Here is a 72,089-nt window from a genome sequence, read left to right as displayed (position 1 = left end):
GTATCTATTATGAAGCCTAGGAACTCTATCCTCCTGGCTGGTATAGTTTCGGATTTCTCTTTGTTCACGAGAAAACCTAGAGACGTCAGTAGGTTCGCAACCCATCTGGTCTGATACTGCAGCGCCTCTTCGCTGCTCGCCATTATTAGGATATCGTCTAGGTATACGATGATCCGAATACCCTTCTCCCTGATTGCTGCTGCTACTGGTCTCATCAGTTTCGTGAATGCCCAGGGAGCGGACGCTAGTCCGAACGGCATCGTGGCAAACTGCCATAACTGCCCGTCCCAGTCGAAAGCTAGAAAGGGTCGGTATTCTCGATCCACTGGGACCGTAAGATAGGCGTCTTTCAGGTCTATTCTTGTGAGCCAGTCGCCCTGTCGGAGCGTGTCTCTGAGTTGGTGAGTCCCTTCCATCTTGAAGTGGTTGTAAACTACCCACTCGTTCAGGCCCTTCAGATTTATTACCGGCCTCGCTTTCTCTTTCCTGTGTACCAGGAACATATTGCTTATAAATTTCGGAGCTACGCACGGTTCGATGGCTCGTTTCTCTGCTAAACTCTGGAGTTCTGTTCGCAGCCGGTCTGCTTCTGCTCGCGCTGCTACTATCGGATTGGGGTTTTTGTACTGGATTGGGATCTGTGTAAATTGAATGTGCAGGCCCTTGACTGACTGAAGCACCCACGCGTCGCAGGAAAGCGCGCGCCAGTTCTCCCAGTACTTCGCTGTCCTCCCCCCTACCGCAGGATAAGCGGATGGTCTCACCTGTGGGAACGTACTGTCCTCTTCCCTGTCCTCTGCCTCGCCTTCCCCTGGGGAAGCGGCCTCTGGGTTGGAAGAAGGTGTCTGGCTTCTTATCTTCCCAGTATTGCGCTCTGTTCGATTGAGGCCTTCTGGCTGTCTGATAGCGACCGGTCGCTCGGCCTCTGTAGCGGCCGGTCCCTCCAAAAACCCTTCCGGGGAAGATCTTCCTAATGGAGGCTTGCGCTTTCTCTAATGAGGTGTAGGTTCCTACGAATCTCCCCATCTCTTTTCCGAAAGTCTCGCCGAACAGAAGTCCCTGCGCGGCCTCTCCTGCCTCGTAGGAGGAGAGATCTCCTAATTTTTGGTCTATCTTCAATAGAAGTCCCCTTCTGCGCTCCGAGGAAATGGCGCAGTTCGCGTTGCCTAACAGGCAAACGGCTCTTTGGGCCCAGTTCGCTAGCACCTCCGGGTCGATCTCCTCTCCTGTATCTTTCGCTCGCTCTGCCAGGTCCATGATCTTGGCCCGAGGGCCTGCCAGATCCAGGACCTTCTCCTGGCAACTCCTCCAGGAGCGATCGATCCCCTTCCTAGGGTCTCTGTTCGATTTCGCTACGAACGCTAGCATCTTTGGATCTAACTCCGGCGCTTCTGCTACCTTCCCTGGGAGTTCTGGTCTGGGGCATTCTGCCTTCATTCTTTGCCTCACTTCCTTATCTAAGGCCTTGCGCAGTCTCTGCGTCATGTATCGTGCCACCCTCGGAGACGGCACCCATTCTGACGATCTCGGGTTTCTAATCTCCTCGGGCTGGAACATATCTGAGGTTTCCTCCTCTAAATGATTCAGCTTTCTCAGTCTCTTTTTCGGAGGCGTTAAGCTCCCTTCGTCTCCGTGTTTATCTTCGTCCTCCTGCGAGGACGTCGGAGATTCTATGGGCTCCTCCTCTTGAGGGAACTCCTCTCCTGTATCTCCCATATTATCGTCCCCTGGGTAGGGGGTCATGAGGCTCGGCACCTCCGACTTGGCCATAAATGCTTCTCTGAGCCTATTGAAAGCGTCGGATGCCTCCGGGGCCTTAGGATTCGCCCCTTCCAATTGGCCCGGGGGGTCAGAAGAGTTCGCGCTCTTCCGGGCCTTCGTACACCCCTGTGGGCTCTCCGGCATGGCCCTGGTGGACGTGCTTGTCGACGGTATGGTGCTTATGTCCTTCTGGCTTAGGAATGTCTCAATTGTTAGCAGGCGGTCCTGCAGGGGTTTGACTCCTATAGCCACTGCCTCGATGAGTGAATTACCTAGCACGTCCTTGAAGCTCTGAGCCAGATCTTCCGATTGCGTGGCTTCCTGCTCCTCTTCACTCCACTCAAACTCGGCCATGATACGTGCTGGTAGGTGCCTGATAATACCTGCTCGGTGTAAGGGCACGTCCACTTCTCACTCTTTTTCCTGAGGCTGCACCTGGCTGCGAAGCAGCTCTTTCAACTTTCAGCGGAAGCACTGAGTCTACAATTCGCTCTCGAGGCGTTCTCTGGTAACAGTATTGATATCACTCTGCGTGCCGATTTCTTCGGCTAAGCTCCGCCCCCGCGGGTGGGGGATGGGGAGGAGGGTTAACTTTCTCGCTCTTCACGAGGGTGGGGGACCCGCGTCCTCGCTGTCGGCGCGAGTGCGAGCCCCGGCCTCGCTGACCCCTGGAGTGCTGATAGTGCAGCACGGGGTCTAAAACAAACTAAAGTAACGGATTTTCGAATCCTGGCTACGCTGCGCGATCCCTACGCGCTGCTCTGGTGATTGGTCATGAGAAACGCAATCTATTATCACTATAATCGGTAACCCCACACAAAAAACTGGCGGAAAAGCGCAGCTAAGTGAAAAGGGTACTTATCTCTTGGAGAGCAGGAAAAGAAGAGGAGGTTTACAGGAAGAGGAAGGACTAGGTCACGTGACCAGGACACGGGGTTCAGGGCCTAGGATGATGGGAAATGGAGTTTTGAAATGAAGTTTTGAAAAAAAAAAAAAAAAAAAAAAAAAATGTGTTTTGAGCCATCAGAAAGATGGACTTTTTGTTTGATTTTGTTGAAACTGCTGGAGAGCAAATAAATAAGAAGATGAAGCATAATGCTCGCCTCCGTCTTGCCATAGAATCAAGCGCTATCCAGACAAATTCCAGACAAATACTTCTTTGGAGGCTCACAGGCCACAACCATGGGGAAGGGTAACAGTTACATCCAAAAAGAAATGCATTACATAATGATAAGCATAATACAAAGCCGGTCACAATACACTTATAAACTGGCAGGAAGTGTGCACAAATGCACGAGCTGTATCTTCCAATCACAATGAGGTAATGTAGCAATGAGGCAATGAAGCACCTCTTGCTGAAGGACAAGTCCTGAATCATAAAAGGCTGCATATTAGATGCAGGTTCTATATCAGCTGTTAACAAATATGTGTGGTCCGGAGAGTAGGAACAACTTTCCTCAGGTTGCATCGTGAGCGGGATCGACGTTAAAGCAGTAAATACTGCACAAAGTCAGGACCGTAGCAACTGCTGGAGCTTCCATTTAAGTCAGGACTACTCAGGAGCAGAGAACAGTAGAAACGGGAGTTAGCCTCACACTCACCTCACGCAAACCAGCACTAACCGGCTTAGTCGCGCCTGGAGCCAAAATAAAAAGTGCGACGGACTACAAAAGATATGGGAGTTGTAGTTCAATAAAGAGCGTGCAGCGTGAGACAAGAGCAGCGCTGTTTTGATTCGCTCTATGCAGACAGATACAGAACAATGCAGTAATGAAGGCTACACAGGGGCTAAGGCAAGTATTTAAAATATAACTAAAAGAAAATTAAACTTTTACATCAAATGACAAGTACAATGTTATAAAAGTAGCACATTTAACAAGGACTAAAATAGTGTGCATGCTAGCGGCGCAAGATGAAAAGGTATAGCATCAAGCAGATCAAGGCGAACAGTGTTTAAATACCTGGTTTAGCATGGGTGTCATCAAATACACATATAGCTTTTTGAACTGAGTGTCTTTACAAAAATACTGTGTACGCCATATGATATAATGAGCCATATGCATCACTGCAAGCTGTGCGTAATGATCGCTTCCCGCTGGTGAATGTAACTTAATGACTTTTAAATATTGACTTTATATTGACCGTATAATATGCAAAGCACCATGGGGAAATCATTTAATGAATGTCTTTTCGTTGAAATCAATCGAAGTATGTACTTACAAAATTACATGTTAGGGGATCCATATAAATCACGTTGCTTCGAAAGCAGAATGCACATGCGAACCGCCATTTAATGAAGGTGTTAGAAGAATAGCCATCTCTGCAGGCACAGGAAAGCAGGCCGGGCAACAAGGCTTCGCCATCAGAAAGCTGCAGGCCGCATAAAGCACTGCAGAGATGGGGGTTCAGAGGAATGTGCAGCACTGGATTGGATGATATGTGGATGCGGAAGTGAGAGGTGATACAAGTGACAAAATGAAGAAGAGATGTGCAAGTGGAAGGCGCACACAGTTGATAAAATGTTTCTTGTGAAAGGTCATGAGAACCATGTTGTACATTATGTATTGCCCCTGTGACTGTTCCGTTTACTCTCCTCCATGACCTGTTCAGAATGTCCCTCAAACTCACCACATGGTAAGAAGGTCACTGCTTCCTGTCAAATCTGATTTCTTATCTATTGTACGTTCTTTTGTGATCAAAAGAGCATTGTGCCTCTTGTACATAAATACATTAATAAATACATTAAATACATAAATAAATAAATTCTCCTTGTTCGTTAGTGCAATAGGTCAATGAAAATATACTAACTTTGTACCTGTTGGAAACCAAAAATCGCAGTGTGGATGTATTTTCTTCGACCTTGGGACTATTGATACTTTAGAAGTACCATGGTGCAGGTTCCAGTGTGTAAGTTTATAGGTGAAAGCTACCCATATGAATGCAATGCAAGATGAAGAAAACGATGTTCTTGCCCCTATGTACAGTGATAGGTCCTCTGGGTCGGCCATTTCTGAATGACTGCTTTGTTAAATGTGCGGATCTAAAGTTGCTGCAGTGCAACATGAGTAGATCATGGCATCGCACTACGAACGCACCAGACTGTGTATGTTATTTGTAATGGAATCTGTGATGTCATGTGAGTAAGTATGAGCAGTGCATAGTGGGAACACAAGCTACATTTGCATAGTTTACCATACATGCCACATTTCTATGGTTTTTAGATGTTTAGCTGCAACCATAATGTCTCCTTTAACCAAGTGTTTTCACAGAATTCCACACGTTTTCACCAGAGCAACCTTATAAAATTGGTTCACTATTCCAACACTTTTGTGGGATGCCTTTGCATGACCCTGTTTTCTGCTCGCATAAGATCCTCCCACTTTATTTTACAGGAAGGTTTGCTTGTCGTCACACCATCCAATTGCACGGGTGACACGCCAGTGACATCCATTAAAAGGAACGGATAGGATATCATTTAACAAAACATTTCTGTAGTAAAGTGACTTCCTTCCACCTAATCATACACCATAACACACTTGCATCTATCTTTATACATATGTGTGTGTGTGTCTTAGTGTGCACGTGTACAGCCACAAGCGCACACACACACAACACACACACACATGCATGCACTCATTTCTTTGTTTTCTTGGTTTGAATGGATAATCGTTTTGGTGGACCAGAAAACAAGAATGGAATGAATGGTACATTTAATACATTAGTAAAGATACATGCATTTGATATATGGCAGTTCTTTTCTATCATTCGCAGTGTAACAAAGGCTCTGGGTTCATTGGCGTAACAGGGGGCCCCGCAATATATATATTGTTTTACATTTTCTTTTTGAAGATATATATATTTTTTTACATTTTCTTTTTGAATTCACTCTGCATTTCTATAGAAATGATTTCTGTAACAGAAATAATTTCTTTATGAAGTCAGAGTGAGTACAAAAAGTCCAGTATCTACCCCCACCCCATGACAAGAAGACCGTAGGCTGGAGTCCTCCATGTCATGGGGTGGGGGAAGCCCTATGACTTCAAAAATAAATAGTTTATTTTTGAAGCCACTCTGCCTTCATAAAGAAATTATTTCTGTTATGGTTCAGTCCTTAACGAAAATATTTTCTTTATGAAGTAAGAGTGACTTCAAAAAGAAACAATGGGCCTCATTACGAGCATGGCGGTAGCCGTGCCTGTATGGCAGGCATGGCTAACGCCATGCTCACTACCGGCACCACCTCCCGTGATTGGGCAATAACCGTCCCATTACAAGATGAATGGGCCGGTAATTGCCCATTCGCGGGTGGCGGTATTGTCGAGCTCCAGATCCCCATTCTGCCCAATAGGGCAGAATGGGGGTGGGGAGCATGGTTTCGCCGACACCATTGATAACGGTGCCCAAGTTATGCTCGCGGGTGTCGCACAGGCGAGCTGTCAGGAACCCGCGAGCAGAACTCGTAATGCGCCGGGACGGTATGAACGGTGCCAGTGACTTACCGGCACCGTTCATATCGTCACCGCCAGGGTCCTAATGAGGCCCAATGTATTTTTGAAGTATTATGGCTCCCCTCAACCAATGACGTGTGCGTGTGTCAGTGTATGGTGAAAGGATGCACACTGAAATGTATGGGTGGCTGCCTGGGTGTGCCTGTATGGTGAAAATGTCCACACTTAAGTGTATAGGTGACTGTCTGTGTGAGGGTATGGTGAAAGGGTGCACACAAATGTATGGGTGGCTGGGTGTGCGTGTACGGTGAAAGGATGCACACTTAAATGTGTGGGTGGCTGCCTGGGTGTGCCTGTATGGTGAAAATGTCCACATTTAAATGTATAGGTGACAGCCTGTGTGAGTGTATGGTGAAAGGGTGCACACAAATGTATGGGTGGCTGGGTGTGCATGTACGGTGAAAGGATGCACACTTAAATGTGTGAGTGGCTGCCTGGGTGTGCCTGTATGGTGAAAGGGTGCACACTTAAATGTGTGGGTAGGTGCCTGGGTGTGTGTGCCTGTGTGTTGAAAGGTTACACACTTAAATGTACGGGTGGCTGCCTGGGTGTGCCTGTATGGTGAAAGGGTGCGCACTTAAATATATGGATGGCTGGGTGTGCGTGTGTGTATATATGGTTAATGGTGTGTGTGCTTGTGTTCAGGGGCGCAACAAAACCTACATTTCAGGGGGGCTAACTTTTCAAATGTTTGGAGAGGTGCTAACTTCACGTGTGGTGGGGAGGAGCAAACTTATTTGTGTGGCGGCATCTAACTTCTTTACGCATTTTAAGGAGACTATTCTAGTGCAGCTTCAATGTTACAAGCAGTTAACTCTCTCATATAGGTCTGAAAGCACACACTTATGGGCTGCTGTGAGAATGACTGGTCTCCTGTTTCCGCTCTACCCTTCCAATCACTCATCTGGCATGCAAGTACTAAACCCACATCACAATTTCAATTGCTTAAAAAATAAGGCATTTGGATGCAGGTTTTAACAGTGAAATGATGTATATTAGTAATTGCTGGGCTGGGCCCTTGTTAATGGCAAAACCCAGGTGCTGTTTATCTTCTGTGTCCTTTTCTGTCCAGCAACTGCTCTGAAGGTCAGCCAGGTCAAGTCAACATAGCCCACAATTTCAGTGGGGGCGGCCCGGGGGGAGTGCTGAAGCCCAGTCAGCTCAATGGAGTTCCACCACTACTTGTGTTTAATGCCTTGATTAATTATTGTTAATCTTCTTTACACCCAGCCCTATTCGTCCTCATCCCAGTACTTGTGTTTGTGGCAGTACTTGTGTATGAGGCACTATGCCTCATAGATAAGTACTGGGATAAGGTAGAGGTACATGAAGGTAATGCCTGAGTTAGCTACCTGTAATCTTCATTACTCCTAGTCCCACTCTTCCTCTAGTACTTAACAGTGAGGCAAGGAGCCTCATAAGTAAGCACTGGGACAAGGAAGAGGGACGTGGAGGTAATTCTGGGCCAATGAGCTGATTTTGGAGGTTGGGGTATGGGATGGCAGGAAGAAGAGATGTGTGGGGGGTGTAGGGTTGTGCAATAAATCATAATGGTCGTCCATGTCCATGCTAAGCAGGCATGATATGTGGTATTAGTGGCTAGAGAGGCATTTTGGTGCAGCCAGTCTAGTCATTCCTCAGTTTGGTATGACTTTTTTTAACTGGGCATTTCTGATAAAGCAGTCCTGCTAAGTGTAATTACCTGGCTAGACTGGCATTTGGGTTCTGCCAGTCTAGCCGTTTCTTACTGTGGCACTGTATATTGTTCTGGGCATCTGTGATAAAATGATATGTTATGATGTGATAAGTCATATACAACACACCTGTACACAAGTGTTTTCAGTCACGACAAGACAAGAGAAGGAAAACTGAGGGAGGACAAGACAAATGATCTTACTAAGCCTTGTGTCATTCAGATCGAGAACGAGAAGTGCAAGGGGAAAGAGAAGGGGGAAGTGCAAGGGAGAGGGGAGGGGAAAACAGGGCAGCAATGCACTGAGTAAGTGCCGCCAGGGCAGCACGGCTCTGGGTAGTGCAAGGAGAACAAGGGACTGTAGGGTTACAGTTACAGCTCCCAACTGCGTGGTAGTCCTGGAGGCAGTGCAAGGGTGACTGATCAAGAAAGAGCCTGGACTCAGTGAGACAGAGGGTAGCCAAGCAACCAGTTGCTACAGCGGACAGGTAGGACAGCAGGGGAGGGAAAGAGAGAAAGCAGAGAAGAGGAATGTTTTGAGCTGCTTCCGGAACTTCAGGTGGTCCGGCTCAAGTTTGGTTCAGGTGGTCCGGCTCAAGTTTGGAAGAGTCAGGGAGGCCATTTCAGAGGGAGGCACCTGCAGGGGAGAAGGATCTACCCCCCACCCCCACTCCCTGCCTGGAGAAGTATCTAACCCTTAGGGCTCGAGAAGGAAGGTATTTTGGAAGATAGCATTGGATGTAGTGCAGATACCAGCCCCAGAAAGCCTTGTGGACAATGAAAAGGGTCTTGAACTTGATCCTTGCAGCCACCGAGAGCTAGTGGAGAAATTTCATGGCTGGAGAGATACAGTCCCTGGGCTTGAGGCCAAGGATAAGTCTCGCAGTCCTGTTCTGGATTAGTTGCAGAGGGTGCAGAGTAGAGGAAGGCAGATTGAGAAAGTGGCTGTTGCAGTAGTCCAGCCTAGAGAGAACCAGAGCTCTGGAGATAGTGAGCTTCTGGGGGAAAGTGAGAAATGGAAGAGTCCCTTTGAGGAGGTGCAGCTGGTAGTGGGATTTCTTGGCGATGTCCGAGATGTGAGGAGAGAAAGAGAGAGTGGAGTTGAAGATGACACCAGGAATGAGCGAGAGAGGAGAGTAGTCTGAGGGGAGCCTGAAGGAAAGCGGAGTGTCATCCGCACAACACTGTAAGTTAGAGGAGAAGGTACAGATCAGGTGGGTCAAAGGAGCCAAGTAGAGGTTGAAAAACCAGGCTGAGAGGATAGAGCCCTGGAGAACGCCACATGTAGAGAGAGGTGGCGGAGTGAATGGGACAAAGTTGCACCTGGGAGGGGCGGTCCAAGAGGAAGGAGGTCAGCCACTCCAGGGCCTGATCCATGATGCCCAGGTTCTCACAAAGTCAATTGATCAGGATGGCATGGTTGACCATGTCGAAAGCAGAGGAAAGTTCCAGGAGGATGAGGACAGAAGGAATGCTGGAATCAAGGTTAGAGATCAGATCTTCACAGGTGTTCAGGAGAGCAGTTTCCGTGCCTTTGGCAGCTCTTAAGCCAGACTGATGGTCATGGAGACAACCAATAGATTCAGTTTGGAGTGTAAGCTGGCAGTTGGCCAGCTTTTCCAAGAATTTGGGAGAGGGGAAGTTCCAGTGCCAAAAGAATGATTACAGAAATCGGACAAGGCTGGATCGTGTCAATGTGGTCCTTGGTGGTTCGGGAGGAGCAGGCGAGCACCTGTTTCGACGACACTTCCATGGATGGGACTTGTCTAGAAACCTTATCAGGTGTTAGAGAGAAAGAAGAGAAAGGAGGAGGAGTGGGAGAGATGGCCAAAGGGGGCTGAGAGAGGAAGAGGGAGAGGAAAAGGAGATATTGGACAGGATGTCCTGAGCTTTAGCGGAGAAGCGAGTGGCCAAAGCCGTACAGAGGGCCTGTTGAGGGAACAGGAGAAGTAGAAACCGCAACAGGATTGGCCAGTTCTTTGCAGATTTTAAAGAGTTTGCTGTGTTGTTAGAGGCCATAGAGACGCAGGCTTGAATGTGTGCTGTGTTCTTGATGAGTCTTATTGCTTCGACTGGCATTTTTGTGCAACCAGTCTAGGTATGTCTAAATGTTACTGTAATGTTATTATGTGTCTACACTGGTCTACATTGTGCAGCCAGTAGGACATGTTTTTATTGTGGCAGGGCATTTTTAATAGCAAAGCATTAAGGTTCATGTGCACTGTTAGTGACTTGCATGTTTTGGATTGCTGTTACCCTACACAACAATAGCAAACACTGTGGCTTTTTAGTCAATTTTTCTCAGAAAGTGTGCTGTATATTGCATTAAAACACATATTTATATCTTTCTCCTAGTGCAGTGTGTGGCATACACCTTCAGCACCACGTTTGTGCGTATTGCGCAAGCGTGGTAATCTAGGGCGGCCCAGAGTGTGGCGCGACTCGTGATTTGTTGCTGAGTTGGGGGGGCCCCCTCAGCATGGCTTGCAGGGGGCCCCCAGAGTTTGTGTCACGCCACTGTCTGGGTTCCCTGGTATGAAGCAAAGCATGTGGGTTTACACTCAGCAGTTATTCAGGTGAGAGTGCACGTGCTACAACAGTGACCTCGGGCGTCAGTAACAGCAAACAAAGGGGTGTTCCTGTTGGATTTAATTTACATAAGTAGTTAAATCACATTGAATTGATCTTTGCTAGTAGAGGTGTCCAACCTAGTGGCACCGAAACAACAGTGAAAGTTGTGATTAAGATTTAATCCAAACATCTATTAAACATATCCATAATCCTATTTCATTATGAGAGAACACATGTAAATCAAGCGTCAACAATAAAAGCAAGAAGTACAGATCCAATGTGAATAATGTATTCCCAAAAAGAAAACATAAAAGCACAGTTAGAAACACAGTAACACAAAAAAACAATACGAAATCTGAACATAGTAACACACAGAGAATGAATGTAATGTAGAGTCATAATTAAATGTGCAGGTTTTTGAGACAGTTTACAAAACATTAATGTAAATTAGAGTCCTAAGCAAATGTTCACATTGTTTAGGTAGTTTTGAAAAAACACAAAATTGATGTTTTGATTCCGAGAAGAAGCATGGTCTTGGTTTGAGCTTAAACAATCATCCACTTGATAAATTATTCAGTTTCCTTGGTCTGAGATTAAACAGTCCTCAACTTGATCTTGGTCTATGTGAGCTTGCCAGATAGCTCAATACGTTTCAGTGTTTCGGAACAGCTGAACGCCTTTATCAAGACAAATATGTGAGCGCATTCATCGCTTTCATTATGCTATAAAAAAAATCTGCTCTAAGCCCTCAGGATAACAATGGTATATTATGCTGTGTGGAAAAAATACATGGAATAGATAGTTAGTATATTGCATTTCATAGGGATAGTATGTGAACACTCATATATGTAGACTAAAACATGCTTAATACCTGATATTATCTTAAGCTGCATAACTTGTCAAATGAAGTGAAGAACAACGTTTGTGGTGAACAATACTCTGAAGGTAAGAGCTCCCTGGTATTGGTAATAAGCAGACATTTATCTCAATAGAGAGGTGGTGGGAATATCAATAGTGTCTCCCTCTATTTTATAGATTTTAAGTTCCCATCTGTAATGAATATAGAAGATGCTGAATTGTCCTGCAGAGTTATTCTGTGTAGTAATTCCAAAGGACATAGGGTTCTAATTGTTGGTACAAGTACAGACAGTTTTCTTAAGAAAAGTATACACATACCCCAAGGAGTAATATTTGTAGCTGTAGCCATGTTCTTTTCAACTCAAAGAGTGTGCTGGTTGGATTGCCAACATGAATCTGGCAACAATTCAGATTATGTAGTATTATTGTATGACGGGAGAACCACTATACATAAAACAGTAATTTAAATGTAGTTGGACACTCGCCCATGCTTAAAAAAGACAAACAAGACACCAAAGAATCATGTGTCATTACAAATAAACTGATGTAATCACGTGAATACCAGAGGCGAGTGACATCAGATGTGTTAATGTCATCACAAATATGGTTCGCCAAGCGTTCACTACAGAGGAACACCCATGTTAGGTACGCTGTTTATATTATGTGTGTTTTAATCACCATCCGCATAGCGGCTGTGAATTATGTCAGATGTGTTCATTTACACCAAAATATGCCACTCAAAATGAATATGCAGTACACACAAGAAGGGCTGAAACATATGTCGACCTGTTAGGAAACCGAAAATGTTGTTTTTTCCTGTTCTCTGTTACATAACCTGTTGTGTGATCCAAAAAAGCAAAACGAAGTTACCCCATTAGAGATGTGCAATGGTTGTATGAAAGTGGTACATGTTGAATATTTGACTCAATTATGAGATGTTTTTTATATTGTTTTTAAAAAAAAGGGAAAATAAAGAGAATTGTTTTGAAATAAAATAAATTTTGTTATAAAACGGGGAGAGAAGAGGCAAAGGGTGGTTAATCTACCAATTTAGGTAGTAGTTTTTGTTTCACTTACCAGTTGTTTCCAGAGGGACCTCTAGAGAGGGGTAGTCGATCTGTCTGTAATGTTTTTCACTGTATGTTTCTCCCCATAGCACAGTTTTGACCCCCCGTGAACAAAAAATTAGGGGAGTACCCAATTGTTTATTGCTGTTCATCACTTAAACATGGTTTACCCCGTCCTCACCACATGTTTTTGACGCCATCCTTCACCAAGGCTACTCCATCCTACATGCTGACTGGCCAAGAAGGGCAGTAAGGGGGGTGAAAATCATTCACAGGAGCAATTGGCCAGGCTCCAGCATCCCCTCTCCCAGAACAAGCTCATTTGAATCACTGACTTGCCGGTTCCCTCTATCGCACAAGGAATCCATCACCTTCCTCCTTATCAACAGACCACCTCACAGGAGTGACCTGTCTTTCTCAGTGATTTTAATGTCCCATAGTCACAGGCTGACAACCACACTGTAAGCATGCTTTTCGCACTGTCTGCTTCAATGGACCTTAAGCAAGTTGTGCTCCCCCACACACAACAAAGCCAACACCATAGACTTAGGGCCTCATTATGACCCTGGCGGTCCCGTAATGAAGGGTGCTGGTACGGGACCGGCACCCTTCATTACGGGAGCGATGATTACGAGATTCCCTTTGCGGGACTCGGAACAGACTTCTGGTAAAACGTCCTTTCCGGGTCCCACGAGGGGATGAGGGAGGTAATAACGGGCCATTTATAATGTGCCCATTATTACCTCCCTCCCCATTCCCATTGAGCCCTATGGGGGCTCAAATGGGAATGCGGAATGGTTCCTTCAAGGAGGAATTACCGGGTCCTCCAATGTTGGAATGACCCGGTTATTCCTCGTTGAAGGAACCCGGTAATGGAGCCCGGTTTGGAGGCAGCCATGGTGCTAACAGCACCATGGCTGCCCCCAAACTCGTAATGAGGCCCTTAGTCTTTACATCATCCCCCTGCATCACATGTGCAAACCCTATCCCACTTGATTGGTCTGACCATGCTGCCATCCCATTATCAGTCACCAACACGGCTACAGCTCACAATGGTCAAGCTAAACACCCCCTCACTCAACGCTGCTCATTCAAAACCTTTCTGGCCAATGAGCTAAAAGCAAACTTTTCAGACTTCCCCAACAGAGTGAATGCCTCTGGCCTCCAGGAATTATTCAGCAACTCTGCTATGAAACTGATGTACACTCATGCCTCCCTAAAATCCATGGTACACCCTGGAGCTCGTCCCCAACAAATGCACAATCAGAGCCCTGCAGAAATGGTGGCACAATAACCGTAACTCGGGAGACCTCACAAACCTCAAACCTCTGTGCACAAACTGTAGGATTCTAATTACGTAGGCCAAAGCTGCCTACTACTCCACCAACATTGTGGCAGCCTCTAACAGGTGCAATGCCCTCCTTGAAGTAGTAAAGCATTTTACCAAACCATCACCTGACGCCGAGGTACCAGCAACTCAGGAAAAATGAGACAGATTCAACACATTTTATATTGAAATAAATAGACAAAATCTGAGAGACCATTGATTCAACCTCTCACAGCATTAGCATCCCCTGCACCATGGCATGCACACTGCACCTCTGGACCAAATTATCTCCTCTCTTTCCCCCGGATCTCCTAAAAATGATGGCCTCCCTCAAACCTACTTCTTACTCTGATGATATAATTCTGGCCTCCATCAAATAATTGAGGGTCCCGGTTCTCAATGCGCTCATCAGCATCATCAATGCCTCCCTTGCAGAAGGATCATTCCCGGACACCCTCTGATGGGTCTCATTCAACCACTTTTGAAAAAACCAACCCTAGATCCAGATGACCTGGCCAACTATAGGCACATTACGAACTTCCAAAATCTTGTAAAAGTTGTTGCTACACAACTACTCACCAAAATTGTACAACTCCACCTCCTGAATGACTATCACTCAGGGTTCTGCCTAAAGTGTACCATCGAGACAGGTGGTGGATGATGCTCTCCAAATAATGGATACAGATGATTGATGCCTCCTCATCTTCCTTGACATCTCGGCTGCATTCAACATTGTCGACCATCGCATCCTTCTCGTCCTCTTTGCTGAAAGGATGGGATTCATTGGCACTTTCCTGAATTAGTTTACCTCCTCCCTCTCAGGATGACACCAGGCTGTTCAGAGGAACATGTTGCATTCTAACCGACTCCAGGTCTCATACAGAGTACCCCAAGGATCCACCGTCCCACCAATCCTTTTTAACCTTTACATGGAGCCACTGGGCACTCTCCTCAAAGATCCCAATATAGCCATCCACCAATATGTAAACGATAGTCAGGTGTTCATGGGAGTAAATAGCATTCAGGACATCATTTGTCTTCACGATTACTTAGCCATCATCTAGCCCTTGATGTCAGCTGCCTACCTCAAACTAAACCCATCCAAGGCAGAATTCATCCTCATCTATCAGCCCGCTTAAAAATACTTGTCCAACAATGGCTCAATGATATGCGCCTAGAAGGATTTGATCCACAACTCTCAGACAAAATCATTAGGCTTCACCATTGACAGCTATCTATTTTTCCAGAAACACATAGTCAAGAAAGCCCAAATTGCCTGGCTCCGAATCTCTACTCTTTGAAAAATCAAACCTTCATCCCGCCACAGGACTCCCAGACCATAGTGCAGGCCCTTGTGGTCTTGAAAATCGATGGGCAAAATGCTCTCCTGACAGGGATCGCAGCTGCTCACTTGGCACCCCTAAAAGCAGCCCACAACACTACAGGACGTCTTATTACAGGAGCACAGAAATTTAACCACATTATCCCCATCCTATGTGAACTACATTGGCTTCATCTCCAAGCCAGGATACAGTTGAATACTGTATCATCAACAAAGCAGTCAGAAGCAGCACACAAGTTTACCTGGTGGCTAATTTCCACATATCTGGTGGCACACTCTCCTCATGCAGCAAATCGAACAACCGGCTTGAATCTCAACTCGTCCGCAAAGAGAGGACCCACAAACATTCCTTCTCTTTTTATGCAGCTACCCTCTGGAACTCGATCCCAGTGTCATCTCAGAATGCCCCCACACCTAACCAAGGACTAATTCCAAAGGATGCACATACCAACACACAGACCTCAAAGCACTGCACTACTGTTAAAAGATGCCAGCAGAAATGCCGGCTACCCACACTCTGTACAGCACTCCCCAACTCTCAAGCTAGGTCCATGCTTTAAAAATCATAAAAAATAAAATGACCACCAGTAGTAATTCCACTGATTTTAACTATTTGTCAGCTTTAAGGTGAAGGATTTAGCTCCAGCATGATGCTGGAGGTAAATACTCACATCATGGCCAAACTGGGGATTTGAAGGAGTGGTAAAAGTGGTGGTAAATTCAATTACCACTGCTTTTTTGCCACTCCTTCAAACTCTGAATGAGACCCATAGTATTATACTAGATACATTTAAATCTTTCATGTATGACTCAGTATGTATTTACCTGTTCACAAACGTGTATGATTCATGTGGAAGGATATAGCACAATTAACAGAGCCACACTTATTAGAACTCATTATTTAGCATACTTGAAGATGAAATCACCCTGGTATGTGTATGGGAGCGAGGGGCCCCCAGCCCCCCTCGCGCTGTACACTCTTCAGTACGAGACTTGGACCACGTGCCTCCGGTAGTGGGGTTGCCCCTTGCCCTTATGTAAAGTTAACCACGGTTGACCGCTACATAGATGGGACTACTGAGCAGGACACAGGGCATGCATCTTTTGTGCCTCCTTGCGACTCCATCTGGGGTAAACAGGCATCAGTGCGATAGTACAGCAAGGCTCAGCTCCCCCTTCCACCGCAGCAGCCAAGGACAGAGACACACACACAAGGCGCGCAGGCAGCTGGCTGGCCCCCACCCTTGCACTCTCCCTGCGAAGTAAAGCTCTGCGCTCCCATTCTCACGCTGAAGCTGGAGAAAGTTGCAACAACCAATATGATACAGTTTTCTTCCTCTGAGATCACTGCTAGCATGAGAACCAGCATGTGAACCAGGATGAGCTAAGCACTTTTTGTTCGCTCATCCCCATAAACGTGCAAGCCACCCATCCCCATTTAGAGTAATTTATTGCCATCCTGACCCTGCGCTCCCTGTAAGGTATTTCTTTGAAGTGCCAGACCCTCGCCTGTGCTGCGAAACCCACCCAACACACCCACTACTAACCTTAAGTACTTTGCCACAATATATGTTTTTACTTATACTAATAGGTCTAAAGCTTAGGAGATATGTGAAACCCAGCTTGACTCTTTTTACATGCACAGTAAAGGTCAAGGCCTCCAATTAAAGCCACAAATGACCCAATTGTACTGACAATAAATACTATGTGTGATTTGTGTAGAAATATGAAAAGTAGCATAAAATGTTTAGATAATTTGTTATTTAGTGTTTTTCTAATGTAACATATTAGCTTAGGTAGCGACCACAGTGACCGGACCCTGACCTGCGTGGAGTACAAGATATCTGACGTTCATCATCCCATCAGCCACTCAGCCAAACAAAGGAAGAGATGCCACCCACACCTACAGCACCACACCGCCTGGCCAATCGGGTCCATTTAGTATTTTTTGTTAGAGTTACTTTAATTGATATATATATGAGGGATGATGTAAATGTTGTAGGAGGGTTTTTTGGGTTATTTCCTAGCTGGAGAAATAAAACATCCTTTGAACTCTTGCAGCCGTGTCTCAGTGCCTTCTTCCCCGAAAGGGGTTGTGTTGGTTATTTTACGTAGTAAGCCGTAGTAAGCCGGGGAAAGGCACCTACATTTTTGGTGACCCCGTGACATGATTTAGAGAGGTGCCTCGAGGCCTGCACCGCCCGGCAGCGAGATCCAGGACGCCCCCAGCAAGACCATTGCCTCCGCGATTGACCAGACTGTGCACATCAAGAAGAAAGGGTCAAGGGTTCCCGATTGACGAATACCCAATCAAAAAGGCTGCTCGGCAAGGCAGGCCACGGCTTGGTTGGGGGACGGACCTGAGCGAGGTCTGGCCGTGAGCGGCGACCCTCGGAGTCCCTGACTGAACACGTGGAGTCCCGGTTGCAAAGACCCCAAAGGAAGGTAAGGGGAAATACAGGAAAAAGGGAATTAGCAAACAAAGGGAAGGTAGTTACGAATAGGGTCTGTGTGAGTGACGGTGAGGCTTTTCTGATCTATCCTTTATATGGCCATTAGGTGTTGTAAGAAGTGAGAAGAAGAGAAGTGGTATCCTAGCCCGTACGGGGTAAAAGGCGGCGCCGCGTAGCATTTGTCCCGACCAAGTGCAGTATAGAGATAAAGAGAAAATAGTAGGGGTCTCGTAAATTGAGTAGACTCGGAGTAGTTTTAGAATATTCTTTTTCCGTGAAGGTAAGAAATCTTGAGAGATAATAAAAGTGAAAGAGGTGGGGAGTGAATGCGAAATAGTAGGTAGAATATGGAAAAAGAAAAACCAGGGACAGTAACGGGAATAGGGAAAGAACAAACGCGCGCAGGCAGTGCATGTGTATGTTGCATGATTATATGTTTGTCGGTCTGCTTTGTGTATATGTCCTGTTGAACACGCTAAAGTATTTCAGTACAAGTAACTTGTTGATTAATAAATAATAGCAAATAAATAAATTGTGAGAGGTGACCAGGTAGCACCTCTCAGAAAGAACAGCTAATGTGATCTACCATAATTGCAAGCATTGATAAAAAAAAATAAAAAAACGTATTTTCACATATTGTAACTGACATACCAAGTGAGAGGTGGGAAGAGACTCAAGGGTACCAGAACACACAAGAAAGGAAAAGAAGCATTGCCATGGGGGGAGTAACACCACTAGCACATATTTGCCAGCACCTTCCGCTATATAGCGACAGGATACAGAAGTATCACGATCAGTGGATCACTGAGATAAAAGGAGATGGGGTTATACCAATTTGGCCAGAAGGAGGGTCATTCGACAAAAGAGTGTTGGACCTAGTATCAACACATTTGCTAGCACGATACAAAGGGAAACAATTACAGAACCGGAGAGAAGTGCTAGATTTATGGCGAATGTTCGAGGAAGTAACCCCCATGGCAGAGGTAGGTACAAGCCGAATGATAGAAAAGCAGAAAAAACCTGAAGAAGTAAGCGGGACACTAAAAGGGGATTGCTCAACAACTACAACTTAGAACTAAGTACCAAAAATCTATCCCTTAATGACCAGGCCAGCAGTAGGGTTTAGTGAGCCCATGTATATACCACCCACCCCCACTGCTCCGTGCGGGGCAACAGCCCATGAACCCCCACCATATGACAAAGGAGTGCGCCTCCTGTAAACCTGGCACATTTAGCAGGCGATTTAAATCGCCAGCTAGCACACGCACAAATGGAAATAACACGGTTAAGAGCTCTATGCGACAAGGGGCAAATGCTGCCAGGGGGAGGGGAGGTACCCCCGCTGTCACTGGCAGATCTCACACCTCCGATAGGGGCAGCAAGCAATACAACCCCAGCAGTCTCAGTATCAGGACAATCTATAGCATCACAAGGGACGTCATCACAGCAAAGACAAGAACAAGAGTGGCAGTCAGTACAGTTTCTGTTTCAATTGAATAACAAGCCAGTGAGAATTATACGCCCAGATACACCAGAGAGTCAACAAAGTGGAGATCAGGGTGAAAGACAAGGAAGTGAACCCAAGGAAAACTGGGAGGATAATAACGAGCCAGAGTCAGAAATAGAAGTATGGGATGATTTAGATGAATACGAAGAGGCAGATGCCGCAGAGGGTTCCCCACTGCCAAACTGCCATTACCCAGACACACTATCACCACCATTATGGCAGGGTAGATTAAGGCAACGAACAGGGAGGACAGGGAACATACTGGTAAGTAAAACGAAAAAAGGGAGAACGAGCAAAACAGGAAAGAAACAGACGAATGCCACTGATACATAAAGGAGCAGGTAGGCCAAACTATATCCCGTGGGCCCAAATGGACAAAAACAACCTGTTAAAACTCCTCCCCCCGCTGACGGGAGGAGCAGGTAAGTGGATACATGTATTTGAGAACAACACGGCATGCGTGCCGTTAGCTATAGGTGATGTGAAAAGCTTATTAGTATCAGCAATCGGGGACCAAGCAGTCACAATCTGGGAAAGGGCAGGGTTCCCGGGAGTAACAATGAGGTGTGATCGCCATGATGGATCACCATTCAACAATGTTCAAGCACAAGTGTGGGATGCATTGCGGCGTGCATTTCCAGACGTTCCAGATTTACATGCAGTGATGCAGCGCACGATGGAGGAAAGCGAGGATCCTGCGCAATTCATTTTGCGAGTGCAAGACTTATGGAGAAGTGAAACTGGTATGGCATGGAATCAATCAACAGCCTTATTTTATTTTATCATTAAAAAGGGGTTGCCGAAAGAGGTGCAGAAGGCCTTGGACAAAATAGCTGGGATCGAAGCCAAAGGGTGGCCTGAAATTCAGAGCATAATTGTACACCATTGGAGGAGGATCAAAGAGAAGGAAAAGGAGGTCACACAAAAGAGGCTGGCCGACGAAGCAAAACTAGTGCAGACAAAATTAGTTAAGGTCGCCACCATTACTGCCAGTGTAACCGCAGACAGAGAAAATGAAGGGGAGGGAAGCGCGGGAGGAAGGCCCGTTGGGATAGCAGCGCAGTGGGTTGGAGAGGACCAACGACAGTGGAACGGAGAGGAACAGCCATGCCAAGGATCACAGTGGCAGAACAGGCCGGCCCAAGGAAGAGGTGGGTACTGTGGGCAGAGGGGAGGATACGGAGGAATGGGAAACAGAGGGTATGGTGGGCAAGGACCAAGAGGAGGACAACAGGGGTCATGCTGGAATTGTGGAAGGTGGGGACATTATTCACGAGATTGTAGAATGCAACCATCAGGGTATTTTCAGGGGCAGCAGCAGCCCATGAACAATGAACAGGGGTGGGGCTGCCCACAGCCAGGTAGCCCTTGTGTGGAGCTCCAATGGGGAGGGGGGACAACAAGATCAGTACTGCTATGACCCCCAAATGCAACAAAGACAGCCAGCCCCACAACAGCAGCAACAGCATCAGCCACAACATCAAAACGCACTACAGCCCATGGCGAGACAAAACCCAGCAGGGAACATAAACAATAACCCTTTTGCAGCGGCTGCAAACGGTGCCCTCACACCATTCCGTGGCGTAACGGTCGTAGGTGACAATGTTTTTTCAGTGCCAGGTCATCAAAGATACCAAGACTAGGACAGCCCACAGGGAGTACTTGCGTGTCCAGTCCTATCCACCACACAAAGTGCAAATGAGGAACCACTAGTGGCGGCAGAGATAGGAAACAAGCAGTTTATCTTTATGGTAGACTCTGGAGCAGAAAAATCATGTCTCACAGAAGGGAGGTTTCAGCTCTCGGGAAGAAGTTTGGAAACACAGGGGTTCTCTGGGGCTATTTTAAAAGTTCCTTACACAAAAGATCTTGATGTAACAGTAGGGGGAAAAACAGTGCGCGCACCCTTATTGTATTACGAAGAGGCGCCAATCAATTTGATGGGACGAGACTTGCTCAGTAAGTTAAACATGACCATAGCTTTAACTGAAAGAGGGATAGTGTGCTCGACGTCAGGGGTATGTCCAGTACGAGCACTCCTGATAATAAGCACGATTACAAAGGAAGTTGCAGTAAGAGGGATCCCCATTGACATGGACATGTTCGTCTATGGAATACAGGTATTAGCCCAAGTAGTGCCTGAAATAACACAAAAAGAGTGGAGAATACCATCAGACTTCATATTCCGCCCAATCACACCAACAGATGTAGTGCCAGGCACAATTATATCTATAGACATTGAGGCAGTTCAAGTTTCCAACAGACACATTGGGGGTCATTACGACCCAGGCGCTAATTGCGCCAACTTTACCACCATGGTGTAAACTAGGTTTACACCATGGTGGATGGCGGATTTACCGCCCCATTCCAAGGTGAGTGGGGCGGTAAATCCCCATTTCCCATTTTCCCTTCCCCATTCCCATTTTGCTAAAAGCAGCCGTTAAAATCAGAATAGGCGTTAAGGGTTAACGACGGCGTTAACCCTTAACGCCTGGGTCGTAATGAGGCCCATTGTGGTCATAGGCCTGGACGCGCAGGGACGCGAGTGGAGAAGTGTACTATGCATAGAGCCGAACATAATGCTAAAAGATATAACTGATGAAGAATTGTTTACCGATTACGAGGGGGATGGAGAAATAATAATGGAAATAAGCATACCATGTGACATTATGATCCAATACAGAGACATACATAACCCACTCATGGCTAACATAAAGGCCCCACTGACAATATTTGAGAAGACATGGCCAGGGTAGCACCTGAAATTTGGACTACAGGGCCACATGATGTGGGATTGTTGTATGAGGTGACTCCCATAAAGATAAAACTGAAACCAGGTGCCCTCCCACCCAGAGTGAAACAATACCCAATATCCAAAGAAGCAGAGGAAGGTATTAGAGAAACAGTGAATGCACTCCTAAACCAAGGTATCTTAGTGCCATCAACTTCCCCACGCAATACAGCGATTTTTCCAATTAAAAAAGCGAAAGGAGGGGCGTGGAGAATGGTCCAGGATCTCCGCCCACTCAATGACGTCATCCAAAAAGAGTTCCCATTAGTGCCTAACCCAGCATCAATATTGAGCAGTATACCAAAAGAGGCAACTTGCTTCACTGTCATTGATTTGAAAAATGCTTTTTTCTCTGTGCCACTCGCACCAGAGTCGCAGTACCTTACAGCCTTTACATTAGGAAACAACAGATATGAACACCGCAGACTCCCACAGGGGTATTGCGAGAGCCCAAGCATTTTTAACAGAGTACTACGAGAAGACATCGGCAACATAGATGTAGGGAGCACCATTATACAGTACGTAGACGATTTACTCGTCTGCAGCAAAACAGAAGAAGAGTGTAGAGAAGACTCGATAACACTGCTTAACGTATTGGCTGCCAAGGGATACAAGGTGGACAAAGGAAAGTTACAATACTGTCTTGCAGACGTATATCTCGGCCAGCAAATATCTAAAGATGTAAAAAGAATACTACCAGACAGAGCAGCTGCCATTCGACACATTATCATACCAAAAACAGTGAAGGACATGCAGAAATTTCTTGGCATATGTAACTATTGCCGAGCATGGATCCTCGACTATGCAGCATACACACGGCCAATGCTACAAGCACTGAAGGAAGCACAGAAGAACATGGCCCCAATAAAATGGACACATGAGACAATTGCCCAATTCTCCCGATTAAAAGACCTTATTGCAGACGCCCCAGTCCTTGCAAATCCAGATTATGAAAGGGAATTTTTCCTGTTTTCACACAGCAATGGAACATTGATGACAGCAGTATTGACACAAAAGACATTGCTAGGCCACAAACCATTAGCGTACTAAAGTGGAATATTAGGCCCAGTAATGCAGGGACATTTCGCTTGCGAACAGGCCCTCGCTGCAGCGGCCTTTGCCATTGAGAAAAGTGCCATGATCGTAATGGGATGTTCAGTGACGCTATATGCGGAACACTCATTATTTGCTATCCTGGAAAGATCAAAATCTACTCTCACAACACAGAGAGCATCTGCTTATGAAATAATAATATCCAGTCCAAATGTACACATGGTCAGATGCAAGACAGTGAACCCAGCCACATTCATTACAGAGCCATGCACAACTGAAGATTTACAGGAACACGATTGTAGCACGTATGAGGGAGAGGGCGATGACATTCCCAAAGCAAGAGAAAATGCCCTTACACAAGGAGAAATCGATTTCATAGACAGGTCAGCATCCATAAACTCAGAGACAGGAAAGAAACATGTGGGGATGGCAGTAGTGCACATCGAAGAAGACACATACGAAGTGATTGTTCAAAAGCGCCTCCCCTCACACTACTCTGCACAAGCAGCCAAACTAACTGCACTAATCAGTGCGTTACACACAGCCAAAGATTGTGCAGTAACAATATATTCAGACTCAGCTTATGCCACCACCACCGTTCACTCAGGGCTATCACGTTGGCGAAGGAGAGGGTTCAGAAGAGCAGACGGGTCCCCCGTACAACATGCCACGTTGCTAAATGAACTAATAGAAGCTTTAGCAGAGCCATCGGTAGTGGCAGTGGTTAAATGCCAAGCCCATACCAATAAAACAGACGCTGTCTCATTGGGGAACGCGGCAGCCGACACAGCAGCGAAGGAGGCCTTGTACTTCAATAAGACACCAACATCAGAGTATGTTGTAAAAACAGCCACAGCAGAACAACCAGCAGAAGCATATATTAACACGCCCATAGCACAATTGATAGAACTCCAGAGAAGGGCCCCACCGGAAGAGCAGGAGTTGTGGGGCAAACAAGGGTGTAAACAATCAGCCACAGATCTCATTTGGAGACAGGAAATGACAGGCAAGGTAGTGATGCCTGTAGAATTATTAGAAGTAGCATTCCAACAACTGCACTTCCCAGCTCACGTTGCAAAACAACACAATGCCTCAGACATTCAGGAGGATTGGTTTGTTCCCAATCTGCGCGAATACTTGTCTAAATTTGTGATTGAATGTACTACATGCCAAACTTACAATTCAGGAATGACATTACGAACTCTGCGTGGCACTTTGCCACGCCCTACAGGTCCATTCAGAGAACTACATATCTACTACGCCGATATGGGAGAAAGATGTAATGGAGCGAGATACTTGATTGTGGTGGTATGCCCTTTTTCATGGTGGGTGGAAGCGGGCACCTGTCCTCATCCTGATGCAAAATGTGCTGCCAAGTTCCTTGTGCGAGAAGTATTCTCGCGGTGGGGAATCTGTGACGTGATCCGTTCAGACAACGGCACGCATTTTGTGAATGATCTTTTCAAAGAAGTAACCTCCCTTCTGGGGGTGAAACATAAATTATGTTCGATTTATCATCCACTGGCCAATAGAGTTGTGGAGAGGATCAACGGGCTGCTCAAAAGCAATTTATCGAAATTATGCAGCACTTTGAAAAAAAATAGGATATATTGACTGCCCCTAGCACTGTTCCAACTCAGAAATCAGCCATGCAAGGATCACCAATTGAGCCCCCACGAAATTGTGACGGGGAGAAGAATGCACACGCCGCTCTCTCCTGTTAGGAGGGCATCTGATGCACACAGGGCTGCCACAGTGCTGAGGGAAGAGTTTAAGGAAAACCTAGCACAGCTAGCGCACACAGTACGCAGCATAGCAAAACAAATTGCTCTGCCATTTACTGAAGATGTAGCAACAGACACCTCCATGCCAGCAGCAGATAGCCCGGAGGGGCCATTAATGCCAGGGGAACACATCTATGTAGAAGCTTTGTAAGAAGGTGGAATTAACCTAGATTTCATGGTCCATACACAGTGGTGTACAGCACACCAACTGCAGTTAAAGTGAAGGGACTGAAATACTGGGTGCACCTCTCGGACGTGAGAAGGGCACGCGGTATTGCACTCCCCCAAAATGAAACAGACTGTGTGGATGGCATTACTAACACAGTCTGACATGATGAAAAACTGCAACTAAGACAGGAAAAGTATAGTAAAAAAGCAAAATGATTTTTGCATATTCTCTCTCTTTCTCTTTTTTTTCTCTCTTACTCTCATATGAATTGTGTTATTTTTCCTATTTTTCCTCATTGTTTTTATGATGAATGGAAAGAAATTGTTAAATGCCTAACTAAGCAAAAGATGAAAAAGAATGAACAATTGCAAATATGTTTCTTTTCATGATGACTTAACGAATTTGTCTTGCCCACGTAGGTTCAACATGAGCCAATGCGATGAAACGGCTGAGCAGGCAGAAATGTTAGATAGAAATAGGGATGCCACTAGGGCCATTAGATTGAGCAATGTGGAATGCGTTATAAAATATGCTGCCATACTATTTGCAATAATGATGTTTTATTTTATTTGGTATAACGTCATTTTATTTGTGGCAAATGAAATTAACAAAGGGGGGAGCAGGGCTAACATGATAAAATCAGGGTCTAAACTAATATGGACTGGAGTAACAACCATTTTGAAGGACACTTATAACGTTGAATCGAATAGTATAAATACAACGACACCCTATGAACGATTGCATGTAAACAAAACTGCTATCCCATTGTTGAGTAATACTATGGCCAAGGAAATAGAGCCTGGATGGGATGTAAATGACGATTACTATTGGATGACTAACTCCAGGAATACAAGCATGCACACACACACGGCACCAGAAACCACTACTGAATACACACATGTCACCATGAATAACATTGATGATGCATGGTCCAGAATATTCCCGCTGCAATATCAACGAGTTGGTACCCAATTAAAAAACAAAAGAAGGAGGAGAAAAAGGGGGGCGGGAAAAAAAACAGATATGATATTTATCACAACCTGGGGTTAGATGAAATAGAGGACCCCCGACACCCTGACCAATCAAATAAATGGTATTCAGACATGAGCACCGCAGCAAAGCAAGCAAGTAATGAAAGTTGCTACGTGTGCTCACTTATTCCTCATGCAACTGGAACCCCAAAAATGTTAATTCCACAGAAAGTACCCTTGTCTGAGGCCCAATGTTTGATTCATCTGATGCTGTGTAGATTAAAAAAGACATTTCAGGCACACACAGTCACCATGAAAAAATTGGAAAACGAACAAACATGCACCAGCAGACGACAAGGAGTAATCTGCCTCCAAGAGCCATTTTTCATCATAAAAGGGACAAGGTATGCAGACAAAAAGTGGCATGATGAAACAATTGAATGCAAAGATGAGGGGCTTTGAGGGCTGCCAGACGAAACATACGAGTGGGCAAAAGAAACGTGCATCCCCATTGGTCACATCATATCACCAAGAAGACATGGGTTACACCACTGGAGAGACCCATAAAGATTCAAAAGGAAATACTGCACGAACTTTGCTTCCATGGAGAAGGGAAGGTGAATATGGGAAACGCACAGCAGTGCAATAAGACTTTAATAATACCAGATATGAAAAAAGGCACTGCCGCATTAATGGACATATACTGGATCTGTGGCAAACGAGCTTACCTGCATCTCCCAGCATCCTGGAGGGGCACCTGTGCCCTAGCCACACTTCACTCAGCACTAATGGTGATACCAGAGAGCCACGTTCAGTTTACAGCAAGGCCTTCGGCTGACAGTTCGACAGCAGGCCAATCGGCTGACATATCAGCAGCAGGGCAATCGGCTGAACCATCGACAGCGCCCGAAGAGACAATCACGGAGCGCCCAGCATACGAACTATTGTCAGAAGAAACATTGAGAACCAAGTTGTCATGCAGCAAAAGATCCAATTATATGTCGTCCAAATCGTCAGAACTCCTTACTGAAATCCCGCAGCAGTACAAGCTTTTCTCATCTGCAGGAACATTTTTTGCATCATTTCTAGCACCAGGCGTTCAAGCCAGCACAAACGCGAAATGGCTGCAGATGACACGCTGGGAGCTCATCCAGCTGGCTAACGACACTGAAGAAGGATTCAACATCATAAAAATAGAGCTCCGTGCACTGCGCCTGATGACCATGCAAAACAGATATGTCTTAGATCTTATCACGGCGATGGACGGTGGTGTTTGCAAAAAAATTGGGGGGCGCGCTGCACGTTCGTACCAACTTCAGATGCTGATAACGGGACACTGTCACACGTGATAACAACAGTGCATAATTTAGGAGAAAGAATGAGAACGGAAGGTGGAGCAGACAACAGCACGTGGTTCGACAATCTGTTCAGCTGGATACCATCATGGGTGAACATAGCAGCGAAGATACTCATTCCCATGATTGTCTTTCTTCTCCTAATATTCTGTGTGTGCCAACTGGGACTAAGATGCTGTGAAAATAATATGCCTAATTCAGTGATGATGATGGTAACAGTGGGCCGACAGACAACGGTGGCTACTCTGATAGAGGCCCAAGTACAAACTGGAGAATACACCACACCGCAGTATAGAATGACTGCCATCTATAGGCAGTATGGGGACGTGGTTGATAATCTACATCACACTACCATTAAAGAACCAAAGGACTTGCTGTGGTATAACGAGGTTTGGATAGATTTTGATGGGGATGGTGGGATATACTTAATGGTCACCCCAGAAGAATACGCAAGAAGGGGTAACAGCTTGAGAAGTGTGTGCAAAGCATGGATGCCAATAAAGGGGACTCCTGCTTGAGATGAGGCTGTGGCTAAAGCTGAGCGCTACCGAAGGGAGAACGGAAAGAACGAGATAAGTAGTTTGTTACTATAGATGTAACAAAAGGGGGGAATGTATGGGAGCAAGGGGCCCCCAGGCCACCTTGCGCTGTACACTCCACAGTACGAGACTTGGACCACGTGCCTCCGGTAGTGGGGTTGCCCCTTGCCCATATGTAAAGTTAACCACGGTTGACCGCTACATAGATGGGACTACTGAGCAGGACATGGGGCATCCATCTTTTGTGCCCCCTTTCGACTCCATCTTGGGTAAACAGGCCTCACTGCGATAGTACAGCAAGGCTCAGCTCCCCCTTCCACCGCAGCAGCCAAGGACAGAGACACACACACAAGGCGCGCAGACAGCTGGCTGGCCCCCACCCTTGCACTCTCCCTGCGAAGGAAAGCTCCGCGATCCCATTCTCACGCTGAAGCTGGAGAAAGTTTCAACAACCAATATGATACAGTTTTCTTCCTCTGAGATCACTGCTAGCATGAGATCCAGCATGTGAACCAGGATGAGCTAAGCACTTTTTGTTCGCTCGTCCCCATAAACGTGCAAGCCACCCACCCCCATTTAGAGTAATTTATTGCCATCCTGACCCTGCGCTCCCTGTAAGGTATTTCTTTCAAGTGCCAGACCCTCGCCTGCACTGCGAAACCCACCCAACACACCCACTACTAACCTTAAGTACTTTGCCACAATGTATGTTTTTACTTATACTAATAGGTCTAAAGCTTAGGAGATATGTGAAACACAGCTTGACTCTTTTTACATGCACAATAAAGGTCAAGCCCTCCAATTAAAGCCACAAATGACCCAATTGTACTGTCAATAAATACTATGTGTGATTTGTGTAGAAATATGAAAAGTAGCATAAAATGTTTAGATAATTTGTCATTTAGTGTTTTTCGAATGCTACATATTAGCTTAGGTAGTGACCACAGTGACCGGACCCTGACCTGCGTGGAGCACAAGATATCTGACGTCCATCATCCCATCAGCCACTCAGCCAACCAGAAGGAAGAGATGCCACCCACTCCTACAGCACCACACCGCCTGGCCAATCGGGTCAATTTAGTATTTTTTGTTAGAGTTACTTTAATTGATATATATATGAGTGATGATGTATAATGTTGTAGGAGGGTTTTTCGGGTTATTTCCTAGCTGGAGAAATAAACCATCCTTTGAACTCTTGCAGCCGGGTCTCAGTGCCTTCTTCCCCGAAAGGGGTTGTGTTGATTATTATATTTTCTCTTACACGTAGTAAGCCGGGGAAAGGCACCTACATATGCCATTCCCTCAGGCAAATCTGTTAGGATGGAATGCTGCATGTTTTACACTACTAATTTTGAGTGACTTTGGCTGATCATATTTGTGTGCTGATTAGTACATCTGATGTTATTCACGGACGCCATGTGGGTGGTGACTTCAAACAACATCCCTAACATGGCCGTTCCCTTGTAATGACCATATTGACCATATTTGAATTTAAAGTAACACATCTGACATTAATCACAGCTGTTACATGCGTGATTACGTTATTGCACCTAGTATAATCAATGTACCGAACATGGTAGTTTCTTTGTAATGGCCGTGTGTTTCTTTGGCATCTTGTTCGGTTCCATTAAGCATATTTGAGTGTCCAAGTACATTTAAATAATGCGTGTGTGTACAGCAGATCCTCCTCCATTCATTAATACTACACAATCTGAACATTTTTCTAATTAATATTCACAATCGAGGCACAATCCTTGAATTGAATTGAATAGAACATTACTGCAAACTTTACTCCTTGAGGTATGTGTATAGTCTTCTTAAAAATGTTCTGTACTTATACCAGTAGTTAGAACCCTCTGTACTTTGGACTTACCACACAGAATAACTCAACAGGATAATTCACTATCTGTTATATTCATTAGACATGGGAATTTTAAATCTATACAATAGAGGAAGATACTATGGATATACCCATCTTATCTCCACCTCAATGCAGTTCTGCTTATTACCAAAACCAGGGATGCACTTACCTTTCAAGTATTGCCTGGTGCAAGCTTTGTTCTTCACTTCATTTGACATGTTATGCTGCTTAATATAATATCAGCAGAGCATCACACATATGCTTAAGGCACTGTAGGCATATTTATGCAAAAAGAGCAAAAGTGGGGGTTTCATTGAGTACTATGTAAATGCAGCTATTTCAAAGTAGGTGTGAGGCACAGCGTTCAGCAATAAGTCAATAATTGTTGGAAAAGCATATAAACAAACCAGCAAAATGGGTTTATTTTTAGGAGCATTTAGTACAGTGTGCTGTCATTTTAAAATGAAGAAAATGTGCATATTTTAAAATGTTGATGTTTTCATCTGTGTGGGACTGCATTAAAAAAAATATTATTAACTAATCCTATACTTATTGTCTTACTAAAATATTAACTGCCCTCTAACATTGTAATTCAGTTTGTGAGCACAGTGAGATTCATTAAATTTTTTCATGAAGAGCAGAAATACGTGCGTCAGGAACGTAAATGGAAACATTCGCCTGAAGCTTTCAGCGTTCTGGAGCAGCGAGAGTTTTTTTACAAAACATTTTTGCATGATGATTGGTAGAAATGGAGAGGTGGTACAGCTGATATCATGGGAGGATGACTTGCAGTTGATAGAGAGGGAGAGTTTTTTTATTGGGCAGAATGAGGGGAAGAGTTCAGAGCTGCCTGGGATTTTAATGCAAACAGTGACTTCCAGGGATGGGAGATCCATGGCTGCAGTCTTGAAGAAAAGAGAGGGGGAGAGCTGTCTGGCTTTGAAGCATTTCAAGGCAGTGCAAGGCTGTGTTCCCGGAAGTTGCGCGAGGGAGGTTCGCATAGATAAAGCTCCGGTGGCAAGTGCTTCAGAATTCACACATTTTGGTGAGTCAGGTCAAAGATGAGAATGTATGAGATGCATTACACTTATTGTAAGACAGTGTAGTGAGATAACTTTAAAAAGGAAAATATCATGTTTCTCTAAGCATGTTTGCACTGGCTAAGATAATGATGCAAAATGAGTTCGTTTTGTGATGTGTTTTATTTTGATATTTTTTTGATGCATTTATTTCAAAAAGAATTGAATACAATTTTTTTTTATTTCTTCCATGTTGCCATCTCTTCACTGTGTTTATTTTCTAGAAGTTGAGGTTATGCTCACTGTTGGTAAGCTGGATTGTGTATATAACAAATATATTATAAAAAAAGAAAAGCTGGTGCAACTTTATTGGTTTTATTTTATGTCTCCCATGTTTACTGTATTAGGGGAAAAAGTAAATGGGTGATTCTAGTGTTATACCAATGTGGTAAATAATTTAACTACCTCATTTACCACAATGGACAGGTTTAGGACAAGAGTAAATATATAGAAATAAGCAAGACAGAACGTTGTGTATGTGGGAATGCGCTTTTTTCTGCATTCTGTGAGAAAAGCGGTGTATCAGAGCACATAGGTTGTTGAATGTACATAAGTCAGTGACACGGGATATACAATAAGTGGCATTCTGAATAAACTCACTGTGTTCCCTGAAAGTGTGATAGGTCTAGGGAGTTTTCTACAGGTGACCAAGAGGTATCCCAATAGAGAGGAAAGGTTTGTTTTATCATGGGGCGGTAGTATAAAAAAAGATCAAGCATCACTGTGCCATAAAAATAAGGGAATTCTTAAAAAATACCACAAAAATAAGATACCACTAAAAGTTACCGCCAATAAAAGTTAACACCATATTATCACCAAAATAATATAATACTGAACTACTCCTAACAGTAAGGCCAGTTTACCAGCAGATTACTGAAAAATTACCACTGTAAGAAAATACCACCACACCCAAATTTACCCAAAAGACAAAAAAAACTACATAAATGGTGCGTTGGCCCTGTGGGAACAGACTGTAGAGCAACTATTGGGCATGGCAAGTGTGGTCCACACCACCATATGTGCATTAAAGGGAACTTGTTTTGTGAGAGCAGTGTGACACTGAAAGTGAATCTCAGAATGTCTCAAATTGATGCCACATACCCAGAATTGGTGAAATATTTAGAGACAAAATTATATGCACATGGAACATGGTCAAATGATGCCACAGAATGGCATGACCGTATCTATGGGGAAGTTCAGAAAGAACCATTGGTCAGCATCTTTGAAGAGGGTAGAATAATTCAGGTATGTCTTCTGAGATTATTTAATGCTGCTGACAAACATTCAGAGAAAGACTGTTTGATACAGCTCTGTGCCAAAACGTGGTTCATTTTAAATAGGTCTCTGCAAATGCAAGAAAATGATGCTAAGCTAATTAGCAGACTAAAAGTCGAATTAGATGGAGCTAGTGAACAGGAGAAAAAGTTAAGAGCAGAGCTGGAGGTATGTCAAAAAGACAAGCACTCAAAGTGTAATGAATTCGACACTCAATTGTCTCAAAGGAGAAACAGTTTGAGGACAGTGAACAAGAATTAAAACATCTCAAAGGGATGGTAAGTCACATTAGACAAGATAAAGAGGAGGCTATTTTAGAGATGCAAGTTTTACAAAGAGCGAATCTAGAGAAAGAAGGTGAGCTCCAGACTGTTGAACAAGAGATAGCTAAAATGTTTCAAGAAAGGGACAAGCAGGACAAAGAGTTTAATGAATGTCAAATACAGATGAGCGATATGCAAAATGTGATTGATAAAATGGGTGATGAAAACACTTACCTGCATAAGGAGGCAGACTGACTCCTTAAAAAGTGCAAAGATTTGGAACAGCAGATGTGCGATTTCAGGTCTCAGGACAAGCGACCAAACTCCACATTCAATGGGATTGAGGTGAACTCCATTTCTACCCGGGGAAATAGCATCCCGGTGGCTGTGCCAGTGTCTGGACTTGGTTGCAGCGCCTTTGGGGGGTTTGACTCACCCATTGGGGGTTACCACCAATCCCATACACCTGAGACAAGGGTTGAACCACCAAGTAATGCAATTCCAAATATAGCGCCAAATAGCCCTATCAAAATAATGAAGTCAATCAAGGCCCTGATCAAACCGTTCAAAAAAGGAGGGTAGTGCTGTATAGAGGACCACTTTGAAGCGGTGCACAATATATTTAAAACCCTAAACATACCCAAGGAACCATACAGACAGTACTTTCACTTAACTCTGGATGCTCCCACAGCGAGCATCATCAGAACAGGAGCAGGAGAACATGTCATTTGCAGAATTTGAAAATGAGGTTAGGCATCATTTTTATCCATTTTAGTCATTACAGGAGGTGAAGAAAGCTGCATATACGATAACAGCTGGGCCAAATACATCACCTCGCCAATTTCTTCAAGACTTAAAAAGAGCCTTTTCTCGTTTTGATGTATCTTTTAATCCCAATTCCAATGAGTTTAAAACTGCCTATTTTTATGGTTTGCAGAAAGACATTATATCGCAATTAGTCCGCGAGTTTGATCATGAGAAGTCCCTTGAATGGATTGTGCACCAAAGTACCAAACTGTATGAGGTGCTCTACTGTCAGGGTAGAGATTGTGTGATAAAATGAAAGAAACAAGATCAAAATCTAAAGAATCCTCGGCAACAGTAAATGAGATCAGGTCAGCTAAAATGTCACTTGAATCCGCTCAAAGTTCAGGCAAAAATAATATGACACCCGAACAGAGGGGTACTCCACAGAGGTTGCCGCCCTCGGTACCAATGTTTCAGTCACATGATCCGAGTAATAGAGAGAGTTACATTAGTCCTAGGTACCTATGAGACAGACCCCGGGTAGGATAACGGCTCGATATGTCAGGCATGTACAACAATCAGAGACAAAATCAAGATCAAAGAAGTAATAGTCCCTGCCAGACATTGGGGACATAGAGCAGATTTGACCCCAACACCATGATATATGGTAACCAAGACAGACCACGGTATGTGTATCGATTTATTGAAAATGGTTATCAGCATAGGAACAGTACTCACAAAATGAGAGACAGAACATGAGGCAGAATATGAAATATGCTCCACGTCAATACAGTCAATCACCGCCACCCGGGGATCACAACCAAAGAATTGGTACACCCCGCACTCCGCCTCACATGAATCAAGAGTTTAGAAACAATTCAAATAGGAACCAATCCCCTGAGAGATATCAGAACAGATTTAACCAGGGGGAGAACAACCAATACCGGTCTAGGCCGCAAAGAGAAGATTCTAGAGAAATGGACAGGTTTCAATGTCTTGAAGCCCAGGTAAAAATGTTAGCTGACCAAATAGGAAAACTCAGAACAGTTCAAATACAGTCATCAAATGAGGGGGAAGAAGGTCATAGAAGTGACCTGGTGGCTTCTGATAATAAGTGACTAAATATTAATGACAACTGCAAAGATAAAAAGACAGATTAACACAAGCCGGTTTTGCATAATGACCCTGAGCTGCTTGATGATTTAAACATGAACATGCCTGTAAATGAACATGAGGAGGGAATTGCAACTACATCTAAAAAAAGAGGTTTGGTTTAACCTAGCGTTGAATCAAACGCTGGAAGTCTGTACAAATGAAAAAGGAAAAGGAGAAAAACATAAAGTTCCAAAGGAACAAAGAGACAGATTTAAGAAAGACAATTTATGCATTGATAAAATAACTGATGAGGGAGTAGATGTGAATGTGTGTACAGATCAGTCACCTGCAGAGTTTTCTGAGCCCCACATTTTTGAGGAAATCAAAAAAGGCTGATATCATGCCAAATACCAATACATGTCCAGAATTAGAAGATGACAACTTATCATGTGATGTTTATAAGCACATTCAGTTGGATAATTGCAGTGTGAACTCTGATGATCCCCAGACAGATGGGCAAACAGTGGCCACACTCCAAATGGTCTCTGAACATGGAGAGATGGGCAAGGTTTATCAAAAGGAAATGGGAAAAAAGGAGGGGAAAATGTCCTTTCATTTACTGATGTGCTTAGCCAAGAGTGAGAAGGATCTGAGAAAAGTGAGTCCTGAAATCAGTAAAAATCCACACTTTTTGTGTGCATTGGAGGAAGTCCAGGACAGGTATTATGCTCCCATTACTGTGGAAGAGAAGTGCAACACATTTGCAATGATTGACACAGGTGCACAGGGCACAATTATGTCCAAAGAATGTGTAAAAAGTATCAATGAAGGGAGATCCCCACAGAATCAGATCAAAGTGAGGAGAATGAAAGCCCAGTACATAACCTTAACAGTGAGGAGGTGCCTATTGAAGGTGTCACTGAAGGTGACATAAAGATAGGAAAACACAGAATGAAATAGGAAGTATTGATCACATATATTTGTGAAATTACATTCTTGATGGAAACAGACTGCCTGAAAAGATTGTCTCCTCTCATTGATGGGGTAGATGGGGTTCTGTGGTCTTTAACAAATAAACCATTAAGGCCTAAGAAAATAAAGTCACAAAACAGCAGTGTAGATGAATGCCATACTGTTGCCAAATCAAATGATGCAGTGGAAGTGTATCTCCAGAATAGCTGTGTGCCTAGTGTCACTGTTATTTGTGTGTGTCAGGACAAAATGCAAAGTGAAAAAGAAAAACAATCCATGCAGATTTATTTGGATCCTATGAAGAAATGGCAAACTGAAATAGATGAATATACATATTTAAAAGAAGAGAAGTGCAAACCGAACACCATCCCTAAAGCAGACACAGAAAAACACATCACCACTCTTGCTGAAATACATATGGAAGTTGAGCAGCCATGGATTCATGTTGGTATAAATGGCCATTCTGAAGTGATAAAAGCCACTTTGGCACTTGAATAGGAAAGGAGTTTTATTAATGAGAAATTACTTCAGAGAGTAATGGAAAGGGAGGAGATCCCAAAGTTTAGAATTAAAAACCAATACATCTCTGGATTGGACAATCCAGATTTCGAAAATTGAATTGCAGGAAGGTGCATGCTAAAACATTATTTTTACCTGGGCAATGATATAATGCACAGGATGTGTATGGTGTTAGATTTCCTTAACCAAAAAGTATGGTCCCGGCTAGGCGGGCCTGCACCCACATTTGAAGACAAAAGAAAGGCTTATCATTGTGCACAATTGGTGCCATATGCAATTGAACTACAGGTGAAGAAGGATATTACTATTGCTGCATTTACCAGGCAGATTGCTATAACACTAAAACGCAAAAATGGACAGCAAATGAAGGATTCTGATGCATTTGTGTGCTTGAATGAGTCCATGAAACAGCAAGGACTGGACTATGAATATACCTCATTGGTAGATATTGGGGAGGGGTCCATCAAAATCATGGTGGAAAATAAAGGGTGTCAAGACATTTATTTAGAAGAGAATTCCATCCTAGGAATGGCAATACAAAAATCACATTATACTGCAGATTTGTAGATGCACAGGTTGTGTTGCCAGAGTACTTGGATTCCCAACCCAAAGGGATGTTCAAAGTTCACTCTGTGTACCCTTTTGATTCCAATAAGACAGTGTGCTGTCACCAAGAGAATGTATATTATTTGATTTAAATGAAAATGAAACAGGAAATCAGCACATTGAAATGGGGTCTGATATGCCAAAATATTTAAAAGTAGCAACTCTGCAGAGATACAGCCACACAGTTGGAAGAAAGCACAGAGGTTCCTCCATTGGAGAACTTCCCGGAATTTTCAAAAATGGTAGAGGAGCAGATTCTGTTAGCAGATGCCTGTGATAGCGAAGAGGATAAGAATTAATTGAGAAAAATATTTATGGAATTTAAGGAAGTTTTTTTCCAAAGACGCATATGATTGCGGCCTAATTGATTTACATGTTGGCACATTATCAGAGGGATGTGGTAGAAATCCAGTATTTGTGCGCCAATATCGATTGCCACCGGCATGCTTGGAGTCATTGGCAGAGATAATTAAAACTTGGAGTTTAGGGGAATTGTCAGACCCATTCATAGTACCTCCAACACTCCCATTTTGGGTGTAATAAAGCCAAATGGTCAATGCGTCTGTGTGCAGACCTGAGGGAATTAAATAAAAGAGTGCCAGTGTCTAGATGGCTGCTGCCATTATTTGATCAATGTCTTGCTCAGGTGCATGGGTCAAAGGTATTTACCACATTAGATCTCACATCTGGGTACTGGTGTGTGCCATTGGCAGAAGACATTCAGAATTTATTTGCATTTTCATTTGATAAAACGCAATACGCTTGGTCCAGAACACCATTTGGGTATGTCAATAGTGGGAGCGAATTTGGCATATTTTTGAGAAAAGCTATGCCAGATGCAGCAGAAAGAGGGACCATAGTTTATGTAGATGATGTACTGATAAAAATGAAAGTCTAAAAAGTAATTTTGATGAAATTAGACAAGTACTTGACCAATTGCAGAAGGCGGGTGCCAAAGTATCTTTACAGAAAGCCCGATATTGCAAGAAAAAGGTGACTTTCTTAGGCCATGAAGTAACTGAACACGGGTTAAATCGACAAAAGAAAAAGGTGAAGGCCATACAGAAATTGAAAGATCCGAAAAACATGAAAGGTTTAAAAAGTCTATAGGAATGACAGGATATAACAGAACATTTATTGAAAATTATGCTAAAATCACTCAACATTGGCTAAATTATTGAAGCTGAATACACCCTGGAAATGAGAAAAGGAGCAGTCTGAGGCAGTTGCTATATTGAAGGAATGCCTCATAAAGGCACCATGCCTGGCCTATTCCATAAAGAATAAAGATATTTTTGTAGAAATAGGATTCACTGAGCAGTGTATGTCAGCAGTGTTATCTCAAAAACATGATTTGAACCAAATAATAGTGATGGGTGGATGGCTGATTGCGTTGTCCATAAAGGTGAGGGTGTTGATTATGCTACTGGCAACAATGAAAAAAGAGAGATGTTTCGGGACCCATACATTTTGAAGTAATGCAGGTTTCCCTTGCACCTACTTTGAAATGGCTGCATTTACATACTACCCAATGAAACCCCCACTTTTGCTCTTTTTGCATGAATATCCCTACAGCACCACATAGAAGAAATGTTTTTGTTAACATATATTAGTGTTCACATCCTCTCCCTATAAAACCCATTATACTAATTATCCATTCCAATAATTATTTTCCAGACAGCATAATGTACTGTTGGTATGTGGAGGGCGTGTAACTGCTTTTTACGCCATCATGTAGGCAATTAATGAGCTCACGTATTTCTCCTGATGAAGGCATTAAGCTGTTCCTACATGCCAAAAGGTACTGAGATATGTGACAGGCTCACAAAATCATGTTGAAGACTGTTTAACCTCAGACCAAGAAATGAAATTATTGATCAAGTTAAGGATGGTTTAACCTAAAACCAAGACTATGATTCAAAACATCCATTTTGTGTTTTTCAAAACTACCTCAAAAACACATATATTTAATTTTGACCCTATGTTACATGAACTATTTGTTTGTAAACTACCTCAAAAAAGGTGCACATTAGGACTCTTGGTTATATGAATTCCTTGTTTTTAATTTATTTATATTATTTTGTTTCTAACTGTGCTTTATGTAATGAAATGTTTTCTCTTTGGGATAAATTATTCATTCGGCGCGCACCCGAGCAAGTACCTATAAGTACCACTTTGCCGCAAGACTCTCCGCTTGCCCTCCTGCTGGAATCAAGTTTTTCAAGCTTCCTCAATTACGCTTGGTTGTGGAACTGCATCTCCCGCAAGGCTTTGTACCTGCTTTGGAGGCAGTCTTATAAAACTTGCTGTGCGCGCACAACGCGCGCGCGCCCCCGAGCAAGTACCGATAAGTACCGCTTTGCCGCAAGACTCTCCGCTTGCCCTCCTGCTGGAATCAAGTTTTTCAAGCTTCCTCGATTATGCTTGGTTGTGGAACTGCATCTCCCTCAAGGTGAACATTGTAATAATCATATTGACTCACTTATTAGCACCTCCCGTGCTAAACAAACTGCCTAAACTTGCTATTTTTTTACTCTGTAGGCTTTGTACCTGCTTTGGAGGCGGTCTTATAAAACTTGCTGTGCGCGCACACCGCACGCGCGCCCCCGAGCAAGTACCGATAAGTACCGCTTTGCCGCAAGACTCTCTGCTTGCCCTCCTGCCGGAATCAAGTTTTTCAAGCTTCCTCGATTACACTTGGTTGTGGAACTGCATCTCCCACAAGGTGAACATTGTAATAACCATATTGACTCACTTATTAGCACCTCTCGTGCTAAACAAACTGCCTAAACTTGCTATTTGTTTACTCTGTAGGCTTTGTACCTGCTTTGGAGGAGGTCCTATAAAACTTGCTGTGCGCGCGCACCGCACGCGCGCACCCGAGCAAGTACTGATAAGTACCGCTTTGTCGCTTCGCTGCTGCATCGTGGAGCAGTGGGCCTGTGTCTTAGCCCCTGTTATTCTAATCCTTGGCTCAAGTAAAATTCTGATATTTTGCCTGCTTTCCAGATTTAATGATGCATACTTTAAAAACTGGTATGCCAAAGACTTTTCAAATCGGTTCTGAGGCTTTGACCCCAAAGATCACGAAAGTGAAACCCACCATTTCTGCCTCCACTCCGAAATCTCTCCGCTTCAAAAGAGGGGTGAATTTAATGCTTGGGAAGGCGAGTTCTCCGGACATTCGCAAATTTTGCAGGGAGATCACTGATCATCACCCTAAATCCCCCAAAGATAACAATCATCTGGATGTTCATCGTTCTATCTCCCCTAATATGCTGCTACAAGAAATGGGAATACAACCTCGACAAACTCTTTCAAATCCAAAGAATGATTCAATGATAACTGTTGACCACCATCGTGGTTTGAGTTCTAAACTTGCGCCAGATTTGCCCTATGGTTCAATGAACACATGCCTTGGTGGGTTAAATGCAATTACTGACAACAGTATTCTTGCAAACGTACCCCCCACTGCAGAACTTGAGTGTAAACTTGCTTCAATGGCTGCGCATATGTCAGATGTTGCATAATTGATCTTAACATGTCTAATTCTTCTTTTTCTCCACAGTGGAAGTCAGATAATGTATCAACATCGCAGATTATGTTCTCAAGTTGTTGTTCCTCCATTTCTAACATTTCTTTTTGTGCCCCCATACCTCGTAGACCAGTTCCCCCAAGCGAGAGTGCAAATCCAATCTTGATCACATCAACGGTCACTACCCAAGAACCAGGACCTTCCCAGGAATGTATGTGTAAAAATCAACAATTTGTCTCAGCTGGAAATCAGGCGTGGTCTGCTCAAAATAATCAAGCAATTACTCAATTTGTTTTTAATGCTCTTCACGTGTCTCTAACTGCTATAACTAAGTTGTACGACTCCCTAGATGCAAAGCTGCAACTTCAAATGGCGTTATTGGAAAAAATATCAGCCAACCAACTTAATGTCGCTGTTAAGTCTTCAGCAACTGTTCATAACTTCAGTTCTGCACAAATGGCGTGTTGTCCAGTTTCCAATTTTTAGAGCTCTGCTGCTACCTCCCCAGTAGTGCCAATCTCTACTACGGTTGCCACGCAGACGTCATACCTTACTACACAGTGTCTCCCCCAATTTGATCAAACCATTCGCCCAGTTGGGGACAATGTGGAACTTGTATGTCCTGAAACGGGCTTGAACAGTGGTCAAAATGAAGTTCTTATTCTACAGGAAGTTGACCCAACGCATCTCCCTGTAGATGAGCGTCCTGCTAAACGAAAAAAGGCAAAAAAGATTGCCCAAATATCATCTGTTGCTCCTTCCACAGTTGTTACTTTTCCAAAGGGGCCTGTGAATCCCACTCCCTTGCCCCCTCCTCCAATTCTCCAGGGCTCCTCTAGCATCTTCTCGAAAAATCAGAAGAAAGCAGAACTCTTTTCTTTACCTAAATTTTCCAAAAAACATGCCACGAAATAACAAGAGCACTGCTGCTAAAACGAAACTGTTCATTAAGAACTTAAATTTAACAAAAAAGAACTCGTTTGCAGCAAAAAAAATACCTCCAACAGAAACAAATTAAAACTCAAAATAATAAGCTTGCTGTGACCTGCCTCCCTGTCGTGCAGGAGTATGCCCCTTTGAATCAGCTAGTGGAAACCTTAACCTCAACTGGTTTAAAGGCTTCCACTGTGAAGGGTCCGACTGTGACAGCTTCCTCATCTTCTGAAACCATGACTGATGTATTCCATCGGCTGGAGATCAGGAAGGCTGTTGATGCCTATATGTCCACACTGCCTCGTGATCTTCCAACAACTGCAACATCAATTACTTCCTCAAATTGTGATTTGCCTTATTTAAGTCCTCCTACTAGGCAACCACCTTCCTTGGTGGTTATCCCTTTTACCAACTTTTCACACCCTAAAGGGGTCCCCCCGAATGATCCTCATGCAATTCTTGCCCAAATCACCCCCGAAATGGTGGAAATGTTGCAGACTGTTACAAACTCCAGGACACTATCACCAAATGCTGTTTCAAACTTGCCTGATGCTCCTTGCACCAAATTAAATAATCGGTTGTCTAAAATGGTGGGCAAACCGCCAGCAAATTTTTTGCTTCTATTAGCATGCAAACCGACCCCATATGTGCAATATAATCTGAACAGAAGCTCCCTTTTAACCATTTTCTCAGATATTCGCTTTTTAGAAGATGTCAGCTCTGCAGACATAACATTGATTGAATTTTAAATTCCGTGCCAAGCAACTTCTATTAGAATTTGGCTTCAATCAAGAGTTATCCAGAATCTTATTTGGCAGGCCAGAACTGAGCTTCATTCACTTGGGTTTATACTTTCAATTGATTCACTAAATTCTCTTTAGAATTTTATCAATAAACAACAGTGGCACCGTTCATAAAAATCAGTGTAATTCACAAACCACTCTCTCAGTTGGCTCTTACTCACAACCAACTTTACAGTCAAATTAACTAGTCGCTGCAACCCTGACCCAACCCATCTCCCTTCTTAGCTGGAACACCAGAGGGTTTTCCCATTTGATCAACAATGAAAATACCTCTCTTGCATGTTATAACATTCTTTTGTTTCAGGAAACCTGGATGATGACCACCCCATTATGGGACAATTATGAGCTATTTCTCAACCCGGTTCAGCGTGGCACCTTGGGTCGTCCTACCTCTGGTCTCTTAATAGCTATCAAGATGGGGAGGGGTATTTCTGCACAAAATTGGCATTCTCCAAATCAGTTCCTTCAAATGATCAGATTATCCATTCACAACATAAACTATGCAATAATCAATGTGTATTGGAACGCGGTTGGCATTTCTGATGATTCTTTCCTAAAGGCCCTTACCAATTTGTTGAACATGGTTGCACTTGATTCCTCAGTTACAAATGTTATAATTGCAGGTGATTTAAATTTAAATTGCTTTCACCCGCAAATTGCTAACCGACACAGAATTACTAAATGGTTAGCTATAACTACAAATTGCAATTTCATAATGCTGAATGGAGCGTTTCCGTCAGACTCGCCACCAAATTCCACTTGGGCCAGAGGTTCCAGTTCACCCGTAATTGATTACATTTTTGTAAATGCGGAATTCTTTGATTGTATTGACAATTTCAAGATAATCACAAATGTCAACAGTGACCATAACCAACTCATTGCTGATTGGATAAATCCTGCTCCGTGTACTCGAATTGCCCTATCTCGTCACCATGGCAATCTAATTTTGAATAATGGCGGTAATCGACTATGATGGTCTGCACAGTCTTTATTTGAGCTGAATGAAGCCTTGGACAATTTTTCCACCAATCAAATCACCCAATACTCCACCTTGATGCAACACTTCCAACCTCTTAAAGCGTCAAACAAAAACATGGTCTCTGGTCCTAAACTTCATGTCTTTAACCCAAAAGTCCATCAGCTCAAAGCTCATACTCGGGCTTTGAAACGACAGGTCATGTGTGCCCCGATGGTTATCAGAGCCTCACTGTTGAAAACCATCAAAACCAGACATAAGAATGCACTTAAATCCCTTAAAGCCCAAATGTTTCAATTAGATGGGGAACTCTTGTTACAGTCTGTCCGTACCAAAAACGCAGCTGGTCTGTGGTCTCTCATGAATAAAACCTCTAATAGTCTTCAACTCATATCACAAGCTAACTGCGTGTCTGAGCAGAAGTGGACTGACCATATTTCGTCCCTTTATGCAAACCCTTCCCCTCATCACTCTAAAATAGACCATGACATCTATAAACCCTTTCATCTATCCTTTGATATGGATGATATTAAATTTTACATCAACAAGGTCAGTAATTCTGGTGCTTGTGGTCAAGATGGACTGTCCAATCGAATGCTCAAAGAACATCCCATTCTTTGGACAGACATTCTAAATAAGATCTTTACCACCATCAATGAGACTCAGTGTTAGTCGGCCAGCTGGACCCATTCGATAATAGTCCCGATTTATAAAAAGGGTGATCGCTCCTTACCGACCAGTTATAGGCCCATAGCACTATTAGACGCTCCTGCTAAAATTTTCGCGAGGATCACCCTAAAGAACTTTAATCTCTGGACTAAACTGAACAATTTGAGGGATCCCTTTCAGACAGGTTTTGTTGCCGGCCTGGGTACATCCCTAAATCTCATTATATTAAATATGTTGAAGTCTAAGTATGCAGACAAAAATAAACTTTTGTACTTGGCTTATATTGATTTTAAAGCTGCATTCGACTCTATTGACCGGTCCATCCTCTTACATAAATTAATGCTCCATAAATGTCCCACCTCTCTTTTGTCTTTAATCATGCTTCTTCATACTCACACAGCAATCCAAGTTTGTATCTCCATGGCCGAAGCACTATCGTCTTTCATCAAAACGGCTCAAGGCCTCAAGCAAGGTTGTATTCTAGCCTCCTCTATATTTAATTTCTTCATATTTGATCTTGGTATCTGCCTACGAGCCACCATGAGTGATTCTCCGAAACTTGGCACTCATGTTATAAGCTATCTTGCACATGCGGATGACTTAATTCTTAGTTTAGTTTAGTTTTGTTTAGTTTATTATTTGATAATGCGCTCCAAACCCAGGGGTAGCCGGGCGCAGCAGTTGCAAGAATACTTAGGCTTAGGTTACAGTCATAGGATACATACAAAGGATATGATATATACATCACATGTGATATTAAGGGATTAGCAGTACAGGTATGCAAACTATACTAACTATGAATACAGGATAGAATATACAGGTCCCTAAATGAAATGGTCTGACGTCCAGTTTCAGAGGTATCAGGTCAATAGATGAGATAATAGATCCAAGCCTATCACGACGGCACAGATTGTGGGTCATCATTCGTCCAGAGCCAGCTTTTCACGATACATCTAAATCTCGTGTAAGGTAAGTTGGCTTTCAGTGTGATGGGGAGTGCATTCCAGGCACGGGCAGCTCTGACAGGGAAACTTGCTCCACCCACTTTAGTTAGTCTAAATCTGGGTATTTCAAGTAGGATGTGGTTAGAAGCTCTGGTGTGGTGAGTAGAGGATTTTCATGTCAGTCTGGCCGAGATATAAGGGGGTGCAGTGTTGTTCAGACCTTTGTGGGTGAGGGATAACGTCTTGAGGAGAATTCTATCACTGATTTTTAACCAGTGCTGGTCTTTCCTGATGTTGGAGATGTGAGCTCTTCGGGGTATGTCCAGGGCTGCTCTAAGAGCATTGTTCTGCAATATTTGCAATTTATTTATGACAGTTTTGCTGGCGCCTGCATAAAGGGCGTTACAATAGTCCAGTTTGGACATTACTAAGGCATTGGCTAGAGTAATACAATTAGTTTTGGAGAGGTAAGGTCTGCAGGCCCTGATTAGTTTGCAGGTGTAAGCTGTGGAGGAGGCTAGGGAATTAACTTGTTTTTGGAGGGATAATGTAGAGTCGAGGTAGAAGCCTAATGTTTTTACCTCGGTTGCCACTTTGATTATATTGCCATCAATGTTGAAGGCAAGATAATTAGGGCTACGTTTTTTAAGGTTAGCGTCGGAACCCAGGATCAGTATCTCTGTTTTGTCATCATTCAGGCAGAGGCCATGGGTTGCCATCCATGCCTGAATGAGGAGGTAAATCTTGTTTACTAGAGCTGTGTTTTCGACAAAGTTGCCAGATAGTGGTATGAGGATCTGCGTATCATCCGCATAATTGGTGTAAGTTACCCCCAGTCTGTCAAGCTTGTCGAAGAGTGGCTTAGTGAAGATATTGTACATTGTAGGGGAGACACATGAGCCTTGTGGGACGCCACAAGTGATTTGTATTGGTTCCGCTAAAGTTAGAGGGGAGAACACTTTGATCGTACGGTTGGCTAGGAAGGATTGTGCCCAGGCTATAGCTTCACTTGAGAAATTGGCGGCAGACGCTAGATGGTTGCATAACACTGCATGATCCACAAGGTCAAAGGTAGCCGATAAGTCAAGGGCGAGGAGCATAGCTGTTTTACCTTTATCCTTCTTTCAACTCGTCGATTTGTGTCTTAAGGTCAATAAGGGCCGTTTCAGTACCATGAAGTGGTCTGAAACCGGATTGTTGTGATCCTAGTAGTTGGTTCGTCTCCAGATAGTTTTGGATCTGGAGGTAGGCTACTCTGTCAATGATTTTGAGGAGAAAGGGGACCGTGGTGATGGGCCTGTAATTTGTAGGGATAACTGGGTCAAGGGTCTGTTTTTTAAGGAGAGGCAGTACCCATGCTTCTTTAAGGTTTGTGGATACAGTACTGGATCTAAACGAGGCATTAATTAGTTTTGAGATGAACGGTGCTAAATCCCTTGCTGCTTCCTTAATGACTTGTGCAGGGATATTGTTGACTTGGCAATTAGAGGGTTTCAATGATAGGATGATAGGATCACCTTTTCCGTTTCCAAAATGGATATGTTAGTGAAACTGAAACGTATACCATTACTTTGGGTGACTGTACTGGGTGAATCAGTCATGAGGGTGGTATGGGTTCTTGTGGGGCTCAAGGATGCTTTCTTCTTTGCAATTTTAGTTTGTAAGGTTGTAATTTTATTAGCTAAGGCATTTTGGATACTAGTACACCAATGTTTGTCCTTGGGGACGTTGTCTGTAGGAGTAATAGGTTTTTCCATTTCCCGGAGGATGGAGAAGAGTTCTTTAGAATTAGAGTTGGCTTTGCTAATTCTCTCATTGAATGTGTCTTTTTTGGTTTGGATTATTTCCTTCTTGTATTTTTTGGCAAGGTTGTCAAGTAGGGTTTTGTTCTCCACAGAAGGTGTATGCCTCCAGATGGCTTGGAGTTTACATTTTTGGATTTGTAAATTCTTTAAGGTGCGGGGTGAACCATGAGTTGAGGTGAGATTCTCGTTTACTTTTATGTGTTTTAATAGGGGCAATTCTGTCCAAGGCTTTGGTCATGGCGTTGTCGACTAGCGTATTGGGGTCAAGGTTAATATCGCTAGCAGTGAGAGCTGGTAGGAGAAGTGGGAGAAGTTTTTCAGGCGTGATTTCTTTTTTACTTCTAGTTGTCATGGGAGGTACAATTTACGGATTATAGGTTTAGGGGGCTCTATTGTGGCAAAGAAGCAGATGAGGTGGTGGTCAGTCCAAGTTTGTGATCAGATATTAGAAATGGTAATAGCACAGTTTCGGTTGCCTATCCAATCTAATGTCCATCCTTTTATGTGTGTCGGGGCCAGAACTTTCTGAGGAAGGCCATGATTGACTAAGATGGATTGAATGGAGTAGGCTTGTTTGTCCTCAGGGTCATTAAATCCCATGTTAAAGTCACCTAAAAGAAGGAGCTGAGTGGAGTCTTTAATGTTATTGGTAAGGAGGCTGGATAGGTCGTCCTCGAAGTTACCTAACAGGCCTGGTGGTCTATACACTAGTAAAACATCTAGTGTACTATTATTGGAAATAGGTATTTTGCCGGAGAGCAGTTCACAGGATGTTATTTCAGTGTGAGGGGTAAGTCTTACAGCTAGATTAGTTTTGGCGATGATAGCCAGACCGCCTCCCCTAGAGTTCGGCCGATCGGCTCTTAGTAAGTTATAATTGTCTGGTATGGCAATCATGAGTGCGGGACCTGCGGCATCATGGAGCCAGGTCTCAGTGATAGCATGGAGATCTAAGTTATCCATAGCTAGTATGTCAGCAATTTCTGTATTGTGTGCTATGAGGGACCTTGCATTTATGAGGGCTCCTTTTAAGGTCGGAGTTGTAGTTTTTTCTTGAGTAAGTCTGGTTTTAGGAGTGTTGGATCTCTTCTGGCTATAGTGGAAGTCTGTTTGTGTTTTAGGGTGCCTTTCTGCCACTGCGGCAGGAGGGATAGGATTGGGAACAATAAGGGTTAGCATGGAACCTAAAGGTCTAGTTCTTTTGTTTTTAGGGTCATAAAGGCGTGGTAGTCTCGCTCTAAGTCGGGTGTTTCTCTCTTGCAGATTGCAAGGTGTGGAGTTGGTGTGGGCCATTGTTATGGTAATGGTTAGGAAAGTCCATAGTAAGGTACAGAGTATGTATATGTGGCAGGTTTTAGTAGTGTCCATGTTGGGGGACAGGTAGCAAGGGGGCATCTATATTTGACAATCCCAACAATGGCTGAGATGCATGCAGCATAGAGTACCTAGATTTGTCTAAACCAGTGAAGGAGAGATGCATACCTCAATGGGTATCTAGATTTGACAATTCCCATCAGCGACTAAAATACATACATCAACGGGCACCTAGATTTGACAATTCCATCAGCGACTAAAATGCATACATCAACGGGCACCTAGATCTGACAATTCCATCAGCGACTAAAATGCACACATCAACGGGCACCTAGATTTGACCATTCCCATCAGTGACTAAAATGCAGACACCCTCGGGACTCCAAAAACTCTTGAATACCTTGAGTACATATGTAAATGCCAACAATCTCACCATCAATACTCAAAAGACTCAAATTATGATTTACAAACCACGCTGCAAAATAAAAGTAAAATACTGTGTTTGGCATCTGCATAATGACTTACTAATTCAAGTGGATCTGTACAAATATCTGGGCGTACATATACAGGCCTCTTCTACCTCACACGATCAGGAAACAGAGATACTATCTAAACTCTGCATGGTCATTTCACAGGCCAAGACTTTGAAACAGAAATTTGGGAAATTCACGTTGAAACATGTCCTACTTTTCTACCAACAGAAGGTAATTCCCTCCATAACCTATGGCCTTGATACGATGCTTCCAAAAAAATCCCAATGGTGGCAAACCATAGAAGCAAGTTTTTGGAGACAATTATTACAATTGCCCAAGAGCACACCGCTCCAGTTGATTCGACACGAGCTAGGAATTACATCGCTAGAGTCCGAGATTATATGGAGGATGTGTGCCTTGTTCAGGAAATCAATACTTGGTCAAACTTCTGGTGATTTGTTGACCATATTAGCGCAACATCTGTTAGCACAGGATCATGTATTCACTAAATTCTGGTGCAACATGGTTTTAAATTCTCTAGAGGACGCAAGCATCACACTTGAACTATTATTGACAAACCCAGTTCGGGCAAAACAAAAGTTGTTCGATCATGAATGGATCCAAAATCGCAATTTTATTTCAAAAGTATATGGATTTTGATGCTCACGTCTTTGGTATAAAGGCCTTGAATGTAACAGAATCTTACCTGATAAGATGTCCGAGTCCGTACATACGCCATCAATTTCTAAGGTTTCGCCTAAATCTCTGGCTCACAACACAAGTTTTGGCCAGACGAAAGCTTATTTCAAAACATTTAAACTTTTGTCGTTTTTGCTTAATTGAATCTCAAAGGGAAACTTTAGAACATTGCATCCTATATTGCCCAATGATAGCTCACCAAAGATCAAATCATTTCCAAAATTGTGACTTGACCAAATATATCTTCATGTCTATGAATGATATTTGGTCAAGCATAAATAACTTCCTGAACTTGACTATGCATGTGGCAATTATTTGTTTTCTTGACACCATCTTTCCGAAATCTCATGATCCTGATTTTGGGTAATGCGATGCTTAATCAAATGTTCGACCGTGTACAAATGTTTTTAAAGAAGATTCTCCTTTTCTCTTTGTTAAATTTAGTATTGAAAAATTGCTAAATGTTTAATTGTGAATTGTATTTGATTACATTATATTGTTTTATATTTGAAAGGATGATTTCATTATCCATACCAAATTAAAAAAAAAAAAATTATTCATTTTGGATCTGTATTTCTTTCTATCATCCACACATGATCTGCACTTGTTCCCTCTTAATGAAATATGATTGTCATTAGGATGTGTTTCCTAGATTTTTGCATTAAATCATAATCACAAATGTCACTGTTGTTTAGCTGCCACTATTGAGCAGACTTCTACCAGCAAAGATGAATTCATCATGATTTAGCTATGTATGTAAATTAACCCCTTAAGTGTCAGGCTATTATGTAAGTCTATGCAAAAAGGACGAGCATACTCGTTCTTGGCACGTACCCAACAGGAACACCACTCTGTTTGTTGCTTACACTTACCTGTAACACAGTTGGGAAGTACTCCTTTGTAACTATTTCATGGCCATCCATGTACAAAACTTCCATCAAGCTGCAATGGGAACTGCATATTCCATTGGGAAGATCTTGAGCCACGCCCTTCCCCATCATCACCCCTGACCAGACAAATGTCATACCAGTTGGACACTGGGTTACTGCATCCACTATTGCCTTAATATTGCCTTAATTCAGGAGGCATCAGATCAACTCCTAGCATGGACCAGCATCCTGTGCCTCTACTGAGCCCTCCTCTGCAGATGGGAACAGTTAGGAGCGCAGTGGAGGCGGCCATAAAGGCTCACAAAAGAACTCTCCCATCCTTTAATTTATTTTGTTTACACTCATTATTCTCCCAGATTGTATATGTCCTCCCATGATTCCTCCTTCTGAAAGACAAATATCAATGTTTCAATACTACTTTGCAGACATTTCAGACAAAATGTGTGTCTGCTGTCATCGAACATTCTACAAACAAAGAGGCCGATTCATGGAATTAATGTGGGCTGAAAATTCTCGCGCAAGCGTGCGAAAGTGTGCGAATTGCAGCGCAAGTGCGAAAATCGCAGCGAAACCTACGCACAGCAATTCATGGAAGTCTGTGCGTATGTAAATCCATGGATGTGCGCTAAAATCCTGCATGGCGCACGCTGGCGCACAAGTCGTCAAACAGCGTGCACTACACGCACAGCGAAATCGCACATAGCGAAGTGCACACAACAAAAGTAGGCGTAACACGCGGAATGGGGCACAACGCGTGAAAATGTGGGCATCACGGGGGAAGTACAGGAGGCAAATGCGCGGAACGCCCACACGCGCGCCTACAACACGTATTCATGGAATCGAACGGGGCTAACGTGTGTGCCAAAAAAGACACGCTAATCCGGAAACACGTGCGCCAGCAGGAAGCAGGCGTATGTGGACCCGTGCAGCATAAAAGTGCACGCAAACAACAAAAAAGCTCAGACGCCAAGATGAATATACCATTCCTTGCAGCAGTGGCCGTGGGATACCGCAGGAGGAGGAGGGTAGTCAGGACCAGAATTTTTACACCCACAACCAGCCTTTTTGGGATGCCCGATGACCAGGTGTATGGGAGGTACAGGTTGCCACCTCACATAATACTCGACCTGGTGAGTGAGTGGGAGGAGGACCTCACATCACCCACCCTGTGCTCCCAAGCACTGAGCCCCTTGGAAAAGGTGCTCAATGTACTGCACTTCTTGGCCACTGGTTCATTTTAGCGGACAACTGCCATAGTGGGGAGGGGTCTCACAGGCCACGCAGTCATGCTGCCTGCACCAGGTGTTGGCCATCATGACTGCACGCCCATCAGTCCGCAGGCACATATACCTGCCCAGAACACCTGCAGAAAGGCAGGCTGTTGTCCAGGATTTTTACGGGATGGCACACTTCCCCAAAGTGCTAGGTGCCATTAACAGCACCCATGTGGCTCTACGTCCTCCCAGGGCAACTGAGCACATCTACAGAAACCGCAAGCACTGGCATTCCATCAACGTGCAGGTAGTATGTGATGCCAAGGGAATCATCACCTCAGTATATGCCAACTATCCAGGGTCCACCCATGACAGTTTCATTTACAGAATGTCAACCCTAGACCGGGACCTAGAAGCTGGGCGACATGGTGATACATGGCTGCTTGGTGAGTATAAATGCCCCTGCACATGCATGCATGTCAGATACTGAGTAATGTCACAACCCCACTAATGATACCCATCATCACCTCCCCACTGGACAGTGCCTACCCACTGAGCACCCACATGATGACGCCAATTCGGAACTCAACCACACCACCCGAGGTAAGATACAACACAGCCCATATTGCAACCCGGGGCATAGTGGAGCGCACATTTGGAGTGCTCAAGTCACGCTTACGCTCCCTTGACCGCTCTGGTTGGCAGCTGCTATACGCACCCCCAGTAGTGTGCAGGATCATAGTGGCAGCATGTGTCCTACACAATGTTGCAACACGCCGGGGCCTGCCGGTGGACATGGTGGTGCCCCCACATCCACAAGCACGGCCGCTGCGCATGGGAGGGGAAAGGGCACGTGGTGAGGCAGCCCATGTGCAGCTGGTGGCTAATTACTTCACCTAAAATCACACCCCTGTGGAGTGCACACAGCCCTGGCACATACCAGCTGAGAAAATCAATGATGATGACATAAGGGACAGTCAACTGTCACAACCATACCACTCTGAGATTGGTCACCTGGAATTGTTACATTGTGTGCATCCCTACCTGCCGAAAGACAACCAATGCTGTGTCACCAAAAAAACACACATTTATGCTGCATGAATGACTACCCCCTTGCAAAATACAACATGAAAATAGCGCCATGTCACCCAACCCCTCCCCAGCTCCTCCATCCAACACACCATGGCATGTCATGCAATGTGAAAGCAAACAAAGCAATGCACAAGACCTGACACAAGTGTCACAAAGTGCACTGTCCTAAATGGAAACTGCCCACAGACAATATGCTCCCAGTAATCAATAACAAACAGCACACATGAACAAATACCACCAACACAATACAGCAACACTCCATGAAACATTGCAAAAACATGACAGTACTAAGTAAAAGTAGTGGTAGTCTTACAACCTGAATAAGCCAGCACATTGACCCCTTCCAACTGTAGAGTGTTGCTGCCACGCAAATGTGTCAGTGTACTGCATACAACATGAACTCCATCTGCAAAGGAGACGGCCTTGTGAAGACATGAGGAAGGAACCTGCAAATTAGGAGGAAGACATGGATGCACAAGCACATATCAATACACCATGCAGTGTACAATACAACAACAATACCCACTAGGGATGTACACACAGTATTGACTACAGACTGCCCACACAGCTCATGGGAGCCCAATGTCACTGTGTAAGTCACTGTCACTTGGTCACACCCTTTACAAGCCCATGGAAATGGGAAGCAGGAGGGGGTGTGTGTGTCACAAACCCAAGCATCTAACCCAAACTCAGGACAAGCCAGCATGTGCCCAGCCGGAATACAGTGTATGCCCACGGGAGCCACACAAGGGAACACACTGTAAAAAAAGAAAACAAAAATGGCCATGTGGAGGCCAGGGGGGAGGCCACCCAGGAGGTTCGAGGACAGGGTACACACCAACACCCACCTGCATTGTGGGAGAACTGCTGGTGCTCTCTTCACCCTCTGCTGCTGCATCAGGAGGTGGTAGCACTATGGGAGGCAGCCCACGCAAAGCCCTGGTATGGTCCTCCATGGCAGCAAGCATGCGGGTCTGGAAAGTCTGATTCTGGAGGATTAAAGTGCAGAGATCCCCATGCAGCACGTCACGAGTTGCTTGCACTTCTGCACGCATGGCCTCGCGGGATGCCCAGATTTCCTCACGTGTTGCCTGCAGCTCAGCTGAGAGCGAACGTGTGAGCTGCTCCAGCTGCTGTCCTGCCCTAACATTTCGGGAAGCCTCAAGTTCAAGCAGACTCTGCCTGAGGGTATGGAGTTCCACCCTCAGAGCTTCCCTGTGTCCCTGTGACTCTATTGATATGGATTCGCGCAGAGTCTCCAGTGCCGCCCGTCGGTCCCTGTTGGACGCCAACATGTCTTCCCTGTGTGATTGGCAAATGGAGTCTGTTACCTGCTGTAGTTGCTCCATCTGCCTTTCAGGGGGGATAATGGAAGTGGCCACCCTCTCCATTGCCTGAGCCATCATTTCTACTGATGCTGCCTGTTGGGTTGCCATACCGTACATGGAGTTTTCCCATACAGTATTGCCTGGTGGCGCACGGCCACCGCGTCGGCGGGCAACACACCTGTTTGGGGCCAGGCAACCTGCACCTTGCTGTGCTGGCACTGCCTGAGGCTGCAGGAATGCATTGCCCCTCTGATCTGCTGGCCCAGGAACAGGATCAGATGCTGTGGAGTGTGACCCTGCATCCATAACCGCCAAAGGCAAACCTACCAACACTGACATCCCCATAGAGGGTTCTACCCCTGGTGCAGGTGGGTTGGACAGAACAGAATCCCTGCCAGAAGCACTGACCTGCGACAGCACATAAGTCTCATCATCTGACTCAGCACCTGAATAGAGGTCTGGGGAGCTGCACCCAGAGGCACCCCTTGACAGTATGGTCTGCAGTACCAAAGTGTTTTCACCCACCACCACACCACGTCCCCCACTGGTGTCTGGTTGTGGCTGAGAATACTCCTGGGTCTGCACCATCTCCTGAACCTCACTAGCATCAAGTGCGTCGTCACCTGCAAAAACATGAAATACAAGAAATGGAAACAGGCATGAGCACCATAGCACACACATAGGCCTGACAAGACAGAGATCCTGTACATGGTTTACACATATCCCACATGACTATAACCCTGGCATGCATGCACTGTCAATGATTTTGAAGGGGAGTCAAAAAAGGCAGACAATGAGGACACCAATATGGAAAAGCAACACATTCGCAGCATGTCGTGTAGCACTGGCATCACCTGTGAGTGACATGTCCAATACACATACATGACACATGCCAGCACACAGATGTCATGTAGCATAGCCATGGTAAATTAGACAACTACAGCGATATGTCAGTGAATGAGTACTGTCACACATCCATGTCACATGGACATGATGAGAAGATTAATGCAGAATAGTGTTGCAAAATATGCATGTGCCGCACACTGCATCATATCCAGTGTACAATTAGACAGTGATCGTAGGCAGATGTACACATCAATGGTTGGTTACTTCAACATGACAGGAAACAATTATCATGTTCCACATGCAAACAGGCCCTTAAAATAAATTTCAGCAGGCCAATACTCCCTCGCCCTGAATGGTTTAATCATTCACATAACCAGGTAACTAAAGTGGCACAATGTGGGGTGTAAACAATGACAGAAGCATGTCACATATGTGGCATTAGGGATGAAAAAAGCATATGAAAAATGGGATAATCTAAACAATCAGCCTGAATGAACACAGAAATAATAAGAACAATGTTGTTGCAAGATGATAGTTCAAGTGCAACAACAGTAATGTGGGGCTAATTGGCTACTGTGGGCAGAAGGGATACTGTTATACCCAAATCAAAGGCATGTGAATGTATTGGAGGAAGCACATGGGTGACTCATAACACTCAGGAGTGCAGACCCTCACCTGGCACTCAATCAGAACCCGTCACCCAAACAACATACACATGGATTACACATACATGCATGGGCACTCACCGGACAATGCGTCGTAATCAGGTAGCTCTCCCACACCTTGGATCTGTTCCTCTATGATGACGGTCCCAGCAACAGACTCATGTTCAGTGAGTTCGTTGTCCTCTGGTGGAGACCCACCGCCAGTCACCAGAGTAGCGGCATGATTTGAGGCCAGCTTGTTCTTTGCTCTGCGTTTCAGGTCATTCCACCACTTGTAGCAATCATCAGCTGTGCGCCTCACAAATCCAAGGGCACTTATGCGGTCCACAATGGTCTGCCAGTGTGCCCTACGTTGACCAGGTGTGGTCTTGCACCTTGCAGTCATCACCATTTTGCGGCTACGTGCTGACACATATGTCACAAGTGCATCAAGTTCGGGGTCATTAAAGCTAGGCTTCCTTGACGTGCTGGACTGTGTAGCCGTGTCTGGGGTCTCAGCCTGTAGTGCCAGAGCACCCTTCTTCCTCTTTTTCAAAGGTGGAGCAGAGCCAGAGTGGCTTGCACCACTCTGGTCAGTAGGGGCAGAAGCGCAGGTGGACTTGGTACTGGGAGTGTGCGAAGGCACAATGACCATTGGTCTTGGTGCAGGCATTGGCTGAAGTGTGATGTTGGCAGGGGCAACGTCAGTTTGATGGACCAGGACTGACACTGTCCCAGCTGGGAGACTCAGAGCTGGGGTGGATAGAGCTGCAGCTGCCCCTGCAGCCTCCCCACCCTGCCTACTTGGGGCAGCAGATGACATTGCTGCCCCAGATCCACGTGGCCTGGTGACACCAACTTGCACCGGCACATGTGGCTTAGACTTGCTGACCTGGAAGTCATCCTGTGCCGGGTCAGGTGCCACAATGGGCTGGTCCAACAAGGGCTGAGCTGGGATGGTGTCAGCCACGTTTTCCTCAACCATGGGGGGGGAGCATGGGTATCCCTGATTGGTCCTCCACACATGGGGGTCTAGGGGCACCCTGCAAATCCTGGCCACGTCCCCTACCGCGCCGACCACGCCCACCTTTTGTTGGAGGTCAGCCACCTTTGCCTCCCTTACCGCTTGGTCGCCTCCCAAACATGGCACTGATGTTGTTGTGCGTATGGGAGTTGCAGTGAACAATTGTCCTGGGCAATTGGGGGAGGAGACAGGACAAAAGAAGAAGTGAACGCTGTTTGAGGAAACAGCCCAAAAATAAAATGAACGCTGTTAGAGGTAACAGGGAGTACGAACTTGAAACGCTGTGAAGTAATCGCGTGTGAACTGACAAGAAGTACAGAATTCACCCACTCGCTCTCCACGAAAAGCACGTACAAGGAAATGGGGTCCTACACATACCTTTTAAAGCGGCCCACACATACAGCATCACTTATGCGTGTACGCGCCTAGCCCCTCTCCTCCAATTACACGAGCTGACACTCAGACGTGCAGTTTTTGGACGTGTACGATGAACATGCACCCGTGTTGATGGAAACGCGCACGCGCATCACGTCACTTACGCGCGTAGGCCCTTTCCTCGGATTACACGCATTCACACGCGGACGTGCAGTTTTTTCACGCGTGCTGAACAACTATGCCCACGTCACGAGGGAAATGCTAGCGCGCGTAACCTCACAAAAGCGTTTACGCGCTAAGGGCCTTTCCTCCAATTACATGCTGATGTGCAATTTTTTCACGTGCCAAATCACTCCGTATCAAGCTGGCCCCGCAACAACACACTGAAGACCACGCTCCTGCCCAGAAGGCCAAATTACTGCCCCCCAGAGCCCTGAGCACGCTCCCACCTGCCATCTGCTACTGCCTGATTGCCTGCTGCCCACGTGCCCTGCACGTCAGCCAGGGGTGCAGTTATTGTGACCACCCCTGCTGGAACCGAAGACTCCCGACTGGGATACCATCATTCCACAGCCCAGCCCCAGGACCCAGTTGCCCACCCACTCCTGCCTCTGGGGTTGCTATGTCGGGCACAGCACCATCTGGCACCACTGGCAACCCCCAGCCAGAGAGGCAGAGGGCCACCAGCTTCACTGCCAGGGAAGTTGGTGTCCTGGTGGAGCAAGTCCTGGGGCAGTATGATGCCCTCTTTGGAAGTTCGCGCGCCGACTATGAAGGATGGACCAGGATCTGGATGGACATCATGACTGCCATCAACGCGGAGGGGGTGGCAGTCCGCGACTTACAACATGTCAAGAAGCGCTGGGAGGACTTCAGGTCCAGGACCCTCAACAAGGCCCGGCGCCTCTTGAAGGCAGCAGATGCCAAGGGGCGCCAGGGCCACCTGTCCGACCACCAAATGAGGGTCCTGGAACGCATACGCCCAGCGCTCCACGTCCAGGTCCTATAGAGGCAGACCCATCTGGAGTCGAGCTGTACGTGTACGTGCATACTGATTGGACGCTGTGTGCGTCGTGGTGTGCCAGTAGTGTGCAGGTTGCACATGTGTTTTTGTAGGGCCATGTAGGGATGTGTATGTACAGGGGTGTGAGGCTGACACATGTGAGTCCTCTCAGGTGTGAGACACATCGATGGTGTATGTGTTGGTAAGCATGCAGGCCAAATGCAGATGTGGGAGCACACATGTTTGAATTTCTGTGTATGTACGTTGGCATGGTTGTGGTGTCACACATGGAAGGTGCTTCCAGCTGCATGTATCTGCACTGTTTACATGTGCATGTGTGTGTATTTGACAAGTGTGCAACTGTGATGCAACATGGATGCATGTGACACTGATATGTAGATGGCCGAATGCCAGATGTGACATGGATGGCGATCTCATCACTGCGACCGTTGGTGGAGATGTACACATGTATGTAAGTGTGGTGGCATGTGTGCATGTCTTGTGCACTCCCCGTGTTTTATGTGATGTAAGGCTCACCTTTGGCTGCTCATGCTGTTGTATGTGTATGGATGGTGCTGCCTGGTGCAATATTGCTGTGGACTTGCTCATGTGTGTGAGCTGAAATTACATGTGTGTTGGGGATTGTGATGCCATATCTGAAGTGTGACACTGCCACTCATGTGCAAATGTCATGTGTGTATCAGTTCATTGTACAGTGCCCCGATGCCTGTGTCCTATCTCTCCCTGTCTGCACCATCAACTGATGAAGATGGTGGAGAGGGTGCTGTGGAACAAGGCGGCAGGGATCGCACCGCCAGCCGGAGACGCAAGACCCGGCTCCCCTCCTAGGTTGTCATCTCGTCAGGGAGTGAGGAGTCCAGTGCCGCGTCCCAGGCCGCAGCTGCCGAGGGTACGTCCAAGATGCGGAGGTCGGAGTTGGACTCCTTGGCAGCAGAAGGGGCAGCTGAGACCCCACAGGGTCAGACAGAGGAAGATGGCAGGGAGTCATCCAGGTTGGTGGGGGGTTTGGTGGAGGAGGAGGCCGTGGAAGGGACAGACACGGGATCTGGAGGTGGGGATTCCACTGGTGCTAGTGGTGCAGTGCAAGGGCAAGGACAGGAGGCAGCACAGGCCATCACGGGTTCAGCCTGTCCTGAGTGGGATGACGTTGCGTCAACAGGGCATGCGAGGTGACCTGCAGTGTTTTCGTGAGGATACTGCACGTCATCTCGAATGCCTCGTTGACCGTGTTGACCTACTGGGACGGGTCACCAGGGCCGGATTCCTCCGTTTGTGGACCTTGTTCTGACCCCCTCCTCACCTGAACCCCCTATGCGCCAGTCGTCCTCCATGCCATCTTCCCACCCATGTATCACCTGGGTACCCTGTGGAGCAGCCTCTGACCCTGCGGCCAGGCTGGTGGAGGACACATCCCTGCCACAGTCGGGAATCAGATGTCCAGCAGGGGTGGCCACCTCAACAACTGCAACCCAGCCAGAGGAGGACGTGAAGGCAGCAAGAGCAGGGGCACAGGCACAGCAGCAGCAGCAGCAACACGGTGGGAGCCTTCAACATCCGAGGGGCAGGCATCGGCCAGAGGGCTGGAGGACCCAGGATTGTAAGTGTCTTCCATGTGGCAGCGGTTGGGCCACGCCATAGATGCAGAGAGGCAGCGGGCGGAAGAGGCACGGCTCATGATGGTCAGGGCGGAGAACTCCATGCGGAGGACACTGAGGCGGGCCAAGTGCCTCGAGGCAATTTGCAGGGAGTTGGAGGTGAACATGTCATTGTCCCTGCGAACCCTCGGGGCCATGGAAGAGGACCGCCTCCGGGATATAGAGTGGGAGTTCGATGATGCCCTGGCCCGGGACATCGAAAAGTGAGCCGTCAGACTAGCCCGCTGCCATTGTAAATAGTTTTTAGAGTTAGGTTTCCTTTTCCTTATCCTTTGATTTGTGGTGAATGGACTATGCCACACACATTTGTATATATTTTTTTTATTAGGTAGTTTCTTAGGTAGGTTTAATTTCTTTCGTTGGGCTCATGGACAATGAAATGTACATAGTTGGACAATGGATTTATTTGAACTTTTTATTTGATTTTGAACATGGATTAATGGATTTTTCTTTTGGACAATGGATTGTACATAGTTGGACAATGGATTATTTTGAACTTTTTCTTTTGATTTCACCATGGATCAATGGTTTTTTTCTTTTTACGTTTACTTTGGATTTGCGTTGGTGGAGGGAGAGTTTTGACTATTTTTCTTTAGGATTACTTTGGATTGGTTGTACTTTTCATTTACTAATCTTTTGCACATGATTTTCATTTCATGTTTGCTATTTCGTTATGCTTTCATTTCATTGCTTTATTTTTGTACATAATACATTTTCATATTTTAGTTCCATGTGTGGGATTCGCTCATTGGGTTAATGCATGTGAAAATGTGGGTTTACACAATCAATGACAACCAGTGTGTGTGTGTGACGGACATGTGTTGATGTACATACATGCCATTTGGGTTGTTTCATGTAATGGGCATTTGAATGTGGGGTGTATGTTATGCTTGGTTGGTTATTTGGGCAGGGGGTGGTGTGCCATGGGATTTTGGTGGCCATGAGGCCATGATTGTGGGTCATGTTGACATGTTGGGGGGGGATGAGTGGGGGCCTGCTGGCAGATGCCCCTCACTGCTGGGGGGTGGAGGTACTGGGGGACATGAGTGGGGGCCTGCTGGCAGGTGCCCCTCACTGATGGGGGGTGGGGGTACTGGGGGACATGAGTGGGGGCCTGCTGGCAGGTGCCCCTCACTGCTAGGGGGTAGGGTGCTGGGGGACATGAGTGGGGGCCTGCTGGCAGGTGCCCCTCACTGCTGGAGGATGGGGGTGCTGGGGGACATGAGTGGGGGCCTGCTGGCAGGTGCCACTCGCTGATGGGGGGTGGGGGCGCTGGGGGACATGAGTGGGTGCCTGCTGGCATGTGCCCCTCACTGATGGGGGGTGGGGGTGCAGGGGGACATGTGTGGGGGCCTGCTGGCAGGTGCCCCTCACTGCTGGGGGGTGGGGGTGCTGGGGGACATGAGTAGGACATGAGTGGGGGCCTGCTGGCAGGTGCCCCTCACTGATGGGGGTGGGGGTGCTGGGGGACATGAGTGGGGGCCTGCTGGCAGGTGCCCCTGACTGCTGGGGGGTGGGGGTGCTGGGGGACATGAGTGGGACATGAGTGGGGGCCTGCTGGCAGGTGCCCCTCACTGATGGGGGTGGGGGTGCTGGGAGACATGAGTGGGGGCCTGCTGGCAGGTGCCCCTCACTGCTGGGGGGTGGGGGTGCTGGGGGACATGAGAGGGGGCCTGCTGGCAGGTGCCCCTCACTGATGGGGGTGGGGGTGCTGAGGGACATGAGTGGGGGCCTGCTGGCAGGTGCCCCTCACTGATGGGGGGTGGGGGTGCAGGGGGACATGTGTGGGGGCCTGCTGGCAGGTGCCCCTCACTGATGGGGGCTGGGGGTACAGGGGGACATGAGTGGGGGCCTGCTGGCAGGTGCTCCTCACTGATGGGGGCTGGGGGTGTCGGGGGACATGAGTGGGAGCCTGCTGGCAGGTGCCCCTCACTGATGGGGGTTGGGGGTGCAGGGGGACATGAGTTGGTGATCACTAATGCAACGTGACACGTGGCCTGGCTGGGGGGCATGGCCATGGTGGATGGGCTGCCTGCGGGACATGTTCAGGGGTGCAGGGTAGTCCCCTGTGGTGTGGGCTGCCTGCAGGGGCCGTGGAGGGGGTAGAGGGGACACCTGGGAGGACCCACACTGCCAATTCACGTGTAGGACTCCCCGCTCACCACACTGGATACACGTAACCCGCTCTGACAGCAAATTCGCATGTGAAAGTTCCTGCGCACCCCAGTTACACACGTACCCAGCTGGCACAGGGTCAATCGCGTGTGAAAGTTACCACGCACCCCAGTAATACACGTACCCCGTTCGCACAGGGGCAATCGCGTGTCAAAGTTCCCGCGCACCCCAGTAACACACGTACCCCGCTCGCACAGGGCCAATCGCGTGTGAAAGTTCCCGCGCACCCCAGTAACACACGAACCCCGCTCGCACAGGGCCAATCGCGTGTGAAAGTTCCCGCGCACCCCAGTCACACATGTACCCCGCTTGCACAGGGCCAATCGCATGTGTAAGTGCCCGCGCACCCCTTTAATACACGTACCCTGCTCGCAAAGGGCCAATCGCATGTGAAAGTTCCTGCACACCGCAGTAACACACTTACCCCGCTCGCACAGGGCCAATCGCGTTGAAAGTTCCCGTGCACCCCTGTAATACACGTACCCCGCTCGCACAGGGCCAATCGCTTGTGAAAGTACACGTGCACCCAAGTAACACACGTACCCCGCTCGCACACGGCCAATCGCGTGGGAAACTCCCCGCGCCGGGGTGTACATGTATTCGGAGGGGTGCGCGGGGAGTTTTACTGGCATTTTCGTGGTTCGGGTCCTGTGCGCCATGTACAGGATTTGTGTGCTGTGCATGGCGCATGGGCCGGGGTTGGGGGCGTAACTGGCGCTGCTGCAGGGTCGCTGCGACACTCTGCGCCACGGCTGGTTTTGGAGGCTAAAATCCATGAATACGCTGTGCGCGGAAATGCATTTTAGCGCACGCGGCTGGCGCAGAAGGTCGTATGCGCACAATGTGTGCCAGCCGCGTGCGCCACTTGTGCGCTGAATTCTATGAATTACCCTGAAAATATCCAAACAGTAGACATCTGTCTGAAAATAGAGGGCAATGCACAATTGGAATGCTTTCAGTTGGCCTTGTACGTCGCACAGTGTCACTGAATCATTTCATAAACACTCAGGGGCTAATTGCAACCTATTATTTAAGGCCTGCATTTACTAATACTAATAATGTACTAAGATCAGGATGGATCTCCACATTACGTTTGCGGCTGGACTCTTTCACATGTTTGATGCTGCAAACGCCAGAGTCCCCCTGGTCTCCTCTTATTTCCCTCCTTTCTCTGCTTTTCGCTCTGCTTTGGGGGCATCTTCCCATGTTTACTTGGCTTAACTCATCTCTGAGTGCCCTTCGACAAACCTTTATTGATAAGACATGGTACCTGCGGTGGATCCTTTTAAGTCGGTGGATCACTTGTATGAACATCTTCTTGTTCACCATGTAAGGACTGAATGTCTTCTACCAGTGTGTCACATCAATTTATTAGACACTTGGCGTTGCTGCAAAAATTCGATGGTATGCGCATTTCTTCTCATGGGGTTTGTCTGCCTTTCAACTTGAGAGTTTGCTTTGCAAGTCTCATCATGTCCATCACTTAGCAGCCATTGTTGGGGTATATCAAGAGGGATTTGATAGGCTTTTCTCCCATCACAACATGCTTTTCTAGACATTTCATGAATGGATAATGCATGTTCTTTTACCACTCTGGGATGGGACCTGTCACCAAATATGGGGCCAAAAATCCTTGCACTGTTTGGAGCCTTTAACTGCTGTAGTCAGGCTGATGTTATATTCATTTTGACAGATCCCTTGTTTTACAGTGGCAGTCTGCTTCAACATTGCTAGAGTTCCCAAAAGTGAAGATGTATGTGTGCCCTTTTGAAAATCCTGCATTACCAAATCTAGTAACATAATTAAATAATCATTTATCAGGGCCATTACATTCATTGCCTGTTTAGATGCTGGTGGGTGAGCTAAGGCAAGGGGTCCACTGTCGTTCTTATTGCCATGGTACTTTGTTAGAATCATTGTTGCTTATCAAACTGACACTCTAACTTATTTACATGGTAAACAGATTAACACATGCTTCTAGCAGTAGTACTGATATGTGACAAGCTGCTTAACTGAGCACGCATAGTATACATCTTAACACTGTGCACTCACCTACCGTCTGCTCAGTGACTGTTTTCTCTGGGCATACAGCAGAAATAAAATAGCAGGGCAAGCTCCTTCTTCCATTTCTTCCCCTGCCCACCTCCTGCTTCGCCCCCAAGTGCACTTCAGTGAGACATGTGGTTGCCTCTTTACTAGCTATTAGCCAACTGCCCTTAAAACCCATAAAGGTCCCAGCAGAGGCTAGCAGAGACAATGCAATCCATAGCAGCTCACAGCAATAGTACCACCACTATCAGCTGCACCGCCAATGTGTTGAGAGACCGCACTGAGAACTCAAAGGCCACCACTATAGCCACTAATTAACTTCATGTGTCCCCTTACTGTTTGATACTGTACCATTTCAAGTCACTGCCTGTTGAGGTCTTGCAATTCACATATCTTTCATAGTATATAGATAGACAGACATGATGCATTGTCATAGTACTGCTTCTAAGATGTATTGGCAGATAGTCCAAAAATAAACTGTAAACTGGAAAACTTCAAGAATGGACAAGTGCCTTTTGGTGGCAAAGTCACAGCTGGAATAATATACCATCATGTTTGATTACAAGATCTGGCCATTAAATGGGTTATGAAAAAAAACACAGGTAACTGAATGGAGTGCATTGATACTTGCATCACGTGTAAACAAAGATTATCTGCAAACATATAAAAGGCCTACTTAATGTTTTTTAAAACAATATAATTGCCCTAATAAACATATGCATGTAATGTTCATCCTTATAACTTAACAGCTAATAGGTGTCAATAGGTGTCCAACTACTTTACAATGTTAAGTACAATGCAGGGCATTACTTTCCATACATTCATCTTTAAAACTACAGTATTTGAATGAAGGTGTTCTGTTTCCAGTAAAATACATTTTATAGAATCCCTGCACTGTTCGACTTGACATAATAGCCTTGTTCATTGTTTGTAACATTAAAGTTAGAATATACCAACCAGTGTCTACAATTTTGACTACGCAGACAGATTTTATTATAGGCAATACTTCCTCAGCAATCATCTTAAAAACTATAATATCACAGATAAGAGACTGAGGGTCATTTTGAACTAAATGCAAATTGCATGAAGGGGACTGCCAACTTTAGCACTTATGTGCTGTTTGGTCCTCTGCATGCAATTTTAAACATTTGCAAGGCACAGTGTAATAGTGAAGAGGCAAAATCACCTGCACTCTTTACCTTTGCACTCTATTTTACAAAAAAGTAAAAGCCACCTTCAACTGTAACTCATGCAGTGCTTATTCATCATTATCATTATTATTATTGTACTTATTGAGTGCAGACCAATCTTCGAGAAGCAATGTAGAACTTTACAGAGGTATACAACAGTACAGATGCATACGAAAGCCCTTTTCAGAGTTAACAAGAGAACAGACATACAGCGGGGGGGTAGAATATAGAGGGGCACAGAAGAGGGGTACAGCTATACAGGGTGGCATGGAGGAGGGGGCGGACAGCATCTAGCGAGTCAGGTGGCGCGGGAGCAACATGATGGCCTAGGTGTTGAGGTGGAGAGTCTCCTTGATGAGGTGGGTCTTGAGTTCTTTTCTGAATTGTAGGAGCGTGGAGGTGAGTCTGATGCTGACAGGGAAGAGGTTCCAAAGTCATGGGGCATAGGCAGAGAAGGCTAGTTTTCTGGTTCTTTCCTTTTTGCAGCAGTGGATTTCAGGTCTGCATGTGTCCTGGCTTCTGGTGGTGCACTGTCTGCCGGAGATGCTGAGTTTTTTCGCGAGGTAGGCGGGTGACTTGAGGGCGACTGGCTTATAGATGATGCAGCAAGACTTGAAGGTGATTTGTGCGTTCAGTGGGAGCCAGTGAAGGTTGATGAGGAGCGGGATGATGTGGTCGTATCTGCGTAGACCCTTGATGAGGCATGCAGCCGTGTGTAGGGCACATTTCAGGGGGACAAGGGATGACAATGGGAGGCCTTCGAGGAGGACATTGCCTCCATTGAGGTGGGATATGAGCAGTGCTTGAACAGTGGATCTAAAGCTGTCCAGAGGGTGGACGGGCTTGACTTACCGCAGGAGGGAGAGCTGATACCAAGCTGTCTTGAGTTTTCTTAGCTGTAATTGTCTTGAAGGAGAGGTGTTTGGTGTTTGTCAATGTGGAACCCAAGGGACTTGGCGCAGGAGGAGAGCTCGAGTGTGAAGCCCTTGGGGTTCATGGTTGTTAGCCAGGTCTGTATATCTGGGTGTTCGGTGTTGTTGGAGAGGAGTAGGAATTCGGTCTTAGAGGGGTTGAGCTTCAAGTATGCACTGGACATCCACAACCATTCAATCCACCAGCTCATTAGCAGGGCAAATGCAAGGTGGATTCCAAAGGAATCCATTGCTTTTACACCACCATGAACATCTAATGCAGGTGTAAAATGTTGTGCTTTGCCAAGATGGAAGGGGAAATCACGACAGAAAAGGCAAACTCCTCTTTGTGCCGCTCTCATGCCTCGGAAGGGCAGGAAATGGAGCTGGAGCACAGAATTAAAGCATAAAGGCTTGATTTTACACTTTCATTGCAAAATACCCCCCATTCTATATAGCAAACTAAATTCAAAAGCATACCTAAACCACTAACTAAGCTTTAGACTTAAAATAACTCCTTGACTGTTGGCACGTGTTCAACATGCCCTAATAAACATATGTGCAGTGGTCATCGGTTTTAGCATTACAGTTATAATACACAAATAGGTGTCTAAGTACTCTAAAACCTTATCTACACTGCAAGATTGTATTATAGGTAATCCTTTTAATACATTTATTGTCAAAACTATAATATGAACTAAAGCATTCTGTTTACAACCAGTGTTCATCAAGTGCATATTATTGTTGAAAATACACCATTTGTTATCTAACAATGTTATTAACGTACACTGCTTTACATGCCATTGCAACTAACAACATCCTTGTGAACTTAAATGTGTTTTTTAATACCCTCTTAGATTTTCTTCTCTTTGAGCCTATGATTAAAAATATAGAAATGCTACACCAATGTGCTACTCCTAAAGTGTTCTATTATAACACATTATTTATAATGTACTATCTTTGAGGGTAACAATGTTATGTGTGTCATGTCTCCAGAACTTATTCAATTTGTAATTAATTGTTCTTTACTTTGGAGACATAGGGCCTCATTAAAGAGTCTGTTGGTAATTCAGCTGTAAATCCTCCAAATTACCATGAATTTAGTTTACCATTACCGCCACTTGGTCCTGTGGGTTTACCATGGGTTAACAAGTAGTGTAAGGGCGTTGTTAATCCCCATTTTTGGAGTCCATAGGGCTCCATGGAAATGTTGGCAGAATTACTGCAAGTGGTAACTCTGCCGTTGTAATTCCTGGCAGATTTACCTCCAGGATAATTATTATTATTATTATTATTATTATTATTATTATTATTATTATTATTATTATTATATTTTGCATTGTTGGTTAAAATAAGCCTTAAACAAATCTAATAATAGACATTATAAGAGAAATCTAAAATGCAAATAAATAAACTACAACATACAAAATACAATAGCGATACAAGAAATAACCTCTAGTTAAAATTAATTGCTAAATACTTGTCAACCTTTGCTATAAAATCTTATAAAAATTGTTCATTTGTTACATATACCTAGTTTACATAGAAACAAAGGGATTAGGATAGGCCAGAAAAACGATTATTAATAAATTTCCAAATATGAAACATAGCGGCCATAATTACATCAGACTCCGCGCCCAAAATGGTACTCCAGAATTGATCTCCCTCTCTCTTTTGAGGGTTTGCCAGAAAATGAGCATAGCCCCTATCATAATAATTAGAAATCTTTGGGCACTGAGTTAATACATGACGGACCGTCTCGATTTCGCTTCCACACACACGACAAAATCTTTTTTCACAGGGGATCTTTTTCCACCTCCCTGTATGATCCAGCGTGGGCAATATATTAAATCGAAGGTAAGTAATGTATTTACGGATCTGAATTGGGAAAAACCTTGCCAAGTAGCTGTTGGGATGGAGCCACCTGAATGCTTGCTTACAGTATTCCACATGCATTGATTTAGCTGCCAAGGAATCCAAATTGTTGGAGACAGCTAAGCTTTTGGTTCTCTTTTTTAATACTGTTAACCAAATTGGGTGTTCTCTCAATTCATCCGGCGGTAGGTTTATCTTCGTCCTATGCCTTGTTGCAGTTTGCCTTAGCCCTTGTAGGAATCTGTTATTACAGCTTATGTAATCTAACTGTGCCAGGTAATAATAAATGGAATCCAAGAATTCAGCTGCTAGGCAGATAGTAATGCAGAGTTGGCACCGTTGAGTTATCCAATACCTTCTCAACGATTCTAAACCTAACTTGCATCTAAGGGCCCGCACCAGTACTGATTGGGGGACTTCCAAAATAAATGGATCTGAGTGTTTTACCCTCAAGTTTGTCAAACCAAGTTATCTTATTTTCCGGGAGAATGGCCATACCATAATGTATAGTTGGAACAATACTTTTACTATATAAGGCTGCTTGGCCCACCAGATTGTTTCCACCCTGTATGCGCATGATCTTTTTATAGAAAATACATCATTCACATAACCAGGTAACTAAAGTGGCACAATGTGGGGTGTAAACAATGACAGAAGCATGTCACATATGTGGCATTAGGGATGAAAAAAGCATATGAAAAATGGGATAATCTAAACAATCAGCCTGAATGAACACAGAAATAATCAGAACAATGTTGTTGCAAGATGATAGTTCAAGTGCAACAACAGTAATGTGGGGCTAATTGGCTACTGTGGGCAGAAGGGATACTGTTATACCCAAATCAAAGGCATGTGAATGTATTGGAGGAAGCACATGGGTGACTCATAACACTCAGGAGTGCAGACCCTCACCTGGCACTCAATCAGAACCCGTCACCCAAACAACATACACATGGATTACACATACATGCATGGGCACTCACCGGACAATGCGTCGTAATCAGGTAGCTCTCCCACACCTTGGATCTGTTCCTCTATGATGACGGTCCCAGCAACAGACTCATGTTCAGTGAGTTCGTTGTCCTCTGGTGGAGACCCACCGCCAGTCACCAGAGTAGCGGCATGATTTGAGGCCAGCTTGTTCTTTGCTCTGCGTTTCAGGTCATTCCACCACTTGTAGCAATCATCAGCTGTGCGCCTCACAAATCCAAGGGCACTTATGCGGTCCACGATGGTCTGCCAGTGTGCCCTACGTTGACCAGGTGTGGTCTTGCACCTTGCAGTCATCACCATTTTGCGGCTACGTGCTGACACATATGTCACAAGTGCATCAAGTTCGGGGTCATTAAAGCTAGGCTTCCTTGACGTGCTGGACTGTGTAGCCGTGTCTGGGGTCTCAACCTGTAGTGCCAGAGCACCCTTCTTCCTCTTTTTCAAAGGTGGAGCAGAGCCAGAGTGGCTTGCGCCACTCTGGTCAGTAGGGGCAGAAGCGCAGGTGGACTTGGTACTGGGAGTGTGCGAAGGCACAATGACCATAGGTCTTGGTGCAGGCATTGGCTGAAGTGTGATGTTGGCAGGGGCAACGTGAGTTTGATGGACCAGGACTGACACTGTCCCAGCTGGGAGACTCAGAGCTGGGGTGGATAGAGCTGCAGCTGCCCCTGCAGCCTCCCCACCCTGCCTACTTGGGGCAGCAGATGACATTGCTGCCCCAGATCCACGTGGCCTGGTGACACCAACTTGCACCGGCACATGTGGCTTAGACTTGCTGACCTGGAAGTCATCCTGTGCCGGGTCAGGTGCCACAATGGGCTGGTCCAACAAGGGCTGAGCTGGGATGGTGTCAGCCACGTTTTCCTCGACCATGGGGGGGGAGCATGGGTATCCCTGATTGGTCCTCCACACATGGGGGTCTAGGGGCACCCTGCAAATCCTGGCCACGTCCCCTACCGCGCCGACCACGCCCACCTTTTGGAGGTCAGCCACCTTTGCCTCCCTTACCGCTTGGTCGCCTCCCAACCATGGCACTGATGTTGTTGTGCGTATGGGAGTTGCAGTGAACAATTGTCCTGGGCAATTGGGGGAGGAGACAGGACAAAAGAAGAAGTGAACGCTGTTTGAGGAAACAGCCCAAAAATAAAATGAACGCTGTTAGAGGTAACAGGGAGTACGAACTTGAAACGCTGTGAAGTAATCGCGTGTGAACCGACAAGAAGTACAGAATTCACCCACTCGCTCTCCACGAAAAGCACGTACAAGGAAATGGGTCCTACACATACCTTTTAAAGCGGCCCACACATACAGCATCACTTACGCGTGTACGCGCCTAGCCCCTCTCCTCCAATTACACGAGCTGACACTCAGACGTGCAGTTTTTGGACGTGTACGATGAACATGCACCCGTGTTGATGGAAACGCGCACGCGCATCACGTCACTTACGCGCGTAGGCCCTTTCCTCGGATTACACGCATTCACACGCGGACGTGCAGTTTTTTCACGCGTGCTGAACAACTATGCCCACGTCACGAGGGAAATGCTAGCGCGCGTAACCTCACAAAAGCGCTTACGCACTAAGGGCCTTTCCTCCAATTACATGCTGATGTGCAATTTTTTCACGTGCCAAATCACTCCGTATCAAGCTGGCCCCGCAACAACACACTGAAGACCACGCTCCTGCCCAGAAGGCCAAATTACTGCCCCCCAGAGCCCTGAGCACGCTCCCACCTGCCATCTGCTACTGCCTGATTGCCTGCTGCCCACGTGCCCTGCACGTCAGCCAGGGGTGCAGTTATTGTGACCACCCCTGCTGGAACCGAAGACTCCCGACTGGGATACCATCACTCCACAGCCCAGCCCCAGGACCCAGTTGCTCACCCACTCCTGCCTCTGGGGTTGCTATGTCGGGCACAGCACCATCTGGCACCACTGGCAACCCCCAGCCAGAGAGGCAGAGGGCCACCAGCTTCACTGCCAGGGAAGTTGGTGTCCTGGTGGAGCAAGTCCTGGGGCAGTATGATGCCCTCTTTGGAAGTTCGCGCGCCGACTATGAAGGATGGACCAGGATCTGGATGGACATCATGACTGCCATCAACGCGGAGGGGGTGGCAGTCCGCGACTTACAACATGTCAAGAAGCGCTGGGAGGACTTCAGGTCCAGGACCCTCAACAAGGCCCGGCGCCTCTTGAAGGCAGCAGATGCCAAGGGGCACCAGGGCCACCTGTCCGACCACCAAATGAGGGTCCTGGAACGCATACGCCCAGCGCTCCACGTCCAGGTCCTAGAGAGGCAGACCCATCTGGAGTCGAGCTGTACGTGTACGTGCATACTGATTGGACGCTGTGTGCGTCGTGGTGTGCCAGTAGTGTGCAGGTTGCACATGTGTTTTTGTAGGGCCATGTAGGGATGTGTATGTACAGGGGTGTGAGGCTGACACATGTGAGTCCTCTCAGGTGTGAGACACATCGATGGTGTATGTGTTGGTAAGCATGCAGGCCAAATGCAGATGTGGGAGCACACATGTTTGAATTTCTGTGTATGTACGTTGGCATGGTTGTGGTGTCACACATGGAAGGTGCTTCCAGCTGCATGTATCTGCACTGTTTACATGTGCATGTGTGTGTATTTGACAAGTGTGCAACTGTGATGCAACATGGATGCATGTGACACTGATATGTAGATGGCCGAATGCCAGATGTGACATGGATGGCGATCTCATCACTGCGACCGTTGGTGGAGATGTACACATGTATGTAAGTGTGGTGGCATGTGTGCATGTCTTGTGCCCTCCCCGTGTTTTATGTGATGTAAGGCTCACCTTCGGCTGCTCATGCTGTTGTATGTGTATGGATGGTGCTGCCTGGTGCAATATTGCTGTGGACTTGCTCATGTGTGTGAGCTGAAATTACATGTGTGTTGGGGATTGTGATGCCATATCTGAAGTGTGACACTGCCACTCATGTGCAAATGTCATGTGTGTATCAGTTCATTGTACAGTGCCCCGATGCCTGTGTCCTATCTCTCCCTGTCTGCAGCATCAACTGATGAAGAGGGTGGAGAGGGTGCTGTGGAGCAAGGCGGCAGGGATCGCACCGCCAGCCGGAGACGCAAGACCCGGCTCCCCTCCTAGGTTGTCATCTCGTCAGGGAGTGAGGAGTCCAGTGCCGCGTCCCAGGCCGCAGCTGCCGAGGGTACGTCCAAGAGGCGGAGGTCGGAGTTGGACTCCTTGGCAGCAGAAGGGGCAGCTGAGACCCCACAGGGTCAGACAGAGGAAGATGGCACGGAGTCATCCAGGTTGGTGGGGGGTTTGGTGGAGGAGGAGGCTGTGCAAGGGACAGAGACAGGGTATGGAGGTGGGGATTCCACTGGTGCTAGTGGTGCAGTGCAAGGGCAAGGACAGGAGGCAGCACAGGCCATCACGGGTTCAGCCTGTCCTGAGTGGGATGACGTTGCGTCAACAGGGCATGCGAGGTGACCTGCAGTGTTTTCGTGAGGATACTGCACGTCATCTCGAATGCCTCGTTGACCGTGTTGACCTACTGGGACGGGTCACCAGGGCCGGATTCCTCCGTTTGTGGACCTTGTTCCGACCCCCTCCTCACCTGAACCCCCAGTCCTCCTCCATGCCATCTTCCCACCCATGTATCACCTGGGTACCCTGTGGAGCAGCCTCTGACCCTGCGGCCAGGCTGGTGGAGGACACATCCCTGCCACAGTCGGGAATCAGACGTCCAGCAGGGGTGGCCACCTCAACAACTGCAACCCAGCCAGAGGAGGACGTGAAGGCAGCAAGAGCAGGGGCACAGGCACAGCAGCAGCAGCAGCAACACGGTGGGAGCCTTCAACATCCGAGGGGCAGGCATCGGCCAGAGGGCTGGAGGACCCAGGATTGTAAGTGTCTTCCATGTGGCAGCGGTTGGGCCACGCCATAGATGCAGAGAGGCAGCGGGCGGAAGAGGCACGGCTCATGATGGTCAGGGCGGAGAACTCCATGCGGAGGACACTGAGGCGGGCCAAGTACCTCGAGGCAATTTGCAGGGAGTTGGAGGTGAACATGTCATTGTCCCTGCGAACCCTCGGGGCCATGGAAGAGGACCGCCTCCGGGATATAGAGTGGGAGTTCGATGATGCCCTGGCCCGGGACATCGAAAAGTGAGCCGTCGGACTAGCCCGCTGCCATTGTAAATAGTTTTTAGAGTTAGGTTTCCTTTTCCTTATCCTTTGATTTGTGGTGAATGGACTATGCCACACACATTTGTATATATTTTTTTTATTAGGTAGTTTCTTAGGTAGGTTTAATTTCTTTCGTTGGGCTCATGGACAATGGAATGTACATAGTTGGACAATGGATTTATTTGAACTTTTTATTTGATTTTGAACATGGATTAATGGATTTTTCTTTTGGACAATGGATTGTACATAGTTGGACAATGGATTATTTTGAACTTTTTCTTTTGATTTCACCATGGATCAATGGTTTTT

This window comes from Ambystoma mexicanum, chromosome 2q (assembly GCF_040938575.1).
Source record: "Ambystoma mexicanum isolate Mex_15411 chromosome 2q, UKY_AmexF1_1, whole genome shotgun sequence".
NCBI classification, from domain to species: domain Eukaryota; kingdom Metazoa; phylum Chordata; class Amphibia; order Caudata; family Ambystomatidae; genus Ambystoma; species Ambystoma mexicanum.
This window is presented reverse-complemented; position numbering follows the sequence as displayed.